Source organism: Suncus etruscus, chromosome 2, assembly GCF_024139225.1.
Source record: "Suncus etruscus isolate mSunEtr1 chromosome 2, mSunEtr1.pri.cur, whole genome shotgun sequence".
NCBI classification, from domain to species: domain Eukaryota; kingdom Metazoa; phylum Chordata; class Mammalia; order Eulipotyphla; family Soricidae; genus Suncus; species Suncus etruscus.
The window spans coordinates 377270-448485 of NC_064849.1; the positions used below are offsets into that span (position 1 = coordinate 377270).

General features: G+C 51.2%; 1 protein-coding gene across 1 annotated transcript; it reads right to left on the reverse strand.

Moving 5' to 3' along the window:
- Positions 1-17580: 17580 nt before the first annotated feature.
- WSCD2 (WSC domain containing 2) lies at positions 17581-46397 on the reverse strand. Its single transcript, XM_049767890.1, is given in 9 exon segments — positions 17581-18636; positions 23543-23743; positions 27617-27641; positions 27644-27783; positions 28910-29084; positions 34646-34767; positions 42567-42751; positions 44855-44969; positions 45905-46397. Coding segments are annotated over 9 exon segments (1704 nt in total). The 5' UTR covers positions 46293-46397; the 3' UTR covers positions 17581-18283.
- Positions 46398-71216: the final 24819 nt, after the last annotated feature.

Consider the following 71216-nt stretch of genomic DNA (forward strand, 5'->3'; position numbering starts at 1 on the left):
CCCACCTCCAACACCTCAGGTTCTCCAAAGCACCTCCAAGCTCTGCTGGGTATGGCCTGAAGCAAAAAAAAAAAAAAGGCAGAGGGAGCTGAGACCTGCAGGACGACCAGAGCTGGCACCTGGCATCTGGCTCCTGGTACCTGGCAAGGACCCAAAGGCCCCCACATGGCTGTCACAGCCAAACATGGTCCTTGAGGGGAAGTACTGCATGTGTGTACGAGTGTATGTGAGACTATATTAAGTGTGTGTGCATGCCTGTGGCTATATGAGTGTATATGTGTGTGAGTTGTATGAATATGTGAATTGCGTGCATATGACATATAAGTGTGTCTGGGTGTGCGTGAGTGTACTTGAGTATGTATAAGTGAGTATGTGTTTCTGTGACTGTGTGATTGTGTGTGTGTGTGTGAGACAGGCAGACAGAGAGAGAGAGTCTAGCCTTGCAACTGGTATGATAGCCAGCCTTTAAGCCCTGAGACCCTGGATTCTAAGCAGAGGGTGTAGACAGATCCAGACTCAAATCCTGTGTCTGCCCTTTCCCCAGTGTCCCTTCGGAACAAATTGATCCACCTTAGTTCCCTCACCTGCAAGATGGGAGTGACCAGGCTCGCCCACCCCAGTTGAGGTAACCGAGACCCCCCCACACTCTCTGTCTGGCAGCTTCACCCCTTCCTTACCACCCAGGGCAGGTCTGTGGGCAGCCAGTTCGGGACAGGGGTGCATCTCTATCCCTCCCACAGGGGTCGGCCCCCATCCCATCCCACTCGCTCTGTTCTGCTCCACAAGTCCCAGCAGCTGCGTTTAATTGGATTTAACTTAATGGCTTTTATCAACGCCTTTTGGTTCAGGGGACCGAGAGGCCTCTGGGTAATTTGTGCATTTTTTTCATAAGCCGAATCAAGAGCTGATAAGCATAAACAAGCTCGTTTTAATTGGATTAAGGGGTGGCCAGGCTCGGGGACTGACTGCAAACCTCCACAGAGCTGAATAAATGGGCTCTTCGTGATTTCAGATGTTTTGCTTCTCGGGGCTTCCTGGACGCTCTGCATGGGAGCTTGTGAAGGCTGAGAAACCAGGCACTGGGCATCCTGCATGGAGCTGTGTCAGTTCCTTTGCGAGATGGGCAACATTGTTCCCCATTCTCTTCACCTCCTACTCTGACCCTCATCACCAGAGTTTCAACTTCCTGCTCCATCTCAAACCCACTCAGGTTTAATTCTGGTGTGTGTGTGTGTGTGTGTGTGTGTGTGTGTGTGTGTGTGTGTGTGTGTGTGATAGGGAGAGAACATCCCAAGTACTCATGGTGATGTCTTAAAGGACGAAAAAATCATAATTCCACCCCCAACATAACACATCATGATCTAATAGGTCTGGATTTTATGTACACAGCTTTGAGCACTGTCATTTCCTGATTTGACTGAATGGTTTTGAGATAACTTTCTAGGGTTTCAGGCTCTTGGGCTAAGCAGCTGTTGATCAGATGCTCTGTGGTCATGAATACATAGAGGTTGGGAGCAAGGACCCCACCCCTAAGTACCAAAAGCATTGCCCTGGGAGATACTTGTGACCCAAATCCCAATCTCTCAGAATGGGGAGAATGGAGGTGACCTGGGGTGCAGACACATGGAAGGATGGTCAACCACAATGTGGAAACTGCTTGCACAAACAGTGGACTATGAACCCGCTGTTCGAATTATTTGAAAATTCAAATAAATAGCAGACCAAGATGGGAGGGGGTGAATCAGTTGGATATGCTTCAGTACCACGGACAGAGCCCCCAATCCTAACCCATCCCGTGAAGAACTAATCTGTTGTTCACCTTCCTCTGTGCATGTCACCATTTTATCAAGAGATGCTTAATGGTGAACAGAACAGCTTTTTCCTGGGGTTGATTTTTTTTTTGGTAGTGAGGGGTGTAATTTTGGCTTCTTTGCCAAAACTGCTCGATCGGACCTCAGCTCTGTTTCTCACTGGCAAAACAATTCTACAACACCCAACTAATTTGTCGAGTTGTCAGGATTAAATGCCACTGTAGGCTGAATTCTTGGCCCCATATTTACTCCTTTCCCCACTCCTCTGCCTCCTAATTCAGCAGTGACTTCTACCAGAACCTACTTGTCCCCACCCTGTATGTTGGGCACAGCCGAGAAGAATTGCTCTGCTGTGGCATGTCAGCAGGCATGTATGCAGATGGGAAATGTGCTTGGGAGTGTTCTCTTGTCCTTCCGTCATCTCCCTGAGCAAAACCCGCCACGTGCCTGCTGCTTCTTCAACTGTGGTTCCAAAGTCATCACACACAGAGGCACTAAGTCAGTCCTGACAATGGCAATAAAGCCCCTTCAGGAAGACAAACATTCATCAAGGTCTGTGTCTCTTCCTGGATTAAAGCACCAAGACCCAGACAGGAAGCCACAACCCCAAAGGGTCACAGAGCTGGAAAGAGGCTGGTTTGGGGCTTGAAGCTGAAATGTGAAGGCGTTGCCTGAACACCTTTCCCAGGACCTTTCTTCACCCAGACCGAGCCCCGTCGTCAGCCTGGTTCTGCCCAGTCGGGCTGGGGAAACTGGGTCAGGACGGCTGTGGGTGAGAGAAGCAGGGTGGCACCTGAGGGCCCCTGGCTTCTCCCTGGGAATTAGCGAACAATTACCGGATCCAGGCGTTTAATGAGGTGCAAAGTGGCCTATGATAACGATAATTAGCACTTAAACATTGCTCTTTACCATGAACCAGCATTAACAGGCGTGTTTATTAATTAAACACTTCCCAAGCCCTGGGAGGCAGGGGAGGAGGATTCTGGCTGCTGAGGGAAGGGGGTGGAACCTCTCACAGGCCAGGGTCCTCCCCTCCTCTGTCCTCCAGCCTGTTTAAGCAGAAAAAGGCCATGTGCGAGTGTGTGTGTGTGTGTGTGTGTGTGTGTGTGTGTGTGTGTGTGTGTGTTATTCTTCAAACTTTACTTTGTTTTTGCTTGCTTTTGGTTTTGGGGTCACACCTGGGGATGCTCAGGGCTTATTCCTGACTCTGTGCTTAGAGATCACTCCTCAGTGAGCACCTGAGCATAGGGGATGATGGAATCCAACCAGGTAGATCCTTAGCACAACCCATCTCTACAGGTCCTGGTATATTATTCTTACAGTCAAGAAATAATCCTCTGTGCCTGTATCTATCAAAACTATAAAAATTATGAAATACAAATAATGATCCCATTAAAATTAAGGCGGGCCTTAATTTCATAGAAATTAAGAATATTTGGGGCGGGACTGGAGAGATGGCATAGAGGCAAGGCATTTGCCTTGCATGCAGAAGGACTGTGGTTTGAATCCCGGCATCCCATATAGTCCCCTGAGCCTCCTGCCAGAAGCAATTTCTCAGTGTAGAGCCAGGAGTAACCCCTGAGTGCTGCCAGGTGTGACCCAAAAACCAAAAAAAAGAAAGAATATTTTTTGGGGGGATCCTCCTAAGAAGTGCTTAGGAGGACCAGAGATTCGTATGGTAATTTTCTCTTTTGGGGGGGGGTGGATCAAACCCAGTAGTGCTCAGGGGTTACTCCTGAGCCACGCCTAGAAATTGCTCCCGGCAGGCACGAGGGACCCTATGGAATGTCGAGGATAGAGCCCCGAGTCTATCTCAGGTTGGCTGCATGTAAAGCAGAAGCCCTACCTCTGTGCTATTGCTCCAGCCCCCCCTTCTGGTGATTCTTAACCCACCAGGCCCTAAGGTTCAGGGCACAGACCATGGATGCAAGTCTGCTCAGGGTCTGTAATGCTGGGGAGATCCTGGCCACCCCAGCAGTAATGAGAGTCTCAGGTCACACCCAGTGCTACTTGAGGGAACTTGTCAGAAATCTGCTGCTCGGGCCCTGCTGTGCTGGGCATGGAACAGGGCTGGGTGCATGCTAGTCATGGAACCCAACTACAGTCCTATCTCACGGTTCCAGGATATATTTCTTTATGGAAATCAAGGGTATCTCTTGGTCTTTAGAATGTGAAGATGTGGACCACTTATCTCCTCTAGTCATTTAAATTTGAGACCTACCCAAACTGGCCTGGCGTCTTCTCTAGTTAAAAAAGGAAAGAAAGAAAAGAGAGAAAGAGAGAAATGGAAAGGGAAAAGAATAAGGGTAGAAGGGAAGGAAAGTAGGAAAGAGGAAGGGAAAGACAGGGAAAGAAGGAAGAGATAAAGAGAGAAATAAAGAAATGAAGGAAGAAAGAGTAAGAAAGAAAGGAAGAAAGGTAGGAAAGGAGGAAGAAAGAAAAAGTAAGAAAGAGAATGGAAGGAAGAAAGGAAAGGAAGAAAACAGGAAAGAAGGAAAGAAAGGAAAGAAAAATAAAATAAGGAGAAAAAAGAGAATGGAAGAAAGGAAAGAGAAAGAGAGAAAGAGGAAAAGAAAGAAAAAAGGAAAGAAAGAAAGATGGACTGGAGCGATAGCACAGTAGGTAGGGTGTTTGCCTTGCACATGGCTGATCTGGGTTGGATCTCTGGCATCCCATATGGTCCCCCAAGCCTGCTAGGAGCGATTTCTGGCCAGAGTTAGGAGTAACACCTGAGCACTGCAGAGTGTGGCTCAAAAAAAACTAATATATAGGGAGGAAGGGCACAGGCAGGCAGAGCAGGGCCTGCCGGGCAGCAAGGGAAGGGAAGGGAGGGAAGGGGAAGGGAGGGAGGCCAGGTTTAAAAAAAAACCAAAAACAAAAAAAACAACTAACATGTATATATATATATATATATATATATATATATATATATATATATATATATATATATATATATATATATATAAAGAAATAAGAAATGAGGGGTAAGTAGGTTTAGGAGCTTGTGCTAGTGCTAGAGGACTGACCGTTGAATTGCCAGGGAAGTGAGTGAGTCCCTTAGTGGCAGAGCCTGGGGACCATCAGGACATCCTTCAGTGGAAATCGTTGTAGCAGCTCTTCACCCCCCAGGGACTTCTGGGGATTTTCCTCTGCCAAGCTGCCCATTTCACCCTTGGGCTCCGAGTCACCAAGTCTTGCTTCCTTCCTGGGAATTCACTCCCCACCTGGCATAAATCCCTTCCGACAGCTCTGGAGAGCTGGCTGAGCAGGAGAAGCAGCTTCCTGATCTGGGCTGCTGCTCTCTCCGCTGACCTGGCTTGGGTGGGAGGGCGCTAGCTCTGGCTCACTAAGCATCTCCCAGGTGCTGGGTGCCCCATTCCCCGTGGGACCCCTGAGTGGGAGCAGCATTTCCACTTTGCAGAAGCAAGCTCTGCAAGGAGATTCCAGATCGGAAGTGGCAGGACCCCAGAACAGCTCAGGAAGCCCAATGGCCCAGATGCCACACTTCTCATGAGTACCTGCTTGCTCCCTGTGACACAACAGTAGCTGGTGCAAGCCTGGGCAGCTTTGTGTGGCCTCTGGTTGTGTCCTTGGCCCTATCTTGCCTCAGTGCCATGGAAGGTTCTGGAAGTCTCCAACGCCTATAAAGGTAGAGAGACACCCCACCTGCTCCTAAAGCTGGGAGACAAGTGAACGCTCAGCACAGGCCTCAGGAGATGCAGCATTTTTTACCAGGTGACTAGCGTGTGTGTGTGTGTGTGTGTGTGTGTGTGTGTGTGTGTGTGTGTGAGAGAGAGAGAGAGAGAGAGAGAGAGAGAGAGAGAGAGAGAGAGAGAGAGAGAGAGAGAGAGAGATGTGAATGAATATCTCCTTCAAGCTAGCCCTGGGAACAGATATCCACCTGTTTTAGTTTACAAATTCTTCAGGGGAAAGGTTGACCTGGAGCCCCGTTTACAGGCCATCTCTCTACACAGTGAGGTCACCTCAGCGACAGGGACAAAAACCCAGGGTCTGGGCAGTGTCAGCAACAAGCATTTCTTCCTCTGAGTGTTCAGGACACTCAGAAGCCCAAGTTCAAGGTGAGTCGCTAAGGGGTGGTAGTTGGGAGGGAGGTCTCTTGGTTCCCATCGGCCGCCTTTGCACCTCCATGCCCCCAGGGTGGGAGGACAGATCCTTCCACAATCTTTGCCTTTCTGTGCTGGTGGCAGTCATCTCACATGTCCCCACCTCTCCACCCAACTCAACCCCCGTTTCCTTCTCGAGGCCCCCCTTCCTATACTAGCCCCGTGAGCATTAGAGCTTCAGCCAAGGAATGAGAGGGGCACATCCAGAATCTGGCTTTCCCTGTGACCTTGAGCTCATCTCTAAGCCAATAGGAATGAGCCTCATTTGCAAACTCTTCCACCCGCCCTTCATCCTTGTTTTTTGTTTGTTTGTTTGTTTGTTTGTTTTTGTGACACACTCGGTGGAGCTTAGGGGTTACTCCTGGCTCTGTGCTCAGAAATCACTCCTGGCAGACTAGGGGGAAGCTGGGATCCAAACCTAGGTCTGTCCTGGGTCGGCCGCATGCGAGGCAAATGCCCTACTGCTGTGCTGTCTCTCTGACCCCTCATTCTCATTTGGACTTAAGCATAATAATGAGCTGTCTAGCCAATCTTCCCGGGGCTTTTGCCCATCATGCCTTAGCCCTGTGCCCACTTGTGGCACCCCAAGAAGTCCAGGCCACCACTATTTCCATCCACCACAGAGAGGAGAAAACTCCGGCTCAGAGAGGTTTGGTGGCTAGTCCCAGGCACACAGCTGAGGTCAGGTATAATGGAGATTTTTTTTTGCTGGTGGTTCACCACCCCCTTTCCTTACTTCATGGGAAGATGAATGAACGAGTCGATGGCAGACCAAAAGGGCACGGACCAGTGGGCCAGGTAGTTCTTGGTTGTATCTGACACTTGAGCTGGGCTCAGTCCGAGACCCCTCCCCTGGTGGATGTTCTCATCTTTGCTGGCTTTGTCCTGGGGTACAGAACCCCCTGACTCAGAAACTCTGTTGGAGAACCAAGTTCTGATGGATAACTTCAGGGTTAGCTGGTTTCTCTTCTTTCTTTCTTTCTTTCTTTCTTTCTTTCTTTCTTTCTTTCTTTCTTTCTTTCTTTCTTTCTTTCTTTCTTTCTTTCTTTCTTTCTTTCTTTCTTTCTTTCTTTCTTTCTTTCTTTCTTTCTTTCTTTCTTTCTTTCTTTCTTTCTTTCTTTCTTTCTTTCTTCTTTCTTTCTTTCTTTATTTCTTCTTTCTTTCTTTCTTTCTTTCTCTCTTTCTCTCTTTCTCTTTCTCTTTTCTTTCTTTCTCTCTTCTTTCTCTCTTTCTCTCTTTCTTTCTTTTTCTTTCTTCTTTCTTTCTCTCTTTCTTCCTTCCTTCCTTCCTCTTTCTTTCTTTCTTTCTTTCTTTCTTTCTTTCTTTCTTTCTTTCTTTCTTTCTTTCTTTCTTTCTTTCTTTCTTTCTTTCTTTCTTTCTTTCTTTCTTTCTTTCTTCTTTCTTTCTCTCTTTCTCCCTTCCTTCCTTCCTTCTTTCTTTCTTTCTTTCTTTCTTTCTTTCTTTCTTTCTTTCTTTCTTTCTTTCTTTCTTTCTTTCTTTCTTTCTTTCTTTCTTTCTTTCTTTCTTTCTTTCTTTCTTTCTTTCTTTCTTTCTTCCTTCCTTCCTTCCTTCCTTCCGTCCTTCCTCCCTCCCTCCCTCCCTCCCTCCCTTCCTCCCTCCCTCCCTCTTTCTTTCTTTCTTTCTTTCTTTCTTTCTTTCTTTCTTTCTTTCTTTCTTTCTTTCTTTCTTTCTTTCTTTCTTTCTTTCTTTTTCTCTTTTGTTCTCTTTCTTTCTGTCCTTCCTTCCTTCCTTCCTTCCTACCTTCCTTCCTACCTTCCTTCCTTCCTTCCTTCCTTCCTTCCTTCCTTCCTTCCTTCCTTCCTTCCTTCCTTCCTTCCTTCCTTCCTTCTTCCTTCCTTCCTTCCTTCCTCCCTCCCTCCCTCCCTCCCTCCCTCTTTCTTTCTTTCTTTCTTTCTTTCTTTCTTTCTTTCTTTCTTTCTTTCTTTCTTTCTTTCTTTTTCTCTTTTGTTCTCTTTCTTTCTGTCCTTCCTTCCTTCCTTCCTTCCTTCCTTCCTACCTTCCTTCCTACCTTCCTTCCTTCCTTCCTTCCTTCCTTCCTTCCTTCCTTCCTTCCTTCCTTCCTTCCTTCCTTCCTTCCTTCCTTCCTTCCTTCCTTCCTTCCTTCCTTCTTCCTTCCTTCCTTCCTTTTCTTTCTTTTCTTTCTTTTCTTTCTTTCTTTCTTGCCACACCCGTTTGATGCTCAGGGGTTACTCCTGGCTAAGCCCTCAAAAATTGCCCCTGGCTTGGGGGGACCATATGCGATGCCGGTGGATCGAACCTCGGTCCTTCCTTGACTAGCGCTTGCAAGGCAGACACCTTACCTCTAGCGCCACCTCGCCGGCACCTGATTTCTCGTTTTCAACATTAGGTATCTCAGAATCGAAAAACTCCTTGAAACCATCCACAAAACTTGGAGGGTCCGTGGCTATATGTGAAGGCTCACGTTATTTTATTTATTTATTTATTTATTAATTTATTTATTTATTTATTTATTTATTTATTTTGGTGGAGGGAGACAATTGCAGGTTTGCAGAAGTTTTAAGTTGGTCTGAGTCTGGTGTGGGACCGTTGGCTGGGAGCCCTTTTTTTTTTCTCTTCTTGTCTGTCCCTCACTCACTCATATGTCCTGGTGAAAGGTGTTTCCGGTGCCTTGCAGTGGCCACACAGCCTCCCCTAGGGGAGAAGGTGGCAATCTTGTCCTCCCCTCCGTGGGCTGGGAGCAGAGGCGGTGGGAGCCAGCGAGGGACTTTCTAGAGAATTGCTGAGCCGTTGAATAAGAGATTAGTGCGAGGCAGTTGCTATGGGAACCTCTAAGCCAACCTTGTCGGAAAGAGCCCAAAGTCACCTAGAGCTGCTAAGAGCCTGCTCACTGGGGGGCCCTGTCCCCTCCTTCACCTCACCTGACGCTCAATCCTGTCCCTGATTTCTCTTCCTCCACCATCTGTGTGACTGGCATGGCTTACCAAGGCCCCCCTTTCTGGGGGTTCAGAGCAGAGATGCCACAAAGTGAGTTTGGGGGGGTGCTGGAGTCATAAACTGTGACTTGCATGGCCCCAATTCGGGTTCAATTTAAATCCCTAGCCCAAGCTAGGAATGATCCTCGAGTGCCAGAAATAAGCCCTGAACACCACAGGAAGTGGCCCCCAAACAAAACAAAACATTAACAATAACAATACAGGATTTGGTCTGAATTCGCAAGTTCCAGGTGCTTTTTTGTTTTTGTTTCTTTATTATTCTATCATTATTTTATTATTCTACCGTTTCTTTATTATTATTTGGTTTTGTTGTGGGGTGCTTCTGGCAGCATTCAAGGGTTCCTCCTGGCTCTGAGCTCAAAACTACTCCTGGTAGGCTCGGGGGAACCTATGAGATGCTGGGGACCTAAGTCAGGTTGGCCGCGTTCAAGGCAGGGACCCTCCAAGCTGTTCCAGTGCTCGGGCTCAAGTGCATTTCTTTTTATCTGTGTGATTGAGAAGAATCACTTCACCTCTCTAAGCCTCAGTTTCCATGAAGAAGAAGGGTTCCTTTGAGGTTTTGGGGTGTGCCTCCCCGAGCACAAGAGCCAGCACTCAGTTCACTATTGACTATTCTCATACCCACACTGGTGTGCACATTCTTGGTCATTGTCTGGGGACAGGAGGCCAGAGGAATCCTCTTCTGACCACTAAGACATGAAGAATGATGTGACATGCTGCTGTGGGGTGCGTGTCCCTTCATTCTCCACCCATTGGAGCCTGGAGGACTCCTCATCCCCAGGGGGAAGATGTGGCCTCGGCCCTCCAGTCTCACAGATGAGAGGGGTTGGAAGGGGTCGCAGTGTGGTTGGTCCTTGTGGTATGAAAGTCTGAGTCTCAGCTGCAGTGCAAGGAGGAGGTGACAGGTGCTCAGATGATAGCTGAAGGGCACTGGGTGAGGGAAGGTGGACATGGAAATAAAAGGTCAAGTGAGGGGGCCGGAGAGATAGCTCAATGGGAAGGGTGTTTGCCCTGCACGTGGCCAACCCAAATTCAATCCCTAGCATCCCACATGGTCCCCTAAACCTGCCAGGAGTGATTTATGAGCACAGAGCCAAGAGTAACCTCTGAATGCTGCCGGGAGTGGTCCCAAAACAAACAAAATAATAAGAAAGAAATGGTAGAATAAAATAATGGGGCAGACATCTAGCCTCCGATTTCTTCTTTGATTCTGGAGACCAGCTCTTGCCAGATATGGGGTTTGGGGAGGCCCCATACCGGAGCCCTTATCCCTGGCCTGGGGAGTGCTGGGAGGCTTGGCAGAACCCCAGCCATCCTTGTCTTTTTCCCCTGACTCCAGGCCTTCCCTGGGTGCCAGCTCAGATGGCCAGAAGTAGGTTCAGGTGGACTCTTAGTGGTCCTCAGGCTTCCCCCCTACCTCTCCCTACACTAATGGAAATGCGCTTTGAGGAGGGTGGGTCATTTTAGTAGTGGTTTATGTTGGGACAGTCACTGGAATTTTTTTCTTCTTGTTTTCCTATTGATAGTATTGTATGCATATATTTTATATATCCATAACATCCATCTTGTATTATGACCTTGATACCGCCCTACAAATCTCATTTCTAATATTTTACTGCCTCAGTCCCAACCCTTATTTCCCACCATCTTCCCATGTAGGTGCAGCTCATGACATGAAGCTCACCACATAGAGTGATAAGTGCAGTTAGAGAAATTACTACACCGAAAACTATCATAACAATGTGGATGAATGAGGGAAAAAAAAAAGCCTGTCTCGAGCACAGGTGTGGGTGGGGTGGGGAGTAGATAGATCTGGGAAATTGGTGGTGGGAATCCTGCACTGGTGAAGGGGGGTGTTCTTTATATGACTAATCATACAACTACAATTATATTTGTAATCACGGTGTTTAAATAAAGATAATTTATTAAAAAAAAGAATAAAATAATGGTAGAATAATAAAAAAGTGTCTGCCTGCATCGATAGGTAGTGGCGTGCTGATGACAGGTAACAACTGACCATCCTCCCTCTTCTCCCTCTAAACCCCAAAGCCACCTGAGTTGAAGCATTTGAGAAATCCATGGCAAAACTCTTCACACCACTGTCAGTCTTCAGCCATTGATGTAATGTTATTGAATGTGGCTTGGGGCGGGGGGGGGGGGATCTTGGGCCACACCCAATAGTGCTCAGGAAATTCTGCCTGGCTTTGCACTCTCAGATCACTCCTGGAGTGGCTTGGGGGACCCTAAATGGTGCCGGGCTGTCCGGCAAATGCCCTCCCTGCTGTGTAGTCCTCACAGCTGCAAAATGAGGATTCTGGAGAGACATTTCCATGGGGATCTCTTAAAACCTGGCTTGAGGGGGACTTTGCCAGTCACAGACAAAGTGGAGGCCACCCCGGGGAATGGGATAATTCAATACAATCTGGGTTTCTGCAGGTCACATTAAAAGCTGTGGAGGGAAGCACAGTTCTGTTTTGGCTGGTGACTTGTCGAACCTCCTTTAACCTTCCTGGATTCCCTTAATCAGAAAAGCACCATTTCCTTGGCCCCGAGACCTTTCCGTAGTCGCTGTGGGTTGGCAGGATCTCTGGGTCTGCATGCTGAGGGATGGCAGCAGCAATCCCCTGTAGGCCTCTGCCATCGGGCTGTGTAGAAGCAGTAGGTTCAACAAGCACCATCTAGACACAATTTGGCCACTCAGCGTGCCCCAGGCTCCCTACCACCACTCCTGGGCTTGCCTTTTGGAAAACGGGGTTCAGAAGGTCTGAATTCCAACATTCTGACAGCCAGGACACTGCACTGAACAGAAAATGGGCATCTGAGTCAAGTCTCAGAAGAGAATTGCAAGTCCTTTTGCTGGAGCCAGAGCGACTGGTTATACAGCGGGGAGGGTGCTGGCTTGCCTTGCACTCAGCTGATCTGGGTTTGATTTCCAGCACCCCATATCATCCTTTGAGCCCTGCAGGAATGGGCCCTGAGTGCAGAGCTAGGAGTGAGCCCTGAGCACTGCCGGGTGTGGTCCAAAAACAAAATAAAAAGTCAAGTTGCGGGCCTGGAGAGATAGCACAGTGGCGTTTGCCTTGCAAGCAGCCGATCCAGGACCAAAGGTGGTTGGTTCGAATCCCGGTGTCCCATAGGGTCCCCCGTGCCTGCCAGGAGCTATTTCTGAGCAGACAGCCAGGAGTAACCCCTGAGCGCAGCCGGGTGTGGCCCAAAAACCAAAAAAAAAAAAAAAGTCAAGTTGCTCCATCATAAGATATACCGAAGTCTGGTCCATACCAAGATCAATCCCTCTCTCTTTATGTTTATCTCCCTGTCTCTGTCTGTCTCTCTCCCTGTTCCCCCACCTCTCTCTCTCTCTCTCACACACACACACACCAAGATCAATCCCTCTCTCTTTATGTTTGTCTCTCTGTCTCTCCCTGCTTTCTCTCTCTCTCTCTCTCTCTCTCTCTCTCTCTCTCTCTCTCTCTCTCTCTCTCTCTCTCTCTCTCTCTCTCCTTCCCCTAAATTGCATAGAAAATGACCCTAAAAACACAAACACCCTTTGCTGCCTCACGTTCCATCCCATAACAGGGCTTGAACTTGAGGCATAGGCCCCCCCACCTTTGTCTGTAATGAGCTGCAAGGCAGTCGGGGCTGGGAGTGGGGTAGGGGGCTAACCATCAGACCCTTTCCCCCTCCTCCATGATCTGCCAGCGATCTGTCCTCATTTCCCAGTTTCTCCCCCTGCGTGCCTGCAGATTGCAGACGATAAATTTGCGGGGAAATAGCAAAGGCGCAAACATGATAAACATGTTCCTTCGCAGGGATGGGAATTATTATCATTCAGATTTACGGCTCTCCGCGCTGGCATGTTTGAATTGCATTTGGGGCAAAGCTGAGAGAGGTTCCGCGTTCCGTTGATCAACTCTCTGCCCTTCACTCCCTATTCACCCCTCCTCCCTCTTCCCTTCTCTCTCTCTCTCTCTCTCTCTCTCTCTCTCTCTCTCTCTCTCTCTCTCTCTCTCTCTCTCTCTCCCCACCCCCATCACTTAAAAATACCAACCCAGACTAGGCCCACAAATCCTTTCTCTGGAAGTGGATCTGTCTTGACAGGTGTTTGCTATGGGGACAGTTATTCATAGCTGTGAAAGCAACCTACAGCTGAGGGGGTGCTCCCAGCTCCTCCCTTCTTCCTTATTTCTCCAAAATTGAGCATATTTCTATTTTCCTGTGGGAGAGAGTGCCAGAACATTGGCTTGGAGCCCTCTTTCTCAGCCCTGTCCTTCACTCCTGACCTCTTTTTCCGTCTTCCTCTCTTTGTCCAGATGAAGGTTCTGGAGCCTTCTCAGTCCTGACCCAAGACAGGACAGTCCCCCAGACAGTCCTGAGTCCGTGCCCTTGTGGAGACTCCCAGCTCTGGGTGTCACCCCTTTCTCCTGTTTGTCTGCCTCAATGTCACCCTAACTAGAAAAGGGACTCTGGGGAAAGAGGTGCAATGTCAGGTTTCCTTCAGTCTCTTCATTCTCTCCTGCTCCTCTCTGCACTCCAATCACCATCTCAAGGCAGAGACCCTTGCACCCCATCTTGGCCACCCCCCGGATTGTCCTGCCATCCAGCTCACCCCATTTTCACTCTGTCTTTGACCTCACAGCCCTCATTTTCTGAGTGTCCACGGGGGGGGGGGAGAGAGAGAGAGAGACAGAGAGAGAGACAGAGAGAGACAGAGAAAGAGACAGAGAGAGAGCGTTTCTGGCCACCATCCCTCTCAAGAGGCCCAGGATGGCACCTTTGTGGACTCCAACTCCCCTCTATGGGCCAGCCGCCCCTCCTCCCCTCACACCAGTCATAGCTAAGGGTGCTGGCAGAGGAGCAGATTCTGTTGCTAAGGAAACCACTTCCTTGGTTACCAGCCTGGGTAGCACTTGTCTCCCGGAGTCTGGCTCCTGCTGAGTCGCCCCCACTCTTTGGGAAGAAAGATTTGTGGGGAGGGGGTGGACCAGGGACGGGAGCAAGAGGGAGCGGGAGCGAGAGCTGGAGAGATGCTGAAATCAAGTAAGATAAAGGCTAAATGAGGAGAGGGAGAGAGAGAGAGAGAGAGAGAGAGAGAGAGAGAGAGAGAGAGAGAGAGATGAGAGAGAGAGAGAGATGAGAGAGAGAGAGAGAGAGAGAGAGAGAGAGAGAGAGAGAGAGAATAGGTTGGTTTCATGAGCAGCTGAAGACAGTAATAGAGGAGGAGGGAAAAGTGTGAGTTTTCAGATTATGAAGCACCACACAATAGGGTGGGAGAAATTCATAGCCAGAAAAGGTGGGGACGGGACAGGCCTCTTGGAGAAAGGGAGGCCCTGAAGAATGCAGAATGCAGAATGGAGCCCCTAGAAGTCTCTCCCACAAGTGCAGAAAGCAAGCTGGCAGCATTCTAGGGGGCACTGGAAACATTGGGGGAGCAGTTCCAGTCAGTGGGTCTTCAGTGCTTCTGGTCAGTGCACTGGGGGACAGCAGGAAGGGATGACCCTTGTTTGGAGACCCTGGGAAGGACACTGTGACACTGAGGGGGCCTGGGAGCAGAGGACAAGGGCCAGCCCAGCTCCGGTTCCACCTCTGAGGCTCCCCCTGTGGCTATAATCTCCCAGATAATGGAATCACACCTCACAGAGGAAGAGGCCACTCTTCCTTGGCTTCTCTGCCCCACCAGCATCTCCCCAAAAGCTTTCTGACCCCTTTACAAGGCCCAACTCAGGATTTAGTGACACTGAAACTCTTGAGAGACTGTTGGTTTGGGGGTTGCTGTGTATTTTTGGGGGGAGTTAGTATCTAGTGGTACTCAGAGTTTACTTCTGGCTCTGCACTCAGAAATCCCTCCTGGTGGGCTCAAAAGACCATTGGGGATGCCAGGGATCAAACTCAGGTCAGCTATGTGCAGGGTAAGTGTTATTCCCACCGTGCTATTCCTAGGGCCCATTTGGCTTTTTTTTATATTTGAATTTTATTTATTTATTTATTTAGATTTTGGGGTCACACTTGGCTGCGCTTAGGATTCCTCTTGACTCTATGCTCAGACATTACTCCTGACAGGCTCGGGGACCATATGGGATGCCTGGGATCCATCTCAGGTCAGCTGTGTGCAAGGCAAATGCCCTACTACTGTGCTATCGCTCTAGACCCTTGGTTCTTTTTAAGTCCCTAGAAGTTATAACTGTGCCTGGCACACACCAGATACCCAGTAAACAGGTGTTGAATGAAGGAACAAATGAATAATTTTGTTTTTCGGTGCGGGGGGGAGTTTGAGATATCCAAATTGGACTCTTAGCAGTGGGTGACTGGGGTTGAGGTCAAAGGAGAGGCAGAGGGTGGCCAGAGTGGGACCCACCTCTGATCTAAGGAAACCCTCCAGGATAGGATTTGTGGGGTGAGGATCCTGGAGTCTGTAAGGCTCCAGGCCTGAAGGCTCCTGTCCTGCCTGGCCAAGGAGCTGGGCTGGACACGGGTGTGTTGGTTCAAGTCTCAGCCAGTCAGACGAGGGCTGAGCGCCCAATGCTGGGGCTCCGGCCAGGGCTGGTTCCCTAGGGGAGGGCCCTGTCTTCGAGCTCAGCATAGGGCTTTGGGCCTGGGTGCTGTTTCAGCGGGCTGCAGGCATCAGGGCTGTGGAAGGACCAGATCCCAAGGGTCCAGGCTCAGCCTGCTGGCACGTAGGGTGTTTAACTGGGACCAAGGGGTGCGGATGGGGGAGACGCTGACATCAGGACTCATCTACTACTAAGACCTGGCTTGAGATCAGGTGGGGTGAGCCCAGGGCCCAGCCGGTCAACTCAGGAAAATTTTGGAGCCAACAGGACAGGCACCCCCCCTCCTCCGAACTGATCCTGGAGGAGCTGCCATGTGAGCATATCTTCCTTCTGCCAAACCTTGGAGGGCACTGGAAGAGGTGAAGAGAAGTCCTCCCTCTGGTTCCCCTGATTTCTCCTGCCATCTGAGCAGGGAACAGAAGGCCCCCTGCAGGCCCGGACATTGACGCAGCACTCCCAGCTCTGGGATGCTCTCCTTGGCTCCTCCGTCTCTCGCTGCCTCCTCTCATAACCTGAGAGCATAGCCAGAGCCACTCTGAGACTCTCTCTCACACACATACAGACTGCCTGAAAGTCCTCCACATACCCATAACCTCTCACCAGCCACACCAGGAAGTGCCCACCCCTCTGAAATCCTCTAGGGTGCTGTCCACAGTCACCACGGGTGAAACCATGGCCATGGGCCCTCCTCCCTCACGAAGGACACCATCATACCCACCCACCCCCACAGCGTGACTCTGCATCCAGGATCTCCCCCATACCCATCAGAGATGAGGTAGCTGCGGCTTCACCAAGGGGTCCATGATCTAGGCACACAGACTCAGCTAGGTATGGAGGTAGTCAGACACAGGTCCTGGCTGCCGTGATGGTTACACAGGTATGGAAACTGCATGCCCGGAACATTCTATGTCTACATTTCCTGTCTGTACACACTCAGGGTGAACCAAGGTACACGCACATTTACACACACACACACACACACACACACACACACACACACACACAGAAGCATCATATATATGAACTTGCCAGGCATAACATTGCCACAGGGTTAAATTATCAACAAAACTTGCTTTTAATGATGGTGTTGACCTGAGGAATCTTGAGATAGAAAAAGAGAAAGAGAGAGAAAAAGAGAGGGAAGAGAAAGAGAAGAGAAAAAGAACAGAAGAAGAAGAAGAAGAAGAAGAAGAAGAAGAAGAGAAGAAGAAGAAGAGGAAGAAGAGGAAGAGGAAGAGGAGGAGGAGGAGAGAATGGTGGTTCGAGGTGATCAACCACCGGCAAAGAATGGGCCCAGTTCTCGGGCCAAGAGTCTCTGGGAGAGAGAGGCTCTTCCAGTGGGAGGGGAGGCCAGAACCTCTCCTGGTGAGAAACCTAGAAAGATGTTGGGGTGGTGGGGATGGGACATGGTACAAAATACATTCGGGACCCCAGCCTTGGCTCTGGAGTGGCCCATTTCCTACTGCAGGGGTCTGGGAAAAGGCCCTATTCCTGGGCCTTCTCTTTGCATGGCGGGTCCCCAGGGGAGGGAGGGAGTTAGTCATATTCCTCTTAGAAAAATAGATCTCTTTACACTCGCCTTCCCCAGTCTCCTGGCTATTTGGGAACAAGCCTTTGCTGGCACCCCAAGCCTTCAGAGGGGCTGTTTGGGATCATTGCTCCAGACAGAACAGCAAAGAGACGTGACCTATGGCTTTTGCATCTATATGGGGGGTGGTGGGAGGTGGGCAGGTGTATGAGGTCGGTGGTAGTACCGCAATTCAGCGGGCTCCTGGTGGGGGCCTTCTGACGAGAAGGCCAGGGGACCGTGGCCTTGGGGGATCCTTTGGTTTGATGTCTTATCACGAGAGCACAGGGCATGTGTGGACACGAGGGGCCACTGTGTCCCGTCTCCTCAGTCACACCATCACCCACCCACCCCAGACTCCGTCCTCTTGTACAGGAAATGCCGACGCTCCAGTGTGGGTCTCCTGAGGGTGGGACCTCCAAGTCTGAGGCGCCAGGCACCCCTCCGCACACCAGGGGCACAGAGCAGCCACAGGGCAGAGTCCGAGAAGAGCCACATCAGAGTTGCCACGTGCCACAGTGCCTCTGTGGCCCTCACGCTTAGGTTCTGTGCGTGGCTATTGGGACCCTGGTTCACGGGCCACAGCAGGGCCGTCTGAGTAGGGATGAGGCCAGCAGCTTTTCTTCTCAAGCTCCGTGTAGCCTGGGGGTAGGATCAACTCCAGAGCACAGAGTGGGGGGGACAGTGGTGCCATGTGAGCACCACCGCCCTCCCTGCCACCCAGAATGCCTTAAACCCTAGCACCTCAGAGAAGCATTCCCTGTCGACTTTCTTGGGCTGAAGGTACCAGCATCACCTTTGGTGCTATCACTTCAGGGTCAAGGTCAAGGGGAGGCCTTAAAAGCTCAGCTGAGCTTTTACAGCAGTTCCTGTTATGGCAGTGCCATGCTCACACCAACATGGCGGAGGACATTCAGCATGTCCTGGGTCCAGCCATCCCACAAGTGCCACCAGAGTGGCTTGAGCTGGGACCACCAAGGACAGAACCAGGGTCCCTGCAGCTGGAGCTTCCCTGCCCCGCACAAACCAGCTGCCGCTCACTCACTCGCATCTCCAGTGGGTGGGGATGAGGTTGGAGCTGGGGCAAGCGAGTGTCTGGACAATCTCTTCCCTCTGTCATCATGCAGGAAACAGTGAAGACCCAAAGCAGCCCGGGATGGGGTAGGGGGTGGACTCCAAACCCCAGACAGAAAAGATTTGGGGTTGGGGGGTTGACTTGGTGAGGATCCCTAGCCGCCCCACCCCCCAGTCTGATGCATCATCTGGGGTAATAATTGTCTGGCACGCCAGTGAGGTTCCGGGCCCGGAGGGCCGCGTCCACCATCTTGATATAGGCCGAGATGGCCTTCTGCATGTCAGCAGTGTAGGGGTCATACTCGAGCTTCCGCAGCCCCGAGCGCTTGAAGTTGCCATCCTTCTGGCTCTCCACGCACAGCAGCCGGTCCTCCCTGACGGCCACGCCCAGCAGGCTCACCATGCGGCCCAGCTGGACAAAGAGGTCTTGCTTCAGGTCTTCAAAATGTACCACCAGCACCTTCTTGCCAAACTTGAGCCAATCCAGCGTGTGGGTGGCCCACCATGGCGCGTAGTTACGAACAAACTCAGGCCACTCTGTGGAGACAGGGAGGGGACTGTGTCAGCTCAGCCGGGCAGCTCCTGTGGCCACGGGCAGTGGACAGTCATACTATGCTACCACGTCATTCATAGTAATGACAACCTCTAGATGATTGTTGAGCGAAATTTCTGGGTGGGTCCCTCCCAGAGTGAAATCCACAGTCATTGCTGGATCTCATTTCTGGTAACCCCCAAAGCATCACCATTCACTTACCCCCAGAGAGGAAACTGAGGGGAGCGACTAGCCCAAGGTCACACAACCGAGCAAGCTCCAGGTACCTCTCTGGCCTTTCCCAGGCAGCTTCCCCTCCCCGGCCTTCCTCTGAGCAGGGCTGCTGCATATGGCCACAGAGCTAAACTGGAACCCCCCAGTCCAAATTGTGGTGTGTGATGAAGGCCTATCTCTTTGTGGAATCCACTCCCCGCACCTCCTTCTCTCCCGTGTCCCTGCTGGAATGCCCACCCCCACGGGCTGCTTGGTAAATATTTACGGCAGTAACTTTATTTCTTTAATCTGTAAGATAGATTATTTAAACTCTATCTGGCTAATTGGGCCCATACTGTTATAATGGGTTAAGACCAGATGTATCAGAGTGATTAGAAAAAAATGCTCCGTGTATCTTCTGAGCTTTGTTCCTGCGTGTGTGTGTGTGTGTGTGTGTGTGTGTGTGTGTGTGTGTGTGTGTGTGTGTGTGTGTAAGTTCCCCACTCCTGAGTCTCCCCAAAGCATCCTTGATGGTTTGGTGTAAAATAACCCAACACACCACCACCACATTTCCAACCCCAGGTGAACAGGTCTTCTAGCCTCATGGTTTCTCTGCTCAGTAAGCCAAACTTGAAACCTGTTTACTTCCCAGGGTTGAATGAGATCCAGGTGGACTTTTACATATCAAAGGTGTAGGTGGAAAGGAAAGAGGAAATTGGGGGTAATAGCAGGGTGTCAGCTAAGAGTAGGGGGCAACTTTTCCCCCAGGCTTCAGGGCAAGGCTTGGCCTTAGGAATCTAGAGGCAATAACTGTGTTACTACATCTTTAAAGGGAATGATGTTGGGCTGTAAGTTATTATATCTGGAACTCTACTTGGCTAAATCCCCAACTCCTAGGCAGAACCCACTAATTCTCAGGGGATGGAGGAGGGAGTTCTGCAGAGGGGGTTCAGGGCAAAGGAAGGGCCAGGGTGCATTTGGACAGGTGTCCCAGAGGGAGCCCCTAGTCTGTCCAGACACGAAGGCCTCCTGTGACAAGTGGGGACACTTCTGTTGCCTGAGCACTGTTTTTGGGTGCTTAGGTGTGTGGTCTCAGCAGAGCCCAGACTCTGGAGGCTTGAAGCCACCGAGGGGCAGGTCTGGGCAGGATGGAAGCGCGGAAGCTCTGGGTATTCTTTGGGGAGCTCAGGTCCTGCCCAACCTATTCCAACCTCTTCCCCACTCTCCCGCCCCTCCTCCTACTGGTCTCCTTCCTACTCACTCTCCTCCAGCAGCAGCCGAAAACTCAGTATTCACAGGGGTCACACAGCCCAAGGCACCTCCCAAGCTTCAATTTACCCATCCTCAAAGGCAGCTGTGCAGGGACCCACCTCTTGAACAAGGTGGGCAGAATAGGCTTGGGGGCTTGGAGAGATTTGGATTATACCAGGGCGTGGAAGGTGCTCACTAAAAAGGAGTAGTGCTTTTTTTTTTTAGTTTAGTTTTGAGGAGCCACACGCAGTGGTGCTCAGGGGTTACTCCTGGCACTGTGCTCAGAAATTATTCCTAGCAGGCTCGGGGATGGCTATGGGATGCCAGGGATCAAAACCCGATTGGCCTTGTGCAAGGCAAACACCCTCTTGGTGTGCTGTAACCAGGCCTCAGGGAGCGATGCTTTTGGGCAACAACCCCTGACACCCCAGAGCCCACCACAATGGCCGGGGCTTCCTTCCAACATCAATACAATCGGGTGTCCCCAGGCCCCCTCCTAAGGCTGATGCTCTCAGGAAGAACCTTAATTACTTCACCGGAAAGAGGAACAACAATGAAAACAAAAGTTTCCAAAGAGATCCAGAGTCCAGAATTCCATGCCTGACCTACTCCAAGCCCCAAGCCACAGTGTGAGGATGGATCAGCCGGAACTGGCCCACGCATACATGCACCCAAGCACGGACACACAGGCACACACACAGGCACACACACACGCACACACGCGCACACACACACACACACACAGGTGACAGATCCCTCCTCATTCTGTCTTCCTGCCACAGGAGGCCATGGGTTGGATTCGGAGCTGAACTGTGATGATTTCCCCAAGAATCATCGAACATGCATGGTTTCATTACGCAGAACCAGGACAATTCACCTTGTGTAATCATTTCGTAAAGCTTTGCTTTGGACCCATTCCAGGGAGACTATAAAACTAATGTGTTGGAACCGAGAGAGAGAGAGAGAGAGAGAGAGAGAGAGAGAGAGAGAGAGAGAGAGAGAGAGAGAGAGAGAGAGAGAGAGGAGAGAGAGAGGAGAGAGAGAGGAGAGAGAGGAGAGAGAGGAGAGAGGAGAGAGAGAGAGAAAATAAGCGTGGATATGTGTATATGAATGTGTGGGTATGTGTGTGGTAGGGTGGGTGGGGAGTGTCTGACATTCTAAACCAAAGCCCTGCTAAAGTAGTCCTTTTTGGGGTTTCTGGTTAAAATGAACATTTACACCCGGGACAGACCTGAGTATGATTCCCAGCATCCCACAGGGTCCCCGGAGTCAGCCAGGAGCGATTCCTGAGCACAAAGCTAGGAGTAGCCTAGAGCACTGCCAGGTGTGGCCCCAAAAAATCCAAAATAAATAAATAAATGTTGTTTTTCCTAAAAAAAAAAAGATTAGTGTTAAAAACATGTAAATTCGGACCCAATGACCTTGTGCTTCTTTAAGGCCCCCGAAGGCCCCCAGAGCTGAGGGATTCAGAGTGAGGGCCTTCACCTGAGCCTAGCAGACAGCATCCCCATCTCCCACTGCAATGGGGGGGTCAAGGCTGATGGTCCTTAGGAACTCACCCCCAGGGGGCTCAGATTCTGCACAGACCTTCCAGCCTACGAGGGGGCTAATGTCCAGGAAGGAAACGAGGTGGGAAATAGGCTCATTAGGAGCCTCAGCCAGAACACTGGACCTCTCAGGCCTGGGAGGGAGAGGTACCGAGTTCCCACCCCCGCAGACTCCTATGGCAATTCCTTGTTCCCTGAGAGAAGATGTGAATCAACACACACACACACACACACACACACACACACACACACACACACACACACACACAAACACACACACACACACACACCCCACTCAGGCCTTCTTCCCTTGGGGCTGAAAGTTCCTGGGGGTCTGAATGAGGCCATAGAGACTTCAGAAATGAAAATAACCCAAACTATGGGGCTGGAGAGATAGCACAGCAGCAGGGCGTTTGCCTTGCATGCTGTCAACCCAGGACTACCTGGGTTCAATTCCTGGCATCCCATATGGTCCACCAAGCTTGTCAGGAGTGATTTCTGAGCACATAGCCAAGAGTAAACCATATAGCATTGCCGGGTGTGGTCCAAAAACCAAACCGGATCCGACCAACCAACCCAACCAACCAACCAATCAATAGACTATTAAAAATGAGAGAGAGAGAGGATAACCCGAACCTGAGACAAGGAGTGACAGTAGGAAAGGTGTGGAGGGAGGCGTGCTTGTGCCCCATAGGTCAGCAACACCACTGCCTCTCTCTGGGCCTCAGTTTCCCCTCTCACAGAGAGGGAATCTTGACTCATCTTCCTTGGTGCCTGCCTCAGGAGCTGCACACTGGAGTCCCCCGACCCCTACAACACTGCCCAGGTCCCCAGGGTCCTGAACACAACCAGGACATTCGAGACCCCTGATTGGGGGTTGACCTCCTGGGACCTTTCCAGATCTTCCCATTTAGCAATGTTTCCGTTCCCAGAACAGCTCAGAGTATCCTCCCAGCCATGACGTCCCTGTTGAGGCTGTGACCAGTGGTGGCAATGGTGGCCCATGAGTTAGTGGCCCATTCAGCCCATCTGTCCCAAAAGGGCAGACTAGAGGCAGGGTTGGAGGTGGGAGACACCCCTGAGGACACTGCGTACCCCCATCACAAGATCCCAGAGTGCTGGGGACTGAACTGTAGTCAGAATCCCTGAACTCTCCCTTCAGCCCCTACAGAGTTATTTTATTTTATTCTCTGATTACTGTGGCTTTGGGGCCACACCCGGCTGTGCTCTGGCAGGGCTCAGTGGGGGACCCTATGGGGGTGCCGGGGATTGAAACTCTGGTTGGTTGCCTGCAAGACCAATGAATGCCCTCCCTGCTGTGCTAGCACTCCGGCATGTGCTGAGTGATTCAAAAGTATTAAATACCCAGAGATACTCCCCCAAATTATCTCATCAGAATAAGGGATAAGAAATAAGGATCAGGGAGATTAAGGGGTTCACTGAAGGAAGACCTGGGATAGGAGTGGATGTCTTTCAGCACCACACATGACAGCCTCATGAAGAGGCGTGACGGGTGCGGTAAGTGTCTGATGTACATGCGATGTGAGTGTTGTCTGTGTTCTGTGCCTGTGTCTGTGTCTCTGTGTGTATTGGAGCCTGTAGGTGTCTTAGGTATGTGTGTGGTTGTGTCTGTTTAGATGCATCCGTGCATGTGTGTTGCTTGTAAGTGTTTTTATGTTTTCTGTGTGTTATGTTTTATGCATCTCTGTATATGCGTGTTTCTGCCTGTGTGTCCGTTTCTGTGTCTCTCCGTGTCCATCTATTGCTGTGTGTCTGTCTCTCTGTGTGTGTCTCTGCACACATCTCTCCGGCACTCAGCCCACCCTGTGGTCTCACCCATCGGCTCTGACTGTTGGGCTCCCCCGGGCCCTGTCCCCCACCCACCCCATCCCCCGAGTACCTTTGCCCTTCCAGTGCGCGTGAGCCGCGAAGCCGACGTGGCCCCCGTACTTGCGGTTGAACTCGGCCATGAGCGCCTTGTAGGGGTTCCGGATGAGCAGGATGGCCGCGTCGAAGGCCTCGATCTCCTTCTGGCCGCTCTCGTGCGTCTTGATGCAGATGGTCCTCCCGCTGCGCCAGTGGTCGCGCTCCCCCTTGAACCCTTCCCAGGGCAGGAGGGGAGAGCACAGCCGGTGAGCCACGGCGGGTGGGTAAGAGGCGATTCCCCACCATTTTGGGAGGCCCCCGGGACCCGCACTTCTGCCAGCCAGCCTTCCCTTACTTTGCTGCTGGCAGAACCACGGGAGATGTTGGGATTGTTGCCCTGCTGAGTGGGTCAGTAGCAGCATCTGGGTGCTGGCAGGGAGTGCTGGAAAGTTCTCATGGTGGCAGCTGCATCACCTTGATACCCTTAGTCTATGGACTAAACTTGCGTGGCCAGTGAGCTGAGGGCGGAAGGGGTTGCCCACCAACCCTCCACTCCTCAATCCCTCTGAATTCTGCTTTCCTGTCAGAAGGACACTCTTGGGGGTGGGCCGCTAGTAGTGAGGGATCAAGGTCCAGTTACAGCGTGGGGAAGTGCCCAGCCCACCCAGCCCACGCCTCTGTCCATGTACTCCTGGAACAGGAGGCTGGCAGGAGCGGGAGGAGAGGCGGTTACTTGAGGGAGGAAAATGTTAGTGCCTATCAGGAGGGAGACTGCCGTGCAAAGATCCTTGGTGAGCTGAGAATCACACAGGTGTGAAGGCCCAGGGGAGAGCAGACCAGGGGCCACAGGGTCAGGAGACAGGCAGGGGCCTGTAACTAGGTCTAGTCCTTGACCGGAAACACCGCGCACCTCTAGATGGCCATCCATGAGGGAAGGTCATGGCAAGGTTTCACTGCCAAAGCCTGGAAGTGGGCAGTTGGGAAGAAAGGTTCTTTTTTGTTGTTGTTGTTGTTTTTTGTTGTTTTTGGGTCACACCTGGCAACGCTCAGGGGCTACTCCTGGCTCTACACTCAGAAATCGCTCCTGGCAGGCTCGGGGGACTATATGGGATGCCGGGATTTGAACCACTGACTTTCTGCATGGAAGGCAAACACCTTACCTCCATGCTATCTCTCTGGCCCCTAGGGAGATCCTTGTCTAGGCTCTTGTCTAGGCACTTAACACCATCCCAACTTCTTCAGCAGTCCAAGGAGGAATGTTACATATGGGGAAACTGAAGCCCAGGGCAACTAACCAGCCGGCTCACATGGTGAGCTCATGCTGGTGAGAGGCAATGCCATATTGCAAAGCTGTTCACCTGAGCTGCCCTTTTTCTGGAGAGTTGAGTGGGTTCCCATGCCCCCCCCCCCCCAGACTGACAAAGGGCCTCCTAGCTGGGTTCACTTGAGCTGTGGCTCTTCTCGGCCACACCACTAACTCCAGGTGCTTCCGAGCCCAAAAAGCAAACCTGGACCTGGCATCCTCACCACCCAGCTGCCTCCATGCAAGGAGATGGCTTTGGAAATCTCTGCAATGAGCCTCCCCAGTTCTCTCCCCCAGCCCACCCCCCCATCACCAGCATAAGCTCAGACAAGGACAAACCCGGCTCTCAGTTACCTCCAGAGCCCACAGCGTGGGGGTCTGGGCCCTGGAACCAGTCTGAGAACTGGTCACTGAGCCTTAGGTGAGGAAGCCATGGTGGAACCTAACCCAGCCTTGCCTTGGGGCTGTTCCTTCCTTCTCCCCTTTTCTGCCATCCCCCTGCCTTCTTCCTGCCTTCCCTTCCCCCAGAGGCCCCCCTTGGCTGTCCCTGAGCTCAAGGCAGGGAGGGAGGGGCAGCTAGAAGAATCTGTAGCCTGTGGTGTGGTCCGTCCCTGGCACGTGCCTGGCACTGGCAGCACCCCACAGCCCACATCTGGCGGGTGCTTAGCTTGTGCTAAGCCTTCGAGGATTAAACTGCTGTGGGGGGAGTTTCAGTCCCTGGCCCTGTTCTGAAGGCTGCCCATCTGGAATGGGGCCCGAGTCGGACACATCCTCCTCTGCAAAGACTTGACCACAGAAACGGGGTAATGAAACCCATGTGTTTTCTCATCGGGGCTCCAGATGGCTCTGGGAAACCTCAGACGAGAAATCCAGACCTCTCAACTCTGCCAGAGAAGCTTGTAAACAGAGGTAGCTCAAACCCAACTGAATGACCCCAAAGATGTTTAACTTCCCTGGATGTCCAGGTAATAGCAATAATAACCAACAACCAAAACAAATGCCCCAAATCTGTTAAAATTTGATGCACTGCTTGTTGTTTTATTTTATATGGGGGGTGGGTCAGTGGACAGTTTAGACCACAACCAGTGCTGCTCAAGGGATATTCCTGGCTCTGTGCTCGGTACTGATTCCCAGGATGCTTGGAGAATCCATCCTATACAATGTGAGGGATTTAAACACGGTTATTTGGGCCACAGAGATAATAGATAGCACAGTGGGTGGTGTGTTTGCTCTGCATGTGGCCAACCAGGTTCGATCCCCGGCATCTCATAAAGTCCCTCAAGCACCACCAAGAATGATTACTGAGGGAAGAGCCAGGAGTAACCTCAGAGCACTGCCGTGTATGGCCCCCAAACCAAACCAAACCAACAAACCCCAGAGTTGTCTGTACGCAAGGGTCTTGCCTTACCCCTGAACTATCTCCTGGGCTCCATGCTGCAGCGTTGATCCCGGAATCCCTAAAACACGATTTACGGTTCCCCTTCTCCCCTGCTCTCCGAATTCCTCCTCCTTCCCTCACTGGAAAATAAGCAGCTCCAGCAGAGGAGACGTAGGCTGGTTTGTTCTGGGTCTGAATCCTCACGGGACACTCTGACCAAAATTGGCCTGACTCTCACTGTGTCATTTTATGCCCAGCACCACATGTCACAAGCATTGGAGACCCATGAATTCACCTTCTGGACAACCTGGACAAATCCTTCTGTCTGCTCTTATTTGAGGGCACAGGACCAGAGAGGTATAATATAAGTCACACAGCCAGGAAACCAGTCCTCAGCTGGTGGCAGGACTGGATGCCCCATGGCAAAGAAGTCTCTGCCTGTAGACGAGGGAGAAGGGGACCCTCGCAGGTAGTACCCCTGTTTTCCCCACACCCACAGATACCCAGAGATTACTTATCTTTGAGACAGATGGATAATCATGTACATGTTTTTGTTTCATTTTGTTTGGGGGCTACACCTGGTGGCACTTAGGGGTTCCTCCTCTACAAATTCAGAAATTACTTCTGGCAGGCTCAGGGGACCCTATGGGATGGCTCGTGGAGAACTTAAGAAATGCAGTGGGCCTCAGATGATGTTTCTCAGATGTTTTTCAGACTTGAGAAAGATGCCTGAGAAGGGCACAAGGAAATTCTGGTGGGCTATAAGGGGAGGGAAAGGTTTGAAGCAAAAAGAGGAGGCAGAAGGGGTGTTCTTTTAGCCCAGCCAGCACTCTCCTCTAGCCCATCCAGCACCCCTGAGCCACTCCTGCCTTATTATCTTTACTCTTGGGGATAACACCTAGTGGTATCCAGGCTTACTCCTTGGCTCTTTGCTCAGGGATCAAGGCTGACAATGCTCAGGGACCATATAGGGTGTTGGAGATCAAATTCAGGGTCAGCCACGATGTGCAAGGCCAGCCCCTTTCCCCACTGTGCTATTCTCTGGCCCAAACTTTCTTTTTGTTTTTGTTTTTGTTTTTTGTTTTTTTAGGCCATAACCAGCGGCACTCAGGGGTTTACTCCAGGGCTAAGTTCTCAGAAATCATTCCTGGCTCCTGGGACCATAGGGATGCCCGGATATCAAACCTGCACCTGTCCTGGTCAGCCGCATGCAAGGCAAACGCTCCTACCACTGTGCTACCACTCTGGCCCCCAAACTTTTTTGGTGATGTTCAGGGCTGATTCTGGCTCGGCACTCCAGGGATACTTCCTGGCGGGGTTCAGGGGATTCATATCCGGTTCAGGGACCGAATCCCAGGTCAACCGTCCATGGTGAGCGCCCTTCTCCGTTGCAGCGTCTCTCTAGCCACTGTGCTGAGTGCCCTCACCTTTGTTGTAGAGGTGACCATCGAGAGTAAGTAGCTGCCCGTGTAGAAGCCAGTGGCCAGCTCGATGAGGTGGCGGGCCCAGGTGTTGCCGGCGCCCGGGAAGCTGGCCAGCGCGATGAGCTGTTTGGACTTAGCCGGGAGGAATCTTCTGTCCATGCAGCGGTTGTCTGCAAAATCAGCACACAGAGCATGCGATGGTGGGACTGGCCAGAAAAGCCCAGGGTGGGGGGCTCCCATGATCACTTCCAAACACTGCAGCCTGGACATTTGTCAGCCTCAGTTTCCCCACTTGTAAAATGGGAAGGAATAAAACCATTCTGACCCCCATGTCACCCCAGGTTGATGGAAGAGTTCTGGAGGACCCTGTGTGAAAGGGAGGGAACACTGCTCTCTCCAGCCTTGGTTTCCCCAGGCGAGTTGCTTTCTTTCCACTAGCCTCCATGCAAGCTTCAGTTTAGCACCCTTGGTCTACACCCCATGCCAGCTGCTCATGTGGGTCCCCAGCCCTGTGGAGTTGAGTCTCTGCAGACCTCGGGCTTCTCACTCTCACCCCACTCTTCTAGTTGCTGGAATATTGGGGGTCATCAGGGCACACTGTTCCCCCAAATGCATCAAGAACAAGAATGAACGGTAGACATAATAAAGGAAATGTGAACCAATGTAAAAACAGTGGGGTGGGGGTCCAAAGTGATAGCACAGAGGGGAAGGTGTTTGCCTTGCAAGTAGCTGACCTGTGTTTGATCCCCAGCATCCCATAGGGTAGACACTGGAGAAAGAATAAATCAGAAGTGTGGATTTTATAGCCAAGGAAAGAGAAGGAGAGAGGGGGATGGAGTGGCATGAAGAAAGAGAAGAACTTAGAGGAAAATGGACAGAATTCTAATGCCAAAGGGCACTTGGATATCAACAGCTAACAACTTCAATTTTTTAAAATTTCTTTTAGGGGCCACATCTGGTGATGGCCAAAAGTTACTCCTGACTCTGGTCAGAAATTAGTTGGAGGGTACTGAGGATCAAACCCAAGCCTGGCAGTTGCAATACAACTGTCCTCCCTGCTGTACCCTAAGAACCACATTTCACAGATGGAGGAAGTTAGGTCCAGGCTGGGAAGTGACTAGCCAGGGCCCATGCCATGGTCTGTGTTGAAGATCCAGGCCCCTCTCGCACTGGATGTCTCCTGATGTCAGGATATGGAGATCTTTGAGGTGGGGGGGGGAGAAGGGTCTGCAGGGCCCCCCTCTTGCCAGAATCTGCCTGCCTGGCTGGGCAGCTCAGAGAAGGAACCCGTCTCACCTTGCACCTGCGTCTGGTAGACGATGAAGTACTGGGGTGTCCCGCAGCTCTCGAACTCCTCGGCGCTGCACCTCTGGGCACACAGCTGCTCATCCTCTCTGTCGTGCAGGGGGAAGCGTGTGGTGGGAAACCCACAGTGGCAAGCAGTGCCTGCCAGAGCAGCCAGCGGGTATTCCTAGAGGGGGTGAGAGAAAGGAGAGAAATGCCTCGAGCCAGGATTGCCAAAGTCCTAGGCCCGAGCCTCATTTGCGCCCCTCTGTCCCTTCTCTGTCACTTTCCCAACTCAAGTCCCCCCAACTTCACTCATCAGTCCCACTGTGATGATTTTCCCCGGCCCGTGCAAAGACTTCCTGGACTTCTCTGGTCCCGGTTTCACGGAGCTGTAATGGATGAAGAAACTCTGGATGGCTTCATTCGTCCTGTAAAAATGCTTTTTTGGGGGGTGGAACCCTAACACATCAGGAAGGCATTTGCCTTGCATGTGGCCAACCTGGGTTCCATCTCTGACATCCTATAGGGTCCCCCAGAGCCCTCCAGGTGTGATTCCTGAGAGCAGAGCCAGGCGGAAACCCTAAGCAAAAAACAAACAAACAAAAATGCTTGTTGGCTATTATTATGCCCCAGAAGCATCACGGACACACCAGGGCAACCGTCCCTTTATTAGAGTTGGTCATCACAAGACTCAAGGGCGTCAGAGGTCAAGGCAAGACTGAGGGAGTGGCTGGAGTGAAAGCATCGGAGACAAGGAGTGAGAACCCCAAGTCTGAGAAGGTTATTTTTGTCAAAGGGCAAACCAGGAACAAGAAGCAAACATTGATGTAAACAGGATGAAGAGGCAGATGATTGGGGCAGATGAGGTTGGGCGGGTGGGTGGTAATGGTTTGAGCTATACCCAACAGTGCTGGGGCTTAATCCTAGAGGTGTTTGGGGGGATCCTATGGGGTGGCGGGAATCAAACCAGGGTCAAGCAAGGCCAGCGCCTCACGTCCTGGAATGAGTCTCTGTTCCCAGAGCTGATTTTTTTTTGTTTGTTTGTTTTTGGTTTTGGTTTTTGGGCCATACCCGCCGATGCTCAGGGGTTACTCCTGGCTGTCTGCTCTGAAGTAGCTCCTGGCAGGCACGGGGGACCATAGGGACACCGGGATTCGAACCAACCACCTTTGTTCCTGGATCGGCTGCTTGCAAGGCAAACGCCGCTGGGCTATCTCTCCGGGCCCAGAGCTGATGTTTTTGTGTCTGAATGTGTCTGTGATCATTATGGAAAGACAAAGAACTACTGAGTGGCTGGAAACCATAAAGGAACGTAACAGAATGTCAGCAATTTGCTTAGCAATATCAGGGGAAGAAAGTCTCCAGCCTAAAAATGCGGAACTTTTGTCTAATTAAAAGTTCCCCTTTCGGGGGTGTGTTTGGGCCACATCCAGCTGTGTCCAGGCATTCATTACTACCGGCTCTGTGCTCCGGGATCTCTCCTGGCAGGGTCTGAGGATCTCATGGGATACAGAGGATTGAACCTGGGTCGACCTGTGCAAGGCAAATGCCCTCCCCACTGCGCTCTCACTTTGGTCCCTAAAATAGTCTTTTTCGAGGTAAATAAAAATAAGTGTTATTACAATAATGTCTTATTTTTTCTTAAATCCCACAGATGAGTGAGACCATTCTGTGTCTATAGCTCTCCCACTGACTTATTTCACTCAACATCATAGTTTCCATGTCCATGCATGTATAGCAAAACTTCATGACTTCAGCTTTCCTGATAGCTGCCAAGTATTTCATTGTAAATTATTGTAATAACACCCAGAGACAGTAGAGATGAGGGCTGGAAGGACCAGCCCATGCTCTGAAGCTTGCCACAAAGAGTGGTGAGTTCAGTTGGAGAAATAACTACACTCTATTATGACCATGTAGTGAGACAGAGAAACAGAACGCCTGTCTCGAAGACAGATGGGGGAGGGGAGAGGAAGGGGAAGTGGGGGGCATTGATGGTGGGAATGTCGCACTGGTGAAGGGGATGTTCTTTTTCATAATTGAAACCCAATTATAAACATGTTTGATAATGGTACTTTAATAAAGATTTTTTGGAATAAAGATATATATTTAAAAAGAATAAATACGTGGAGATTTTAGGCATAGCCTGCTATCTGACACATGTCCACACAGCCAGGTGACCCCACAATCCAGCGAAGGACCCTGTGGCTGTGGCTCTCTTGTGTCCTAGCAGGGGGCCCATCTCTGTACCATCACCTCCTCTTCTGGAGCCCTCCCTCCAAAGAGAACTCTGAGCCACCCGCAAGTAGGAAGTACTTGGGGGAGCACTTCCCTGCCTTTGTGTTCAGCAAGCACAAAACACAACAAGAAGTGAACACCTGAGCTCAGCTGTAAATAGACGTGGTGCCCAAGGACTGAGCCCCAGCACTCCTGAGAATGGGTGGTGGATGGAGGAGGTAAGATGCTGGCAGATGAAAGCAGAAGACGCTGATGAAGAATTGGCCAGAAACCATCTGTTTGGGCCAGAGTGATAACACAGAGTGATAACACAGCAGGAAGGGCACTTCCTTGCATGCAACTGACCTGGGTTCGATCCCCGGCATCCCATAGAGTCCCCAGAGCCCACCAGGAATTCAGAGCCAGTAGTAACCCTTCAGAGCTGCCAGGTGTGGCCCCCAAACCCAAAAACTAAGCCAAAGCAGCTTCTTTCTAGGGCCCATATACCCCACCATGATAAACCCCAGTCTGCCCCAGAGGGGCACAAAAGCGACTTTGGCAAAGGCTGCCTGAATTCTGTCTTTCCAGCTCAGATGATGAAACCCAATGTGCTCCAAGGCTGTGATCATATTTTCTCCTGATCTCGTGATATTTTTCCAGCCAACAGCTCCAGCTGGTTTTTTGTTTGTCTGCTTGCTTTTAGGGGGGTGGGCACACCTGGTGACACTCAGGGACTACTCCTGGCTATGAGTTCAGAAATCGCTCCTGACTTGGGGGACCATATATGGGACTCTGGGGAATTGGCGCCCATCCTAGGTTAGCATGTGCAAGGCAAATGCCTTACCGCTTGCGCCACCTCTCTGTCCCTCACTTCTTTCCCCATTGAACAGCACCCAAGGGAAAAAAGACCAGGTAGGTAGGAGAGGGGGAGAGCATTGAACTGTCCTGTCCAGTGGGCCTGTTTGTGCCCCAGACCCCAGCCCTGCCTTGCCCCTGGTAGTAGTAGCAGGTCACAAGAGGGCTTGCTAGCAATACGAGAGCCTGGCTTCTGGCTGGTCCCAGGGGCCTTGCGTGCAGCTGATGTGGTTCCAAAGAGGATCGATATCATCTCAGGGAAGATGGGGTGGGTGGGAGATGGGGGGACAGATGGGGAGCATACAGGAACACTTGACTCTGACTTCCAGTGTCTCCTTTTTGTTGTGGTGGGTTGGGTCATATTCTTGTTGACTTATCTTCTTCCAGCATTGAGAATGGGCCTAGCACAAAACAGGTCCTTATGGAAATGTGTAGTAGAAAGCTACAATCTAGAAATAGAAGTAGTGAAAAAAACCCAAACCTTTAGAGTCAGGAATTTTGAGAAAAGGTGCGGATAATAAACTGAAGGGCTCTTAACGCAAGTTAGGGGGATGCCTATGCCACTCATGGAAGGCCCTAGGCCTTATATGCAGTATGTCTAGTATCCTTCCCCAGAGGAAGACAATCCCCAGGTATTATTACCTGAAACTTCTTCATTCCTCACATCCCTTTATTGAGATGTAAACCCCCTCAGGTTTCATTAATACTAAAGAACCTGTTTGTTACCGATTCTTTCTATGACCAAGAGAAATGGTCGTTGAACCATTCAATTGTTCAACAATCAATGACCAATGATTGCTGAACAATAAATAGGTCAGTTGGGGCTCTGTTCACTAGGCAGTTAGCTCCCTGACCCCCAAGCTTTTCCTTCCTTCCTTCCTTCCTTCCTTCCTTCTTCCTTCCTTCCTTCCTTCCTTCCTTCCTTCCTTCCTTCCTTCCTTCCTTCCTTCCTTCCTTCCTTCCTTCCTTCCTTCCTTCGTTCCTTCCTTTGTTCCTTCCTTCCTTCCTTCTTTCCTTCCTTCCCCTCCCTTCTTCCTTCCTTCCTCTTTCTTTCCTTCCTTCCTTCCTTTTCTTCCTTCCTTTTCTTCCTTCCTTTTCTTTCTTTCTTTCTTTCTTTCTTCTTTCTTTCTTTCTTTCTTTCTTTCTTTCTTTCTTTCTTTCTTTCTTTCTTTCTTTCTTTCTTTCTTTTTCTTTCTTCTTTCTTTCTTTCTTTTTTCTTTCTTTCTTTCTTTCTTTCTTTCTGTCTCCCTCCCTCCCTCCCTCCTTCCTTCCTTCCTTCCTTCCTTCTTCCTTCCTTCCTTCCTTCCTTCCTTCCTTCCTTCCTTCCTTCCTTTCTTCCTCCCTCCCTCCCTCCCTCCCTCCCTCCTTCCTTCCTTCCTTCCTTCCTTCCTCCCGCCCTCCCTCCCTCCCGCCCTCCCTCCCTCCCTCCCTTCCTTCCTTTCTTAATTTTGGGCCACACACAGTGATGCTCAGGGGTTACTCCTGGCTATAGACTCAGAAATGGCTCCTGGATCAGGAGACCATGTGGGAAGTCAGGGATTGAACCCAGGTTTATCCTGGGTCAGCCACATGCAAGGCAAATGCCCTACCACTGCGCTATTGCTCTGGCCCCGTTTTGTTTTCTTAATCATCACGGGACTCTGCTTCAGACCCTTTCACCTGGCGCGGGACTCTGGCAGAATGTTTGCTAGCAAGTGCGCAGAAGAAGCAGCTGGTAGTGGGGTCTCCCAGGACCCTCCTCTAAGTGGCTCATCCTGAGTGAAAGAGGGAGTTTCTGAGCCATCCTTGGCACGCTCAGCTCTGTGCCAGTCTTTGGAGGAAGGGAGGAGAGAAGGGGTCCCACAACATCTTTAGGGTTCAGTGTGCTGAATCTGTTGTCCAAAGAGAACAGGAGCAAACGGTGAGGAGAGAGATGTTTTGTTGTCCTGCAAATGACTTACAAGGGGAAGCATGTGGATAGGGAAGGCTGGAGAGAGGGACGCGCGCGTGTGTGCGTGTGTGTGTGTGTGTGTGTGTGTGTGTGTGTGTGTGTGTGTATGGGGGGGTGCTGGTATAATGTCCGGTGGAGTTGGAGAGATGCAACAGTCTCTATTATTAGGGGACTTCAGAAACTCTTGCCTACTATCAGGCAGGGAAGGTTGGGCATATGTGCAGGGGAGGAAGGCTAGCCAGGTTCTGTTTTTCTGCCTGGTGATGAGAACAGAAGTGAGTGAGGACGGTAGAAGGCTCTGTGACATCTCCACTGAGCCACCCAGCCCAACCCTACAGTCCTAATCTCAGGGATCCATCCTGACCCCCTCAGTCTCACGGGACGGAGGGATAGTGGCAGTTTCTCCCAACTCCAGGCCTCAGGATGGTCTGTTTAGAGTTTCCTTAACCCAGAGAGTCTTTCTAGGTTTAGGTTCAGGGGAAGAGAAGGGCCCTAAAAACCTCAAGAAAAGGTTGGGAGCATTAGGTGAAAAGCTCTAGAACCCTTGACCATGAGCCTGGGCCCACAGCGTTGGCCATTAAGGGGTGGAGAATATGGAATTTTGGAGTTCACCTGAAGGGTCGAATTGCCCTGTCATCACAGGCCAAAGGAATGCCCTACGGGGATGGGCTGTTCTGGTCTTCACCCACCCACCATGAGGGGTCCACCCGTCCCCGCAAAGCTCTTGGACAGGACCCCAGCCTCACCTTCTCTGTGCAGAGGTCCACACACTTATCCACGGACATGTTAGGCATGGCCACTGTTACAGGTAGGGCCAGAGACAGGTTGTCGGGCCTGTGGAAGCAGCCTCGGAACACAGCACTTCCATCTGGAGAGACACGGGGAAACGGTGTGTCAGGTGGCGCTGGTGAGGGTGAAGTTCATGGAAGACAGAGGTCCTGCCCAAGGTCACCTGGTAAGCCCAATGGGGGGACCCTAGTTCGTCCCTTCCACCAACAACCCAGGCCCCAAGGACTTTCTCCCTGGCCTTTGTCTCCTTTTTCTTTCTTTCTTTTTGTTTTGTTTGCTTGTTTGTTTGTTTGTTTTTTATTTTGGGGCCATACCCGGAGGTGCTCAGAGGTTACTCCTGGCTCTGCATTCAGAAATTGCTCCTGGCAGGCTCGGGGGACCAAATGGGATGCTGGGGATTGAATCTAGATGGTCCGTGTGCAAGAAAAATGTCATAAAGGTTTGGGGACTGGCTTCAATAAGCTTCCCTGACAGAGATTTCCATCCACAATGTGAGTGAACCTTGTCCAATCAGTTGAAGACTGCCAAAGTTGAGCTGGCTATCCCCCACCAGAAAAGAAGGGCTTGCCCCCAAGACCAGAGTCTTGCAAGAGCTCTTGCTCAGAAACCCAGGCTGTGGTGTGCCCCTGCATGTCACTTGGATTGTTGGCTTGCCAAAACCAACCCCTCAGTAAGTCTCCTCGGGCACAAATAACGATGACTCAAATTTTGCTAACACAATTACGGTATTTACATGACACCCTTATTCTACTGCAATGATTATCATGACAGAATAATATATATCCATAGATTCTGCTGGTTCTGTTTGGAGAATTCTGACAGGATAGAATTCTATAACAGTAATTTTTATTTCCAATTTGTTTGCTTGTTTGGGGGCCACACCTGGCAGCGTGCAGGGGTTCCTCCTGGCTCTGTGCTCAGAAATCTCTCCTGGCTCAAGGGACCATATGGAATGCTGGGGATCAAACCCAGGTCCATCCTTGGTCAGCCACATGCAAGGCAAATGCCCTTCTGCTGTGCTATTGCTTCAGCCCCTATTTCCAATTTCCTTAAATGGAGGCATCATGATTGGAAATAGGATAGCGAAGAATATTTGGGGGTATAATTCTTGTACAGTCATGTATATTTTTTAATGTCATAAAGGTAACTTAAAAATCTTCGATAGCTGGTGATAGCACAGCAGGGAGGGTGTTTGTTGTGTGTGTTGCCAACTTGGGTTAAATCCCTGGCATCCCATATTATTCGCAAGCACCACCAGGAGTAACCCCTGAATGCAGAGCCAGGAGTAACCCCTGAGCACCTATGGGTGTAGCCCCCAAACCAAACCAAACCAAAAAAAAAAAACATAAAGGTTTGGGTTCAGAGAGCTTGTACAGGGTCTGGAGAGATAGCACAGCGGTAGGGTGTTTGCCTTGCACAGCGGCTGACCCAGGATGAACTGGGTTCAATCCCTGGCGTCCCATATAGTCCCCCAAACCAGGAGCAACTTATGAGTGCATAGCCAGGAGTAACCCCTGAGCCTCACCGGGTGTGGCCCAAAAACCAAAACAAAGAAACAAACAAACCAAAAACAGAGAGCTGGTACAGTGGTCAAGACCTTGACCTGGGCTGGCTCAATCCAGGCACTCTGTATGGTCACCTAAGTCAGAAGTTATCACTGGGCACACCCTTGGGCATCCCTTGCATCTTTAGATGCTGCTAAGGAACAGCAAGTCTAAGGGAGGAGGCTCTCTCTGGGGCAGAGGGCAGAGGTTCCCTGTGACCCTCATCCAGTCTCCAGGCTGGGATTTTCTCCACGTTCCCCCCACCCCACCCCACCAGGAGCCAACACCTAACTAGGTACCTGTTCTTAGAGGCCTTTGGATTGGTCCTCATATTGCCTTCTAATTAGATGTCTCTCTATTGGTTCCTTTGGTTTACATGTTAAAAAGATGTTTCCCCATTGCCTCATCTGGCTTTTCCCTCCCCTTTGGGTGGGCTTTGTTTTTCCCAATAAAGTAGCAATAAAAGCTACTCAGGAGGCCTGGAGGGGAGGCTGCCATCTTGGCTCATGGTTCCACATAGTGGAGCCACCGGCTTGTGGGTGAACAGCTTGCGGTGTGAGTTTCTGGCCTGCTCTTCCCTTCCCAAACGTGTGTGAGTTATTTTCTGCATTGGAGTTGCTAATGGACCTGCATCTCTTGTCCTACCCAGACAGGGGGCAAGGGAATCTCTCTCCCTCTTTGGGGATGTGGAACGTACAACTCACCATTCCACAGGTACCCACATGTCTCCTTGCTGCATGCAAAGCCTTGTCCAGGACAGAAAGAGAGTGGGGTTCTGACATCATGAAGACCCTCTCCAGGCATTCAGACACCCCAGAGGATATGGGGTACCTTGAGGTCACAGCTGTCAAGGAGTCTATATATTGTACCTCCTACAGAATGAGCTCAAGTCCTGATGCATCAGAACTTTGTTGGGGGGTCTTGAGAGCCCCCATTTGCCATGCAACCTCCTTGGTTGCTTGTGATGGGGGTGCACAGAGGCAGTGCATGTATACACAGCCTCTACTCTCTGGTGGGTCACTCTTAGGCTCCTTCCAGTGGGACACAACAGCCAGCACCTGGCTTTGGGGGCCCTGGCGAGTGGAGGCGACACTCAACCCCATGCTGGCCCTTGAACCAGCTGGCTCAGCTGAGTGGCCAAGTGGGAAAGTTCTAGGGTAGATGCAATCGAAAGCATGAACCTCAGCTGTCCAAGGGCAGCACAATACCAGATACCCCTGGCACCTCCACCCTGCCCCTCCCTTCAGGGAGGGCGCCTTCTGCTCCATGAAGAGGGGCATCAGGGCAGAACTAGGGTGTGAGCCTGAGATGAGCCCTGTGAGCTGGGCTGTGGAAGGGAAAGCCAGCGCCTTTGTCCATCTGTCCATCTGTCTCTTTTCAACCAGCTACTACTATGCTTCCCGGGGGAGGGCCATGGAGACCCCTGTGGCCTGGCATCTCTGCCAGGGATTCCTTCCACCCAATAGGCTGGCCTTGAGGGGGACAGAGGCCAGAGTGGAAGAGGAAGAGGAAGAGAGATGGAAGAAGGGCCCAGCTGAGCTGGTCTCCCTTGGACATTTATGGATCTGCTAATGAACCCCATTAGCATCTGGTAATGAAGCCAGAGGCTGAGCCCAGGGCCTAAATCAGAAATCTGATGAGGGTTTATTAGAGGCCCCAAGGGGCCAACTCAGGAGCAGGAGCTGAGGCAGGGGTTCAAGGAGACATTGGCGCAGTTAGCCTGCTCGGTGGGTGGGTGGGGGGATCTTCCTACTGCCTGGCTCATTCAGCTTTGGTGGGGGGGGGGTCATTCATGGACTCACAGAGGTGGCTTCTCCGTGCCTGGTGGGAAGGCAGAATGGCTTGACTTTTTCTGAGCCTAGATTTGATCTCCCCGCCTCTGAGGTAATCCAGCTTACATGGTTTAAGGTCTTGGAGTATTTTCCGCCTGGGAGGGGAATCCTGCATGAAGTTGGGCCCCACCGTGTCCCCTGGTATGTAGGGTATAAATTGTACCTAATTCTGGAGGTTGCTGTGTATGACCCATGGAAAATAATGGTGAGAAAGCAACTGTGACAGCCACCACCACCCTGTCTTGGTGTCACCGGCGTGATTTGAGCCACATTTGTCGCCTTTCACAGGGACCTGCTCTTCTGTTCCCAAGGAGGAACAGGCTTTGATTTTTTTTTTTCTGGGTATTCCAGATCATAGGAAACAGGTTGGGATATAGGACCCAAACCTTATTCCACCTCACGTCCAGATTGCTTCATCTGCAGCAGGTGGATATCCATTAGGACACACCTGAGTGCCAGACACTGCCTGGTGAGCCTCTACACTTCCCAGAAGCCCTTTCTCAGGATCGACCGCCAGTGGAGATCACCAGAGCCCTAACACCATCTTCCGACCATGCCAGTTCTGTTTTGCCAGCCCAGCTAAGCTGGCGTGTGCCCTCAGTGGCTTGGCTGTTACTTGCAAGAGGCAAACAGGGCCAACAGTTCATCGATCCTTTTAGCTGGATGCAGGGAAAGGAATGCTGGGGCCCAGCTACCAGGCTCTCTGAATGCCTCTTCTCTTTTTGTGTGGGGCATCACAAAAAACAAAACTGAACAAAACAAAACAAAAAAATATTTCACACACAAGGTGGGAATGGTGCCAGCAGCAGTTTCAAGGCAAGGGAGAAGAGTTCTCCTTGATTTGAAGGAGGTCGACCCTCCCCCTCTTAGTCCCCCTTGGGGAAATTAGGCCAAGCTCAACTGCCTTCAAGGAGCCGGCAAGGAGGAGGCCAGTTAGCTGGGAGCCGTCAGCAGCCCCTGAAATTAGAGAGAGAGGCTGAATTACCGAGAGAGCTTGACGGTCTGTGGGGAATTCAAACCAACTATTTTAAGGCACCACCAAAGGTTCTGCAGGTGCTTTTAAATTCAAATCACTTGCTACGACGAGGATGAGCACTCCTTCGAGGAATAGGGGTGTGTCACCCCTCCACTGGACGTGCTCTGGGCTGTGTGTGTATATGTGTGTGGTGAGGAAAGAGGTTAGATTCTCTCTTGCTGAGATGTCACAGCCCTTAACAGGTTGGAACTGTAGGTGCTGCACAGACCAGGCACTGAAGGCTGAGCACAGATCAGGTGTTTGCCTAAGCTTGACAGAGCCAGTAAGTGAGAGGGGCCGGGAATGAGGCTCCAGATCTGCCTGGCCTCAGGCCCTACATAGCTCCCCAGGACTTGCTGGGTTCTGCTCGAGGGAGAAAAGTCAATCAGTTTTGCATCATCTGGACACAGAAGAAATAGGTTTGAGCAGTGGTGCAGCAGTAGGGCATTTACCTTGCATGCGGCTGACCTAGGATGAACCTCAGTTGGATCCCCCAGCATCCCATATGATTCCCCAAGCCAGGAGTTATTTCTGAGTGCATAGCCAGGCATAACCCCTGAGCATCACTGGGTGTGGCCCAAAAACAAAAATAAAAAACAAAAAATCTTAAAAAAGAAAAGGATTTGGGCCATCATTTCCTCGTCTCCTTGTCCAACACAATGGATGTGGGAACTGGGCCTGTTTTGATGAAGGCTGTGTTTCTTTGCCCAGGGAAAGGCAAAGTCTCCAGGCACAGCAAGAAAGAAGCTAGACATGGTCTGTCTGTCCATCCACCAGGCCTTTCTAATGCTCATTCGAACCCATGAGAGTAGAATGGAGCAGCTGTGAGGGCAAAAGGCAGTAAACGCCATATTCTACTAACGTGGGAAAACCAGAGGATGATCGGTGCTCCAAAAAATCTACCTGAGAAAATTTTTTTTGGTTTCTGAGTCACACCTGGAGGTGTTCAGGGGTTACTCCTGGCTCTGTATTCAGAAATAGCTCCTGGCAGGCATGAACCATATGGGATGCCAGGAATCGAACCTGGGTTAGCCGTGTGCAAGGCAAATGCCCTAATGCTGTGTTATTGCTCCAGCCCCCTACCTGAGAAATTGTGAGCCAAGAGTCAGGAGTCATTTCTCCCTGGGGAAAATACCAACTTTCTAATAGTGTTACTAGAATGGGAAAGCAAGCAAGCAAGCAGCACAGGTGGCAAGTCTTGGGAGAGGGAAGTCGGTGGTCAGTGGGGTGGCAGCACTGGGGACAGACGTCCCCCCTCCAGGGCTCGGTTCCGAGTCTTCTGAAGTAAGGCACTTCCCAAGGCAACCAGGGTGGGTGCCCTGCCCGCCTACCCCTTTGCAGCATGCAAGATCATGAAACAGAATCATACATGCAGGGAGGATGTGGAATGTGACCCTCCCAGGGATAAACTGGACATGGGGCCTGAAGCCAGATACCAGCTCAATCCCCACACTGCTGCTGTGCCAGAGTGAAGAGAGAGGCATCAGCCCATGCTGGTCTTCAGTTCTTCCACATATAAGTATATGTATATACATGAATACATGCATGCATATATGTATAAGTATATAAAAGTATAAACTCTATTTTGGTTCTTGGGTCACACTCGGCAGTGCTCAGGGGTCCCTCCTGGCTCTCCACTCAGAAATCGCTCCTGGCAGGCTCGGGGCACCCTATAGGATGCCAGGATTAGAACCACCATCCTTCTGCATGCAAGGCAAATGCCTTACCTCCATGCTATCTCTCTGGCCCCTGTCTTTCTTTGTATTTTCCATGGAGATCATAATATAAACTTCTCAGTGTTATTAATATTCATGAATGATACAATTCAGTGATTATCCTAGTAACTCATTGATTGGCTGTTTAATAAATCCATTAGCTGTTACCAACAGTAACATGGTTATTAGCCAAAATGTTTATAATATTTTAGTGTGATTTCTTGTAGTATTATATAAGAACAGTGGTTTCATACTAGTATTTTTATGTAACTGATATGGCATGAAGTAAAACATAATACACTTGACTTTACATCTAAAAATTATATTCTCTTTCATCTACCTTCTGGCAATAGACTTTAGTGCATAAATAATTTACACAGCACATATTCAAACACAAGAAACATGTTGGTGTCAACTTTGTGTAATCTATAAGCACCCCGGAATACTTATCATTATTATTCCAATTTTTTAGGTTAAAAAATCTTTTGGGAAAGGACAGAGAGATAGGAGAGCAGGTAGGGCATTTGCCTTCCTGATGGTCAACCTGGATGTGATTCCCATCGCCCCAAATGGTAGGTATCCTGGCAGGACCTGGCAGGAATGATCCTAAGAAAGAACCCCAAAGGAATATTATCTTTTCTTTCCTGCAGCCTCTTTCAAAGCCTCAGACTTTCCCAAAGCAACAGCAGGCCTGGACACCCCAGGGAGACGAGCTACACTTGCTGACACCGTTAGCAAAAAAAAACTGCTGTGAAAAATGTCATTGAGCCAAGCTGAAAATCCATTTCTGGGTTCTTTGGCCACCAGGGCAGAGTGGCCCCATACCCAAGCATCATGCTGGGGGGCCAAAAGGCAGGGTGCTCCTAATTCTGCCTGCCTTGTGGCGCTCTGATGGAGTGAATGTGGCATCCACCTCAGAGACCCGGAGGCTGGGTCCCAACAGCAGGAGGGAATAGTGCCAGGCCCACAGGCAGCAGCTACTGAATCGCCCTAATTTTGGAGTCTGTGTCACAGCTCCAGGAAACACGGGAAGGAAAGTTAGGTTGATGCCAAGGACTGAGTCTATGCCTGTCACTGAAATCTCACCCAAGATATTTGCGGCAGGTTGTGGTCCAAGTGTGACCCGTGCTGGTCTGTTGTGGTCTGGAATGCCCCCCCTCCACACCCATATCATTTATTTGTATCTAAATCAGAGCACAGGAGCCCGATGTTCAGAGTTACTGGACAGGGCTCTGTGGCTCAGAATTCATTAGGATGCAAAGCAGAGAAGACAGTTGGGGTCGACCAAGGAAGATGCTGAGGGAGGAGCCAAGGCATTCCCTGCAAGGCCAGGAGCTGTGATCTTGGTTTCACTCAAGAGCTCCAAGCGTCAGAGCCAGAGGCATAGCACAGCAGGGAGGGCATTTGCCTTGCACACAGTCAACCCGGGTTTGATCCCCGACATCTCATAGGGTCCCCTGAACCTGCCCGGAGTGATTCCTCGGTACAGAGCCAAGAGGAACCCCTGAGCACTGCCAGGCATGGATCCAAAAATCAAACCCAAGCACGACACACCCTGGGGACTAACGCCATAGCACAGAGGGGAAGGCATTTGGCTGGCACGTGGCCTACCTGGCTCAGTCCCCAACATCCCATACGCTCCCCTGAGCACGGCCAGGAGTGGTTTCTGAGTGCAGAGACAATAGAAACTCTTCAGGGGCCCAGATGGAGGTGAGGCCCTGGACGGGAGGGCTCGGGGGTGGCAAAGCCGAGGGTCGAGCCGACTCACGTACACCTGCGGGCCGACTCCTGGGCCAGCTGCAGCCGGTAGACGGAGAGGCGGTTGGCGCCTCCGCACACGCTGTCCCGCTCGCCCTTGCACTCCATGTCGCACTCGGCCTCGCTCACGTTCGCCGCCTGGATCTTGTGGCCGCAGTAGCACTCGGCGCCAAACTCCAGCCCAGCGTACAGGTAGCCCCTGTGGGAGGCGGCATCAGGGACCCCACGACACAAGCAAGCCGAAAGGGATCAGGGTGTGGTGGGAACGCTCCGAGACTCAACCCCCTGCCCGCTTGGTTTTTCAGGTGCACATCAACACACACCATCACAGAGCAATGCATACGACCACACACGGGACATCCGTGCATCATAACATGTGCACAAGGACACATGAACACACACTGCCATGCAGACATAGCACACGATGGAGAATTATATCCATGCTATTTGTTCAGAATAGATTGACCTCTTATGAATGTCTTTATTTGGTCTCTCTCACATTTGCATATGCACAAATGTATAAAGAAATAACAAATAATTATTCAAGTAAACATGCTGTATAATGCATTATCACATATGGGTCATTTTGGATTTTCTTTGCATAATACCTACAACTGTCTTAGCTAAAATGTTGGCTAACAGCATAATATACCACAAGGACACAAAAACACAGCACACACTACATAAACATACAACAGACATGCAAACATACTACATCTACATATGGTCACACTGAACACATGCCATACATATATCACATATCCATCCATGCATAACCTCACACACCCATGCGCCATGTCCCTTTCACTGTGAACCTCACACACCCATCAGCACAATGCACCAAGCACCCATCACCATGTACCAAGCACCCATGCCCCACCCCATGTTCCTCCTCTGTGTTAGGTGGACCCCAATATTCCTGCCTTGTAGGAGACTTGTATGTGGAGAGGAAGGTGGTTACAGTGTTGGGACATGCCTGGATGTAGTTGAGACTGTGAACTTATTTGTTTGTTTGTTTTGTTTTGGGGCCACACCTGGCGTCGCTCAGGGGTTCCTCCTGGCTCTGTGCCCAGAAATCACTCCTGGCAGGCTCAGGAAGAATAAGGGATGCCAGGAATCGAACCTAGGTTTGTCCTGAGTTCACCGAGTACAAGGCAAATGCCCTAAACCATGCTATCTCTCTGAGCCCAATAATAGAGTTCTCTTCTAAGCACAGTCAGGAGTAGTCTCTGCCCTCCCCCAAATAAACAAAACAAAACCCCCCAAACACAAGAGAGTGTTCTCAGGTTGGGCAGGAGGGAAGGAACCACAGCCATGAATTGACTCATCCAGTCTGGCCAGACTGAGGGTCCCTGGGAACTCTGACCCCCCCCCACCAGAGACACTGCCCGGAGTGTGCCAGAAGAGGGGGGGCCTCCAACCAGCCCCCACATTCTCCAGAGCCATGTATGGTGAAGAGAGGCCACTGTGATGCCCAGCAGCTCACCAGCCCCACTTGGCTGTCCACTCCCTACCTGGTGCCCCAGTGCACGTTGGACCCTAAACCTCCTTCTCAGGGCTCAGAGAATGAGTGTGACCCCCAGCAATGCAATGCCTGGGCCCCAGTCCCTTCTGGGGTGACTGTGGAGCCCCAGCAACTCTGCACCTGAGCACTGTCAGCCATCCCAGTTGGCTGAGTATTGCAGGGAGAGGCTGGTCCCTCCTCTCTGCCCCCCACGAATATCTTATTCCTCCCAGGTCAAGGTTTCCTCTCTGCCGGGGAACCAGGAGACCCCTCAATACTCAGGCTCTCAGTTCTTAGCCCTGAACCCCGTGCCCCCAAACCTGCCATCTACACAGACACGTTACTGAGAGATGAAAATGCATCCACGAAGGCACAAACTCACAACATAACTGGCACATCTGGAAGACGGTGTGGCTGTTACACTCCCCTGGCCCAGTGACATCCTATATACCCCCTCGCCAGCCTCGTCAGACCAGCTATAGCACCCCTGCTCATGCTACACATGCTAAACACACAACACAGATACCCATGTACACAAACGCAACAGGCATCAGCCCATATCGAGCATGCACATGGACACACACATAGACATATGCACATATAGATGTTACAACACACACGTACTAGTACACGCACACATCTCCACATACAAGCAGGCACATGAACCCACTCCCGTGGCCACGTGTCCTTCATGTCCTCTGCTCTGCCTTGGGCAGCAGGAAGTGAAGCCGGGCCTGAACCTGAGAGAGATGGGGTGAGTTTGGGGGTGGGGATGCATGTCTTTGGGGGGGACCCTACCGTTCCGCACAGTTGTCCTGGCAGCGGAAGACAGTCATCTTCTTGTAGTCGAAGAAGGACACGCCCCGAAGGGCCCGCCTCTGGGTGTCATCCCGGTGGCAGCCGATGTACTTGGCTTTGGGGAGAAGATGAGAGTCAGGGGGCCGAGGATGACCTCAGGAGCCCTGGGTGGGGGAGTGGGGGGCTTCTGTCCTGGGGCTGAGGTGCCCTGTCCTCCCTCTGGACAGATGCAGACACAGGCATGACCAGAGCAGAGGCCTCCTGAGGCCTCAGGGATCTCTGCAGAACTAAGCTGGAAGGCCTCTAAGAAAGGGGATAAAGTTATGCAGGATACCCCCTCAGATGAGTGGTTAAAGAAACTGTGGTACATTAACAATGGAACACTATGCAGCCATTAAGAAAAAGTGAAGTCATGAAATTTGCTTAGATGTGGATGGATCCGAAGAGTATTATGCTGAGTGAAATGAGTCAGAGGGAGAGGGATAGACATAGAATGATAGCACTTATTTGTGAAATTAAAAAAAAACGATAGTGGGGCTGAAGCAGTGGCGCAGCAGTAGGGCATTTGCCTTGCGTGCAGCTGACCTAGAATGGACTGCGGTTCAATCCCCTGGCATCCCATATGGTCCCCCAAGCCAGGAGTGATTTCCGAGTGCATAGCCAGGGGTAACCCCTGAACATCACCACAGGTGGCCCCAAAACGAAACGAAAAAGATAGTATGGTGATAATAACCAAAAATAGAGATGAGGGCCAGGAGGCCTGGCACATGATAGGAAGCTGCGAAGAGGGGAGTTCAGCGAGGGGAGAGAAGGGAGCACTCTGGCAATGATAACTGGAAATGAATTAGGTCAGGAATGGCCAGGAACTGGGTGCTGAAAAGGGATAAACTGATATGCAGGATACCCCCTCAGAAGAGTGGTTCAAGAAACTGTGGTACATCTATGCAGCCATTAGGGAAGACATAACGTCATGAAATGGATGAGATACGTCCCTCCCTGTCCCTTGCCACCTTACACAGCCCAGATGCTTCCCCCCCCCCCCCGTCTTACCTCGCTCTTCCTCCTTCTCCCGAAGGATTCTCCCCTTGAGCGCCCGGCTCCAGGTCCCTCCATAGTCACCGAGCTTGGCTCTCTCGCTGCTCCCATCCTTGCTCTTGAACCAGGGGCCATACCTCCTGGCGATGCTCGAAGCTTCCCCCACATCCCGAAAACTTCTGCTCCAGTGCAAATCACCCGCAAAGGGCAGCTCTGCGCCCTCCGCAGGGACCCCCACACCCCCCGCCGGGCTGGCCTGGCCCTGGGAGACGGCAGGCTGGCCCACGAAGCCTGCGTGCAGAAAGACCAGGCTCCCTGCGGTCAGGTAGAGCACCAGGAAGGTGAAGAAACGCACGGGTTTCCGGCGGAAGTACCGCTGGAGCCTGAACCACAGCTTGGCCATAGCAGGACCATTCCGGACTGACCCTGCGAGCTGGCTAGCTGGCTAGCGAGGAGGAGCTGGGGAGATGATGGGAGCAGGCGGAGCAGGTGATGGGCCGTTTTCTTCACCTCTCAAAGGCAGAAGTGTCCAGGGGTCTTAGCTCTTATTCTTTCTGCACAAGTGATGGCCACGTGCAGAAACTGAGCAGGCCAAGTTCAAGTCCAGCACTAGACGGAGGCTGAGAGAAGGTAGGACGGAGCTCACCCACAATGCCCAGGTCCCGGGGAGCCCTGGGAGGCCTGGAATGGGGAGGCGAGGCCGGACACAGCCGTGCAGGAAAGGGGCCCATTTCCCTACATCTTGTTCTTGCCTGCAGAGAGTTGCCAAGGGATTTTGAGACAGAGGCGCAGGAGAAAGAGTTTGCTGCGTGCCAGAGCCAGGCTGCAAAGGGCGAAGGAGTTACTTCACCACAGCCTCTTGCCCAGTGGGGTGTCAACCTGGGAGAAGTGGCGACAGGCGGCTTCCATCCACTCAGGTAGGAGGACGCAGGGCTGAGACCTGAAAAAAAAAATCACAGACACAGGCATCAGAGCGGTAAAGGCTAGAGAATGTTCTCAGAGCCTAGGATGGCAGAAGGGAAATTTCCTATTTTTCCCTCTATAAGATGCACCTGACCGTAAGACTTATGCACGTAGTTTTTAGATGAGGAAAAGAAGAAAAAAATTCTAAAGCAAATGGTGTACTAAAATATTTAGTAGATTATAACAGAATAATAATATTTCAACCATGTTAAGTGAACAGCAGTCAGTGTGACATTAAGAATCATTATGGAGGCCAAAGAGATGCACAGTAGTAGGGCATTTGCCTTGGATGCAGCCAACCCGGGAGGGATCCGATTTGATTCCCAGCATCCCATATGGTCCCCCAGCCTGCCAGGGGCAATTTCTGAGTGTAGAGCCAGGAGTAACCCCTGAGCACTGCCTCAGAGTGTGGCCCAAAAACCAATCAACCAATCGATCAAAAAAAGTTTTGAGTACTCTTCTAGTTTTCTGGGAACCCCAAGAACTCAGAGCCACATTTGCTCCCTAAGATGCACAGACATTTCCCCCCATCTTTTGGGGGGAAAGCGTGTCTTCTGGTGCGAATACAGTATCTGGTGCTGCTGACCGGAAGTTCCTCTCTGCTTTCAGCCCTGCAGGCAAATCTGGGACTTGGATCATAGTGGCCTTTGCTCCAGGAACCCGTAACTCAGAGGCTCCCTCAGTCACACGTTACGCATGCCTGTCTGATCTGCACAGACTCAAGCACAGAACGTCCAGACAGTTCTCTCTGTTAGAAAGACCAGAGTTCCATCATGTCCTTGATGAACCACCCCGTATGGGGCCTCACTGACTTGGAACCATTTCAAATACACCTTTTGATTCTTCTCCCCAGCAACCAGTGACCACTGGCTTCATGGCAGGCACCGTGTCAGACACTAGAGCTAAGGCCAGGAACTGGAGCCATAAGAAGTTTCTCTCAAATAAAGTCCCCAGGCTGTTAGGAGGTGAAGCCTCATCCCTCCATTCTCCCTAGGTAACTTGACTTTACCTGCAAGACCCGGCCGGTTCCTGGGAGGGGTCTTGGAAAAGATAGATAAGGCCTTTGACCCAGGGGCTCTCGGCCTTTTGGTCTTTTGCCAGCATGGAGGTCAAAGGGAAGATGGCTGAAAGGAATTAAGATGCAGGGCAAGCTAAGAATAGCAAATGCTTAAAAGGTTATGATATGGGGCTGGGAAGGTGGCACTAGAGATAAGGTGTCTACCTAGCAAGCGCTAGTGTAGGAAGGACCGCTGTTCGATCCCCCGGCATCCCATATGGTCCCCCCAAGCCAGGGGCGATTTCTGAGCGCATAGCCAGGAGTAACCCCTGAGCGTCAAAAGGATGTGGCCCAAAAACCAAAAAAAAAAAAAAGGTTATGATATAGGCCACATATGTGGTGGATAGGGTATGAATAAAGTTTATGCTTCCTGATGCCTGTCTCTGGATGAATCTGATTCCGCCGTTCACCTAAACCTGGGACCCGCCAGCTGAATGGGGATTGCGGAGCCACGTGGCTTGGGATGGCAGGGAAAAATCCCTCCATCCATCACTATCCACCACCATCATTAATTATTTAATGCTACAAGGAGGGACCCAATCCTCAGCCTCTGTCATCTGCCCAAGAAAGAAAAGAGAATTCCTGAGCTACACGAAGTCTGTTTTGTTTCTGCACCCATCTCTCAGATGGGGCACTGGAGGCCAGGCCACTGGTAGGTGGCAAGCTGAGATGGGAACCCAGCGTGGTCTCCGTGCAAAACCACAGTTCGTAGCCCCCTGCCTTTCTGTTGACTTTTATTTTTGTTTGGGGTCACTCTAGCAGACTCTGCTCTCAACAATTCTTCCTGGTAAAGCTCTAAAGACCCTCGGTGCCTGAAATTGAACTTGGATTGACCACATGCAAGTCAAGAGCCTTAACTGCTGTACTATCTCTCTCCCCAGGCTCCCTTAACACCTATATTTTGAACTGTGGGAGCCCCCCTGGAGATCACCTGGAAATTCACAGTCAGACCCTTGAACCCATGGCCATCCACAGCCTCTCGTGGCTCACAGTGGCTGCACCTCTGGATCCAGCTCAGGGAACTCGGGCCAAGGACCCAGGTCAACATGACGGTGTTTGGGCCTGTTCGAGCAGGATCTCTGGTTGAAGGGAAAGTCCACAGGAAGATTCAGAGGCCTTCCTGATGAGTTACAAGGGGTCAAGAACTACTTCAGTTTTCCACAATCACCAGCCAGGAGTCAAAAAAGAGTTAATTCAGGAGAAATTCAGCCGGGGCTGTCACATGCCCGCCAGCAGGGGGCAGGGCGCTTGACTTTTTTGGTTTCAACTATTTGGGATTCACTTGGTGGCCAATGGACCCTCTGAATGGAAAAGGGTCCTCCGGCCCAGACAGCAATGGGAAGTGGGTGTCCAACTGATGTTTCCAGTAGAGCCTCCACATGTCATTCCATGCATGGCCCCACCAAGGGCAAAGTACTCACCATACATACACCATTACTGGTCTAGGAACTTGGAATGGATCCATAAACACAATCGGTAAAAAATAAATCACTTTTCCAGGGCTGGAGTGATAGCAGAGCAAGGAGGGCATTGCCTCGCATGTAGCCAACTTGAGTCAATCCCCAGCATTCCATATGGTTCCCCAAGCCCACCAGGAGTAATTCCTCAGTGTAGAGCCAGGAATAACCCCTGAGCACCCTCAGATGTGGCCCAGGAGAAGAAAAAAAACAAAACACTTTTCCTTTTTCATTGTATGCTTTGTGCTTGTGAGTTTGAGCCACACCTGGCTATGCTCAGGGCTTATTCTGGCTCTGGCCTCAAGGATCACTCCTGGCAGGGCTCTGGGGACCTGTGGGGTGGTGTCTGGAATCAAGCCGGGGTAAGCTGTGTGCAAGGCAAGAGCTCTACTCTCCTTACTGTCTCTCTAGTCTGTCCCCCTTATCCTGGTCTATTTTCTTGCTAGGCCAGGTTTCTTCCATTCTTCAATCCCTCATTGGCCAGGGTCTGGCCCTGAATTTCCAGGTGACCTCCAGGCCATGTGGGCACAGGGAGTTCAAAAGACAGGTGCTGGGGGCCAGAGAGATAGCATGGAGGTAAGGCATTTGCCTTGCATGCAGAAGGTCGATGGTTCGAATTCTGGCATCCCATAAAGTCCCCTGACCAGGAGCGATTTCTGAGCATAGAGCCCGGAGGAACCCCTGAGTGCTGCCGGGTGTGACCCAAAAACCAAAAAGAAAAAAAAAAAAAAGACAGGTGTTGGACAGAGCCATAATGCAGTGGGGAAGGCGTCTGCTTGTATGCAGCTGACCTGGGTTCGATCCTTGGTATTCCTTATGGTCCCCTGAGCACCACCAGGAGTCGTTCCTAGGTGCAGAGCCAGGAGTAAGTCCTGACTATAGCTGAGAGTGTCACCAAAACAAAACAAAAAGGCAAGCATGATGAAGTGTGGTCTCGAGCATGTGGCTCAGGGATTTTCTTTTCAAACTTGGGTAGGGGACTGGAGCTAAGAATTGAATTCTTCCTGGTGGTCTGAAAACCTTTGTAAGGTTTCTCTAACTCCAAGCTTTACCTTTAGTGTAATCCATCAGCTTTTTATGTATTTAGCAGTCCACTAGTTATTCACCTATTCCATCAGTCTATCCACCAATCCATCGTCTCTTTCTCAGCCTATCTATCCAACTATTCCCTCATTATCACCTATCATTACCCTGTTATAAACACATTTATTCATTTAAATAAATTAGCTATAGACTCATTCATCATCATCCATCCACCATCTATTCATCCATCCATCCACTCACCCACCCATCCATCCATCCATCCATCCACCTACCCATCCATCCATCCTTTCATCCATCCACCCACCCTCTCACCCACCCATCCATGCATTCATCACACATCCACCCATCTATCTACTCACCCACCCATCCATCCATCCACTTACCCATCCATCCATTCATCTACCCATCCATCCATCCATCCATCCACCTACCCATTCACCCATCCATCCATCTAGCCATCCACCCACTCATCCTTCTATCCACCCACCCATCCATCCCTTCATCCATCCACCCAACCTCTCACCCACCCATCCATGCACTCATCACACATCCATCCATCTATCCACTCACCCAGCCACCCATCCAATCCAACCCATTCATCTCCCTACCCATCTATTCCCCCAGCCTACCCCCACCCATCCATCTACCCATCCATCCATCCATCCATCCATCCATCCATCCATCCATCCATCCATCCATCCATCCATCCATCCATCTGTCCACCATTTCCCCATTCATTTAAAAACAGACAGGGTGAGAGATAGAGATAGAGATAGAGACAGAGACAGAGAGACAGAGAGAGCGCAACAGTAAGGTGCCTCTTTGTATGTGGTGACCTGGGTTTGATCCCTGGCATTCCATATAGTCTCTGGAACACCACCAGGAGTTATTCCTGAGAGCAGAGCCAGGAGGAACCCCTGAGCATTGAAGAGTAATCCCAAAACCAACAAAAAGAATAAGTGGTTTGCCAGTTCTGTAGAGTCATAGTGTGTGTTTAGGGAGCAGATAAAAATCATTGAGACTTTCCTTTTCTAAGATTTTGACCAAGGGAGACACCATTTCCTCCATGGTTGTGCTCAATCACCACACCAGAAGAAAAGGAACAAATCCTGTAGATCCCCAATCTAGGATCTGCTCAAACACACCAATGCTCCCATTGAAGCTCATGCCAATGCTGGCCGGGGAATATATCTACTTCCAGATAAATGGAGGTGCAGAGAGTCTCCATGACATAGCCAGGTCCACTCCCAATGCCAGGAGCAGAAGCCAGAGGTAGAAGATCCTGGAGATGTTGGCTCCTGGACTGAGTTTAAGACCAGATTCTTAGTGTGGGGCGGGTCAGAAGACAATGGGGACTCACTACAGATGCAAACCATCTGGGTGCAAGTTTGGGGAGATTTCTTGATTATAAGTGAGAGTGGCATACGTATCATGTCCTTCAGCCAATGAGGTTAGAGGAAAGCCAGGCGTAGCTTTGTGTCTTAATAAGAAAGCAGTTAGAAGCTCTGTGTATTTAAGGGAAAACAGGTATGATCTGTGTAGTTGGGGAGGAACAGATGTGAGCTCTGTATGTTTAATAGGAAATCAGGTACTACACTGTGTTTTAAGTTACACTGGACAATGGATCGGTTGATTCGGCAGCATATTTACATCACCATGAGTCTCTCTTGGTCCTCTGTGGGACTGGAGAAGCTGATGAAAACGTTTTCGATGCCCAGAGAAGAGCATTTGCATGTGAACTCCACTGTTAGGGTCGTAGGTTTGGAGGACTGTGAGGACTCCAGGATAAGTTCCGGATGGTGGGAGCCCAGGCACATGAGGGGGGAGGGCAGGTAGGACTTTCCCCAGGGAGAGCTCTTCCAGCCGTAGACATTACAAGAGGGGAACCCAAGGTTTTTGAGTGTAGGAAGGACAGCAACCCCATCAGGGGGTACGTGTTGGGGGACAGGACGGCCAGGCACTGGGAGCCAAGATACTCTGAGCACAGGAGAAAAGAGTCAACAGATGGACAGGCTATAAGGCATCCTCAGGAGTCCAGACTGTGATCTAGAGTCCTGCCTGGACAGGGGTGAGGGGTCAAATGATCTCTCAGGAGAATTACAAAGCCTCACACAGTGCTATTCCCCTAAGAACACACACAGGTATGTTTTCACCAGCATGCCAAGCAGTCCCCAATAGACACACACGCGCCTTCCCAGCTCTGCCAGAGACATGCCAACAAGAGCATTAGACGCTAGTGGCAGCCTAACCAAGATCTCCATCCACCTCTTCTAATAACCCACTGTGCTACCTGCATGGAGGGGACCCACTCACAGACTGGGACCCCTGCCACAGGTTCCTTCATCACCTCTCTCTGAGCCACTGGGTTTCTTTGTGAAGGGGCACACTCATCGTGCTCAGGAGTTTCTCCTGGCTTTGCACTCAGAAATCACTCCTGGTAGGCTCAGGGAAGCCTTGAGTGCCGGGGATCAAAGCTGGGTTGGCTGCAAGTAAGACAAACACCCTCCCCACTATGCAATCGCTCCAACCCGTTTTCTTTATTATTATTATTATTATTATTATTATTGATTATTATTATTAATATTATTATTTGTTAGTGTTTTGGGGCTTTGGTTTGATTTGGGGGGCTACACCCAGCAGGTGCTCAGCAGTTAAGTCAGGGTTTTGTATTCAGGGGGAAATCACTCTTGCTGGGCACAGAGTGAACATCTGGAATGCTGGGGATAGAACCCAGGTCAGCCGCATGCAAGACAAGCAGCTGCTGGATTCTGGTTCCAGCCCCATATGGCACTGCTTTGCCCCTAAAGTGTGACTTAACCCGAGTCTTTCCTTCTGGGCAGGATCCAGCGAGTTGAAACCCGGAGGTCTGGGACACAGCCAAGAGCTGGCTGTGCTCTCCCCCTCCCCTTCACCCTGCCCAGGCCCCTGCGCCTCAGTTTCCCCAACCAATGACTCCCCTGCCTCCCCCCAGCATCTCACAGAGAGCACTCCAGAGAAGGGAGGATTTCCGTGACTGTGGGTTTCCAGGCTAGAACCTCGGGTGTCTAAATTTGGTCTATTTTTAGCACCACAATAAACAACAGGCAGCTGAGTAGTCAAGGAAAATGACCAGTTGGCAGCGGGAAGTGGGCACTGGGCTGCCAAGTGGGGGAATGAGAGGGGGAGCGTGACCCAGCCACCTCCCTGACCCCCCACAAGCTGCTCTTCCACAGGCTGCAGGGGAGGAGCACAGTGGACATCTGGCCGGCCCTTTCGTCTGCCACCACCTTTAAGCTTGATCACACAGAGGGCCAGAGGGAAGTCCGAGAAGATTGGCGCTGTCTGGCCTCAAACACAGCTGGCTTGAGTTCGATCCCCGGCACCCCAGGGAGTCCCCCCAGATACACTGCCACGAGTGACCACAGAGCACAGACCCAGAATAAGCCCAGCTGGGATGGCCCAAAAACCCAAAGCAACACTCCCCCCAATTAAGGAGAAATCACTCGGGGGCCAGAGCGATAGCACAGCAGTAAGGTGTTTTCCTTGCATGCAGCTGGACCCAAGGACGGACCTGGATTCAACCCCCAGCATCCCAAATGGTTCCCGAGCCTGCCAGAAGTGATTTCTGAGCACAGAGCCAGGGGTAACCCCTGATTGCCACCTGGTGTGGCCCAAAAATCAAAAATAAATAAATAAAACACATCTTTTTTGTCTTTTTTTTTTTTGGTTTTTGTTTTGTTTTTGGGTCACACCGTCCTTCTGCATGAAAAGCAAATGCCTTACCTCCGTGCTATCTCTCCGGCCCCAAACACATCTTTTAAAGAGAAATTATTCCCAAAAGATTCTGATGCGTCTCTCCTTATCACTAGACAGGGCAAATGTTTGATGTTCCTTTTGGTTTGGTTTTGGGGGTTTTGTATCACACCTGGCTGTGCTCAGGTATCGCACATGGTCAGGTTCGGGCACCACACGGGACAGCAGAGGTCACTCAGGATGGCTGCGTTCAAGGCCAATGCCCAGCCTGCTGTGCTCTCTGGCCCCAGACAAGTGGAATATTCCTAACTACGCTCCACCTCTTGGTGTGGCTTCTTGTCCGGCTTCCTAGCTGACAGGCAGCTGGGAAATTTCCAACACCAGCAACGCAGCATCTAATCACCCGTGATTCCCTAGGCCAAGAGGGGGGAGACAGTGGAGGTTGAACAGCCTGACCCTAGCACAGAGCTTGGAGGTGAAACCCCTATGAGTGGAGCTTTCGAACTCTCCAAGAGCTCCAGGGCGTCCCGAGCTGGGCCCCGGATGGACTTAGGTCTCGCTCCCACATCACCTCCCAGTCCTCCCTGGAGGGAACATTCATGTCCGAGCTCGCAGGCAGATGAAAACCCCCCTCTGACCCACTTCCTCCTGCCCAAGGTCCCCGGCACCTTTCTCCAGGTTCCCCGGACCAACCGCCTGGCAAGTGAAGACGGGACGGGAGACAATGGAAGGGTTCTCAGGCACATTCATCCAGGCGCTGAGAGAAGTCGGGATTCTGGCAGCCCTGTTCACGCCAGGGAAGAATCCTGCACAAACTCTCTCTTCTCTCTCTGTTCTTTTCTTTCTCCCCTCGCTTTCTCCTCTCCCTTTCTCTCTCCTTTTTCCCCTTTTCTCCCTCTCTTCTTCATCTCTCTCCCTCTCTTTCCTCTCTCCTCCTTGTTCTCTCGCCCTCCTTCTTCCTTCTCTCTCCTCTCGCTCCCTGTCTCCCTTCTCTCCTCTCTTTTCTCTCTTCTCTCCTCTTGTCTCCCTGTCTCTCTAGAGATTCGCCCTGGGCCAGGGAACCACCATGTGTACAATTCTGCCCATGTGAGGACACCCTGGGGAGGCTTGGCTTCAGGCTCCTAACTAGAACATGGGGACGCGTCCCAGAAAAGCCCTCAGGGCCCCCCAAGCTCTTCCTTCCCTCTGTTCCAGGATGGTTCCCACTCCCACCCACCTCGCCTCATATGTCCCTTCCCTTCATCCTACCCCCAAGTCCAGAAGACAGATGAGAAAGGCAAAGGACCATTAGCTCCACGGCCTCTTGCACCCGGCCATCTGCCATGATGTGATTAAAGAAAGAAAGTGGATTGAGCATATGGTACCCGTTAGGAAGAAATATCCCCACTGCTTCCCCCTGGGAGAAGACCCTCATCCGTCTGCTCCAGGGCCACACTCGCTGTCCTCCTCACGTGGGACCAGGAATCCAGCATGCCAGTAGCTGGGAAGGGCTGGCATGAAAGGAAGGGTGGAAGACCCAGCCATTCAGGCCAGAACCATCTTTAACCTTTAACACTATGGCCTAGTCTTCCTGACTCAGTGGCCTGAGACTTAGTTTCCCTTCTCTCTCCAGCTACTCAGGACCCATCTTTTTAGATACTAGGAGGACTGAGTGAACTTGGCCAAATGTGCTAACAATTAAAAAACAATAACAACACCTTAATAGGGCATGGCCAATATTTATTGAGCAACTGCTATATGCCAGACAGTGTTCTAAACATTGGTTTGTTGAATTGGTTTGTTGTTTGTTTGTTTGTTAATTTGTTTGGAGTTACATCTAGTGTGTTCAAGGATTACTCCTAGCTCTGCACTTAGGAATCACTCCTGCAGGTTTAGGGGGACCTATGGGAATCAAACCACAGGTGAGGCAAATACCGTCCTGATGTGCTATCACTATTGAATTCTTTTATCAACCAATATCACTGTGCTATTGGCCCCTGTTGAATTCTTTTTTTGTTTTGTTTTGTTTTTTGGGGTCACACCCAGCAAGCTCAGGGTCACTCCTGGCTCTACGCTCAGATATCACTCCTGGCAGGCTCAGGCGACATTATGGGACACTGAAATTTGAACCACGGACCTTCTGCATAGGAGGCAAAACGTCTTACCTCCATGCTATCTTGCCCCACCCCCCATTGAATTCTTTTATTTTGGGGAGGGGAGCTTAATCCAGAGGTGTTTGGAGGCTACTTCCCACTCATTGCTTAGGGATCCCTTTTTTTTTGTTTGTTTGTTTTTTTGTTTTTTTTTTTGGGCCACACCCGGCGGTGCTCAGGGGTTCCTCCTGGCTGTCTGCTCAGAAATAGCTCCTGGCAGGCACGGGGGACCATATGGGACACCGGGAATCGAACCAACCACCTTTGGTTCTGGATCGGCTGCTTGCAAGGCAAACGCCACTGTGCTATCTCTCCGGGCCCTTAGGGATCACTCTTTACAGTGCTCCGGAAGCCGGCCCAATCCTCCTGTATGCAAAGTCAGTTTCCACCACAAAGCCACAGCCCTGGGCCTTGTAGCAAAGAAACCAAATGTGTTGGTTTGGCAAATAAACCAAGTGTGTACAGATATAGAACCAACAGCTGCAGTGTTGCAGTCCTGGATGCTGAGCCCTAAAAAGATGGGGAGTCTGAGGGAAAGCCACTGATATGAAAATATGTCAAGCCCCTACCTCAAGGCACATGGGAGGGAGGTGCCAGGAGAAATTGATGCCATAGAGGGGAGGCAGAATAATCAAAGCCCAGTACAAGGGGTTGGAGCGGGTACCACAGTGGGCAGAGCAGCTGGCTTGCATACAGCCAACCTGGCTTCAATCCCTGGCATCCCATATGGCCCCCCTGAGCCTGCCAGGTGTAAACCTGAGTGTAGAACCAGGAGGAACCCCCTGAGCATCGCCAGAAATGGCCTCTCCGCAAAATAAAAGCCCAGCAGATCCCAGACTTGAACCCCAATGTTGACCCCAAAGAGACCGAAGGATCCACTTCCTGCCGTGAAACAGACCCTGTCAAGAGTAACCCCAATGTGGGCCAGAGTGATAGTACAGCGGGGAGGGCATTTGCCTCGCACACGGCCCACCCAAGTTCATTCCCGGCATCTCATAGGGTCCCCTGAGCCAGGAGTGATTTCTGAGCACAGAGCCAGGAGTAATCTCTGATTGAGCGCCACCAGGTGTGGCCTGAAAACAATAGCAAAAAAAAAAAAAAAGAGTGAACCCAATGTAAATACAGACTTTACGGACTAAGCTGTGTTCAGGTGGAATAATGTGAAATAATGTGGAAAAACAATACTGGTGGAATAATGTCCCACACTCTCTGGCAGTGACAGATAGTAAAGCTGGGCATTTTTTCCCCTCCACATTTCCTGCTCAGTTTTGCCGGAAGCCCAGCCCCACTCCCAGGAGAAATGTCTCTTTTTAGGGCAACTATTAGCTAGAGAATGCAGAGGCCCCTGCAGTGCCTGGGTCAGGGGCCTTCAGTGGGGGGAGGCGAGAGGGTAATGGCAGCTCCCCTCTGCCCTAACGGGGTGTGGGAAAGGACTCTACGCAGGGCACCCATCTTCCGGCCTTCTCCCCCGTCAGCTGGGAACCCCTCTGAGACAGATTGCTTTGCTCCCCAAGAGGAACTCTCAAGGCAAGGCCCTAAATCCTCACCCTCAAGCATCTAGATCCGTCCTTCTCCTGGAGTGTGCAGTGCGTCAATTAGACATATTTGAGTCAGATCCTTAATGGGCTGCTAATTGTCTGGGGGGTGCTAATGGATGGATCTGCGGGATCTGGGCAGTGGGCAGAGGAGGGAGGAAGGAGGGAGGTGTGGAGAGGGTGGAATGGAAGGGATGGGATGAGATTGGAAAGGTTGGGATAGGAAGAGAAAGGAGAGGAAGAGATGGGAAAAGGAAAGGATGGGGTGTGGGAAATGGAACAAGGCAGGAAGGAAGGAGGGGAAGAAATGGAATCATTCTTTCAATCAATTCAATCATTCATTCATTTGGGGATCAGGGTGGAAAGGGATGAGAAAGAATGGGGAGAGAAGAAGGGGAAGGAGTGAAAAGGAAAGACGGATTGGAAGGGAGTAACGGGATGGCATGGAGTGGGAATGAAAGGGGGGGAATGGGGTAGGTGTAGAGCCCTAGATTCTGAAGGGGGGGGGGACACCATTCTGTAAAGCGTTCCATGTTAGGCTTCTCTTTCTCAAGTCTAAATTTCCAATGACTCTGCCACGAGCTATCTGGCCATCCCAGGTAGTCTATCTTGAAAGGACATGAGGGAGTGGTAGGGAGTCACCCTAGACAGCAGCCAATCAATTTAAAGATCAGCAGAAGCTAGAAGCTCATCTATAGGGTGCCCTATAGAAACTGGATGTGACCTTGAAGGGGGTCATTTCCTGGGGGAGGTGTCCCTGGCTAGCCAGTTTGGGGCTTGTGGACACTGCGGTGTCCAGTGGTCAGTCTCTGCTCTCCTCCCCTGCACTCAGGCTTCAGCTCCAGGCGGCATTTGCTCCATAAGATGCTCAGACATTTCCCCCATCTTTGGGGCTAGAAAAAGGTGCATCTTATGGTATGAAACATGCGGTAATCCTTGTCAGTAACCAGGAAGAATGATGGAATAAAGTCTTTTTTTTTTTTTTTTTTTTTTTTTTTGGTTTTTCGGGCCACACCGTTTGATGCTCAGGGGTTACTCCTGGCTAAGCGCTCAGAAATTGCCCCTAGCTTGGGGGGGGGGGGATCATATGGGACACCGGGGGATCGAACCACGGTCCTTCCTTGGCTAGCACTTGCAAGGCAGAGATACCTTACCTCTAGACTAGCGCCACCTCGCCGGCCCCGAAATAAAGTCTTTCTTTGCTTTATTTCAATAGTGCGGTCTTGTCCTCTGACTCTGGACCCTAACATGGGAAAAGTTGGAATGGGGAGGGAAAGGAAAGACCCGGTCCCTACCTCACAGAGTTATGATAATGCAAACAACTCCGTACTGTTTTGTGATGAACTACCATAGTTCTTGTTCTGTAAGACACACCTGACCATAAGACGCACCTAGTTTTTAGATGAGGAAAACAAGAAAAAAATATTTTAAAGCAAATGGTGCAACATGAGAAGCCATCAGGAGACTGAGGCTGGGAACAACCAGCCTGCAAGGCCAAAGTATATCTACAATACACAGGTTCACAGCTGATTAAACACATTTACCTAACTCTATTTTTACATCAGAAAATAAAAGACTTTTTTTTTATTTTTGGGGGGGGCACATCCTCCTGTCTCTGCACTCAGAAATCGCTCCTAGCAGGCTCCAGGGGGGGGGGGGCATATGGGATGCAGGAAATTGAACCACCATTGATCCTGGGTCAGCTGCGTACAAGGCAAATGCCCTCCTGCTATGCTATCGCTCCAGTCCCCCCCCAAACATTTTTAATATTTTTTTCTTTAATATAAAAAACAAAGGTGACAACAGCGATCAAATAGTCTTAAATGAAAACTGTCTGTGACGGTAACTAGTGCATTAACCCGATCGCTCGTCCTATGTCAGATGTCTGCACAAACAAGGGGGCGTCACACTGTAGGTGTCCAATGGTCGGTCTCTGTTCTCTCCTGAAATTCAGGCTTCAGCTCCAGGCGCACTTGCTCCATAAGACACACAGATATTTCCCCCCATCTTTTGGGGGAGAAAGGTGCATCTTACGGTACAAAGCATGCGGTAATCCTTGTCAGTAACTAGGAAGCGCCGAACGAGGTGAGGACCCACGTCTAACACAGCTGGCTCAACTGGGGTCCCAGCTCCCCTTAGCTCTACCGTGAGGTTTCTGTGGGAGCTGAGGGCTTCTCATCCCTCTATGCTGGGATTTGAACAGCCAGACTGGTGGACTGTTCTCAGCTCCCTATGACCTCGTGGCCCTGCAAGAGGTCCGGGCTAGAATCCTCCCTGGGAAACTGCCAGGCCTCACTGCCCCCAAGACCCCCAAGAGAGCTATGCCCGTGAATTATGGATCCTGTCAACTCCTTAGCATTGCAGAACACCTAGGGTCAGCACCCCTGCTAGGTGACTCTCCTCCAGCCCCTCCCCAAGGGGGTTGGCAGGGAGAGGCAAGGGTTGTTTCCCTGCAGGGGGTGCTCTGAGGGACTTGGCTTTTTCTTGGGTGTGTCTGGTCTTTGGCATTCACGATGGCCCCAGTTTCCAGCCTGCCAGTTGAGACCCTGGCTTCCTTGTTCACAAGCTTCAGGAGGTCCGAGGCTGCAGGCTGGTCATCCAAAAAAAGAGACGAAGGTCTTCATTGCTATGAACAGTTTAGCGTTTGCAGGGCACAACACACACACACACATACACACACACATGCACACACATGCGTGCGCGCGCGCGCGCACACACACACACACACACACACACACACACACACACACACACACATACACTGTGGAGCAGTAGGCTTGGGGGACCTTATGGAATTCCAGGGATTCCCGGAATCCAGGAATCCCGGCTAGGCTGTATGCAAGGCAAGTGCCTATATGTTTTATTTATTATTATTATTATTATTATTATTATTATTATTATTATTATTATTTTGGGCCACACCCTGCTGTATTCAGGGGTTACTCCTGGCTCTGCGCTCAGAAATTACTCCTGGCAGGTTCTGGAGACCATATGGGATGCCGAGGATTGAATTTGGGTCTGCCATGTGCAAAGCAAAGGGCCTACCTGTCATGCTATCACTCCAGCCCCAATGTATGATTATTATTGTAATCCTGACAATCTTGAGGGTCTATACTGGCTTACAGCCAGTATACCCACTTATAGCAACTGCCTCTTCGGGCTCCCAGCCCTTGTGACAGATCCTCATGAGCGCGCGTGTGTGTGTGTGTGTGTGTGTGTGTGTGTGTGTGTGTGTGTGTGTGTGTGTGTGTGTGTGTTTGACAGAGAGAGAGAGAGAGAGAGAGAGAGAGAGAGAGAAATGGGGGGTGCTGTTTTGTGGCCCAGCTGAGAAACTGAGGCTCATCTAGAGAAAGGGTGTGGCTTCAGGCCCCTGGTTCACGGGGAGCAGAAACAGGCTCCAGCCAAACCCATCTCTTTGGGCACTCCTGGGGCTGAGGGTCCCAGAATCACAGAGTATTCCAGCCCCTACGGCCAAGTCATGGCAGCCACGCCCCTGTTGAGTGTCCAGAGTGCACCATTCTGGAAGGATCCCCAAGTGCAAGCTCGGCCCTCCTGCCATTCCCTGACAAAAGGGGGTTTGCTCTTGGCTCCTTCACTGGGCGGCCAGAGGGCCCCAGAGTCTGGAGGAAGATGGGGGGGGCTGCAGGGTCCAAAGTCGCAGGGGGACGCTTCCTTTCCGGTTCCCTCTCAGCCTCACCCTGGGGCTCCCTTGTTCCGTGCCAGGTTCCTGGGCCAGATGCAGAATAGCTTCTCCACTGCAGCACCCTAGGGCCCCTCGGTCGAGCGTTCTTGGTTCAGCAGGTCATGTGCAGGGTCCAAACGTGCGTTTAGAAAAATAATGAAAGGGGAGCCAGAGCAATGGCATAGTGGTGGGACATTTGCCTTGTACACAGTTGACCCAGGATGGACCTGGGTTCGATCCCCAGTGTCCCATGTGGTTTCCCAAGCCAGGAGCGACTTCTGAGTGCATAGCCAGGAGTAACCCCTGAGCATCACCAAGTGTGGCCCCAAAATCAAAATAATTAATAATAATAATAATAATGAAAGATATTTCTATTGTTAGGGTCCAGAAATCGAAGGATGAGACCACACAAATTAGAGTAAAGTTTAAACTTTATTTCGCCTGCCAATAGCTCCTAACTGACCGGCCAGGGTTCTCTCCCACAAGGATGAAAGAACCTCGCCCAAGGTTGCAAATGGGATTATATAAAATAGGGATGTAGGAGGTTCTAGCTTTCTGATGATCTTTAAAATAATTGGCTCTTGCCTAGGGGTACCTTCCTCTTGCTCCCTTGTCTTCTGATAGGCTACCTAGTATGGCCAAGTAGACTGAGGCGGGTTCTACGGAAATAGGCTCACACCATGTGGTCCTTACAAAATGGTGTTTCTCCCTGCTCAGAACCTAAGAAGCCTGCCATGTGGCTTTTACAAAATGGCGTCCCTCCTTATTCAGAATTCAGGACCCAAATTGAGAAAAGAAAGGGGGCCGGGCGGTGGCGCTCGAGGTAAGGTGCCTGCCTTACCTGCGCTAGCCTAGGAGACGGACCGCGGTTCGATCCCCCGGCGTCCCATATGGTCCCCCAAGCCAGGAGCGACTTCTGAGCGCATAGCCAGGAGTAACCCCTGAGCGTCACCGGGTGTGGCCCAAAAACCAAAAAAAAAAAAAAAAAAAAAAGAGAAAAGAAAGAAAGTGGATGAGACCCAGGGGCCAAGTGGTCTCAGGAACATTGAGTAAAAATAAATAAATAAGTTAAAAGTCAGATCTAAATACCCAAGCCAAAGTCAACAACAATAGAATCAAGAGACCCGAACTAGAACAAGCTCTGCACAAAAGGGACCTGTTACACTAGCAGTCCAGGGGCCTAAGGGTGGAGGTACGGGACGCATGCTGGCAAGAGTGGCGGAGGCATGCTGGGAACCATGAAGGAGGGAGGACAGCTCTGGTGGTGGGAATGACTCTAATTCACTGTCACTATGTGCCTGAAACGCAACTGTGAAAGACTTGGAATTCACAATGGTCTCAATAAAAAAAATTTTTTTTAAAGAAAAATAATGAAAGGGGTCAGTGCGATAGCAAGGCAGGAAGGGCGTTTGCCTCATAGGGCATCCCATAGGGTCTCCTCCGAGCCTGTCAGGAATGATTCCTGAGTGCAGAGGCAGGAGGAACCCCTGGGCACAGCTCACAGGGTGTGGTCCAGCCCTCCCTGCCCACAAACAAATACACACCAGACTCTAAGTCTCTCTCCTGCATTTGCAAAACATTCCAGAAAAAGATCAAAGGAAATAAATACACATCCCGCAGGCCTCGGGGGTGGGTAGTGGGTGGTGGGTGGAAGGTTCTGGGGGTGCCACTGGAGCAGTGATGGGGTGAGGGAACTGAGGCAGAGCCAGCTTCTGGCGGGGTTCCAGGACCGTGCACATTTGTTAAACCCAAGAACTAGAAACTACATTCCAAACAGAGCAGTCACGTCATTGTGCTTAAAAATGAAAAATAAAAGAAGCCAACCAGGGTTGCCTTTTCTCAGTGGCACAGGCTGCTCCCTGGCAAGAAGCAGCTTCCAAGAAGCCTTCCACCTGCCAGTGTCTGCATGCTCACCTGGAGAGGGGCTCAGCGCCACGGGAGGGGGTCCCAGAAAGCACCTGGTTCTCACGTGACCCCCATCCCCGAAGACCACCCTGCGCTTAAGAGAGCTCTAACTCAGGGGCTTGGGTTATTTCTGAGCTCAGAAGCACCAGCCCCCAGCGCTCTCTCTGCAGGCAGCCGCTATGTCCCGCTGTGTTTACACAGAAACACATTTGCACGGCTTTGTTTTTACGTTTGCCTCAGCCGCCTGGATTTTATTAAAGTCAGGCAGGAGGGTCTGATTAGCTGACTGGAAGCAGCGGCTGAGAGAGAGAGAGGGCAGGCGAAGGAGGTGAGGGGGTGTCTCTGCACTCCCTGACCCCCAATAGGATCCCCAAGCTGGCTAGGAATTAGCCCTGAGCACAGAGCCAGGGAGTAAGCCCCGAGCATCATTGGGTGTAGCCCAAAAGCCAAAAAAATTATTTTAATTATAGGGAAGCTGGAGAGATAGTACAGGAGGTTCAGAGAGATAGTACAGATAGTACAGTACATGGCTGACTGGGGTTCAATTCCCAGCACCCCACAATGTCCTCTGAGTACTGTTAGGAGTGCAGAGGGAGGAATAAGTCCTAAGCATCATTGGGTGTGGCCCAAAAGCCAAAAAATACAGAAAAACAAAAACCTGGCATGGGTCAGTATTTGTCAACTTCCCTCCACTGGCATTTATGGGCTGACAGGGAAGGTTGTTTGCTGGGGGGAGGGTCGACTGTGCATGGCAGGAAATTCCAAAGTTACTGTTGGCTTCTGCTTCTTAAGGTTCCCATGACCCTCTGAAATGTCCCTAGGGGTGGCAGGAGTGATAGCACAGAGTTAGGTCATTTGCCTTGCACATGGCCGACTCTGGAAGACCTGGGTTCGATTCCAGGCATCCCATATGGTCCCCCGAGCCTGCCAGGAGTGGTTTCTGAGCGAAGAGCCAGGAGTAGCCCCAAAACAAGCAAAAAAAATAATCATTAAAAATAATAAATAAATAAATAAATTATGCCTAAGGGTCCAAGAGCTCGTGCAAAGGACAAGGGTACAGATTCTGCACATGGGAAGCCCGGATCCATCCCTGGGACCCCACAGTCCCCCAGGCAGGCACCCCTGTCTCCTTGCAGTTCCCTATCACCCCAGCTCAGTTTGGCACCTGCTGCCTTCCAACATACCCCAGAAGGAAGGAAAGAAGCTCAGTCTTGGCTGCTGGGACCCAGATTCTCACCAAGCTCCCTGGGAGCTCAGCTTTGAGGCTTGAAGGCCTTTTGGGGGAGCGGGGTGCAGCAGGTGAGACTGTTGGCCAGGCGAGCTGTGGAACCATCAGAAGGCCACCAAGGGGGAGCTCTGGGTTCACCTAGCCCAGCACCTGGTCAGAGAGACCCACTTATCCCTGTGTTACTGGGAATGAAGTCGTATGGGCCGCGATTTGAACCCAGAGCCGTGGGGTCTAGGAGCCCAAGGAACACTGAAAACCAGAGCTGCAAGCCAGCGTTCTGTGGCTCCTTAAAAGGGGCACAGAGGGTACCCATGCACCCATACGCCCACCCTCGGGGCAGTCCCAGGCCATCCCACAATAATGGTTGCACACTATTGAATTAACTCCTCGGGTTCCAACACCAGAACGCTGGATAGACATGAATCAGATGGCGGTCTGGAAAATAATTCACACACACACACACACACACACACACACACACACACACACACACACACACACACACAGATTTTGAGGAGTTCCCCATGTACTCTTAGCTCCTAGCAGGCCACAGCTCCAAGCTGCCAGCTTCCAGGAGACCTGGAAAATATCAGGGCCTACTTCCTCTCAACCAATAATTTTTTTGGAAGAGGCCACACCCCCCCTCAGGGGTCCTCCTGGCTCTGTGTTCAGAAATATCTCCTGCCAGGTTCAGGGGATCCTATGGGATGCCGGGAATCCAACCAGGGTCCGTGCTGGGTCGGCAGTGTGCAAGGCAAATGCCCTACCGCTGTGCTATCTCTTCAGCACCCCCTCTGACCGAGAATTTAATCTGAGGGAACTCATCACACCTGGAAAGTGGGACCACAGGTCTCAACACCAACCTAAGGTGCTACATTCAAAGTTGATTCCAACTAATGAGTAATAAGGCGTAGACTAAGTGAGGTGGAAGCGGACCAATCCTGTAATCCCACAGGGCACCCCATTTACTCCCATCAGGTCTGATCCAACTCAGAGACGGGGACCCTGAGCCCCACATTGGGGAGCCTGGCATCACCTTCACCATCTGAGGGGCTCAGCCCAAGTTGGGCACAGACCCAGCTCAGCTTTCCCCTGGGGCCAGCTCCCCCAACTCATTGTTCTGGGTACCAGCGTACAAGAAGCACGCAAGAACCCCTTCAAGTGTTCGTCAGGATGGAGCCAGGACCCCCCCCCCCTAGAACATACCAATCTCCCCACCACCTGGCCCTAGGCTCCAGAGAAATGAGGCTTTTTGAGTCCATTTTATGAGGAGTCATAAGATCCGCCATGCCCCACGTGGATAGCCCGAGGGGGAAGAGTGTGAACAGAGCCACACAGAAATGGGGACACCACTCCCTCGAGAGTCTGTAGGAGGGTCCGGGCAGGTGGGCTTGCTGAGGCCGTCAGCCAACCTCATCACTGTCCCGACTGGCCTCCCCAGGTGTGGCACTGTCTCTGCCGTGAACACGCCTCCGAGTCACCGCCCTTGACACGTCCAGCTTCACCACCTGCCTATCCCGTGTACTGGGCCCATTACCGGCCAGCCGGCTTGCACAGACCCTCAGTGAATTGTGCCTCATATACAGGGGACATAGGAAGGTCATTTTGGTTTGGTGCATGTAAGGACACATGTGTACACACACATAAATAGACATGAATTCACATAAATGACCACCCGTCTACTCACATGTTCGCACAGGTATGAGCATGCACTCATACACACACACTCACACACACACACACACACACACACACACACACACACTGCTACCCCCAGGCCTTTTCCCAGAACCACAGTCCCGGGAAGGCCTCTGGGATGGCCGCTGTCCCTGTGCCCACCACCTAGAGCTTGTTTTCCTTGGGCACAGAAAACTAAGCATCCGTCAATGGCCTCCCTGCCACCCTGGGAGAAGCAGCCAAGGGAAATGACCTCCTGCAGCCCCAACAGAGGGGAACAGAGAGTGCCTTGTGTGGGCGTCGGCAGCACCTCCATGGCCAAGTCTATAGTCTCCCCACGCAGAGGGCCCACAAGCCACTACTGTCCTCTCTGGGACCCCAAGACTTGGTCCCCACAAAGCTGTTCCAACAAGGCCTTTAAATCCTGATGAAGGAGCAGGGAACGATTTTGTGGTCGATATTTGCTTTTTCTTTTGGCTTTGGTCTTGGGGCCACACTTGGTGGCTCTCAGGGGTCACTCCTGGCTCTGCGCTCAGAAATGACTCCTGGCAGTGGTTGCTCAAGGGGCCAATGATGAGAGATGCGGAGGGAATGAACATGGTTGGCCAAATGCAAGGCAAACGCTTTCCCTACTGTGCTATAGCTCCGGCCACCAGCCAATGCTTGCTTTTAGTTTGGGGGTCACATCCAGTGGTGCTCAAGGCTCACTCCCGGCAGTCAGTGTGCCAGGAGCAAGCTCAGGGCCTTACCTGCTGCAAGGGTACAGGGGTCCCCAAACTTTAGGGTTGGGCTGTTGGCAAGGTGGGCAGGGAGTGGGGTTGACCAGAACTAGTCGAGAGGAATTCCCAAGAGGACGGCTGGGCAGGCATCCTTGGGGTTCAGGGCTAAATGCAGGAAACTCCCCATTCCGGGTCCACAGGCAAACTGTAGCCAGCATAGTCCTGTCCCAGACAATAGACTGGGTCAGTGTTGGCTGGGGGTGGGGGGGTCCTCCTCGGATGATCTCAACAGGGAACTTTCACCCACAAGCCGCTATGAGGAGATATCATCTCTCTTGGCCTAGCTCGGAGCTAAAGAATGAAGAGCCGGGGCGGCCGCTGACCCGGCATGAGACTCTGAACTCTGGAAAGAAAACATAGGCCGAGCATAATAGTTTCCATGCTCATCCATGTTTAGGACAATTCCATGACTTCCTTTTTCCTGATGGTTGCATAGTATTCCATTGTGTATATGGACCACAGTTTCTTTAGCCACTATTATACTGAGTGAAATAAGTCGGAGGGAGAGAGACAGACACAGAAGAGTCTCACTCATCTGCAGAATTTAAGAAAAATAAAATACAGTATGGTAATAATACCCAGAGACAAGGGAGATAAGGGCTGAAGGACCAGCCCGTGATATGAAGCTTATCACAAAGAGTGGTGAGTTCAGTTAGAGAAATCACTACACTGACAACTACCATGACCATGGTAATGAGTGAGAGAAAAAGAACGTCTGTCTCGAAGATAGGCAGGGAATGGGAGAGGAGGGAGATGGTGGTGGGAAGCTTGCACTGGTGAAGGAGGATGTTCTCTTTTATAACTGAAACCCAATTGCAAACACGTTTGTAATCATGGTGCTTCAATAAAGATACTCATGTAAAACAATTAATTAATTAACTAAAAAAAAGAAAAGCGAAGGCTGAATGCACGGCTGGCGTCTCGAATCATCAGGAGATGCACAAAGCTTAAGTTGCTCACCTGGCACTTGTCAGCCTGAGTTGACCCTTGGCATCATCTGGTGCCTCCTCACCTCTCCCTCACAGCCCAGCCAGGCCTGATCCCCGACCTAGCACAGGGGCCAGGGAGTCAGCTGGGAGCACCGCCAGGGAGTCAGCTGGGAGCACCGCCAGGGAGTCAGCTGGGAGCACCGCCAGGGAGTCAGCTGGGAGCACCGCCAGGGAGTCAGCTGGGAGCACCGCCAGGGAGTCAGCTGGGAGCACCGCTGGGCCCACAAGAACACACACACACACACACACACACACACACACACACACACCGGTATCATTGTTCTTTCTCACAATCATGGAGTACGACACAACCCTGTGCCTCAATGACTACAGCGAGGACCCAGTGGCATGCCTACAGCCACCCGAAGGGCTGGACTAATCACCAAAACCCCAGAGAACGCAAGAACCCAGACTCCTCGGCCAGGGCACACTCTCGCCCCGAGTTGGTCCATGATAATCAAGGCACCCCAGGATACAGACGAACACAGGTGGGATGGGGCATCCACCTCCATTTCAAGGGTTCAGGGGCCTTAGACAGGTGGGGGACTGGGGCCTGGCAGGGGAGGGGAAGCTGGTGAAGATACTCAGAGGAGACAGAGAGGAACTTACTAGAAGGTGCCAGGGGCAGAGTGCCAGAATGTCGCTGGGAATCTGGGACTTAACTCTGACCTGGTGCAGGACTTAGCTTAGGGTGCAGTTTCGTCCCTTTCCCTACCCTTGACCTAAAGTGCCTGCTCTTGAACCAGCTAAGCTAAACCAGCGCCCAGCGGGAGCCCAAAATAGAGATGGCTCCCAGGCAAAATTAGTACCAAGTTGGTCTCACAGCATTCATCACTCTGCCGCCAACCTTGTTATTTCCAGCCAACGGGGCACTAGGAACAAGTGGGTGGGGGAGAGAAAGGGGGAGAGGAGATGAGACAGGAGGGGGGGAGGGAAGAGAGGAAAGAAACGGGTGCTCAGGCTCTGGTGCAAAAGCTGACCTGTCTCGATCTGACAGGGATGGAGGCTGCAGTTGATGAGAGCTTCTGCCTGGAGTTCATCGTCAAGGCAGGAGCTGGTCCCTGAACAGGCTTAGGGGGGGACCCTGTCCCCTTGCTTTCCTGTTCCCCACTTCCCATCCTCCTTGGAACCCTGGGGGTGACTCTAGAACCTTCAAGTGGGTCCAGAACTGCCCGAGACCCATCTCAAGATCTTGCTCTTCTCACAGCCCCTTTCTTCATTTTTGGGGAGTGGAGAGGAAGGCAGGGGCAGGCATCCAGCCCCTTGAGCCATGTCCCAGGATTCAGCATTCAGATTCCACTTTTTTTAAATTGGGGGGGGGGGGTGGCCACACCCGGTGGTGCTCAGGGGTTACTCCTGGCTCTGAGCTCAGAAATTGCTCCTGGCAGGCTCAGGAGACCATATGGGATGCTGGGGATGGAACCCGATCAGCTGCATGCAAGGCAAACACCCTCCCTGCTGTGCTATTGCTCCAGCCCTCTCCGGCACCCACTTTCTAAATCAGGTTCTGGAAGCATTCCGGAGCCCCCTGGCACAGAGACTAGACTAGGCCTTTTCAGGCCAGAGACAGTCTCCCTCCACAGCTCAAATGGAGTGTCACAGCATTGTGGGGATGCTGCTGAAAGCAGCATGGTAAAGGCAGGTAAGGCAGTGACTGTGGAGCCAGCCTCAGGAGAGCTGGGGCGTGGCAGAGGGGTTCAGTGAAAGGACAGCATTCACAGAGGCTCCCCTCTGCCCAGCCCCGACTGGTGCAGAACCCCCAGAATCTCGAGGGCCCACAGGCTAGGCAGAGCCTACCTGGGGAAGGTGGCAGTCCGAACCCTAGCCCTTCCAGAGAAAGACAGAGAACAAACCTCCCAGCATTTCTGGTCCCTGCCTGCTGTTTATCAGGGGATGGAATTTCCTTGGCGCTGGGGGAAAAATAGATGCCAAGATGCAGAATAAAATCGCTCCTTTTTGTTTTTGTTTTGTTTCCCCCCCCCCCTTTCTTTTCTCCCCAAAGCAGTCCTCCTCGGCTGTTGGGGACTGACTTGTTTGAGGACATTTTGCTGTTCTCTCTGCCATAGCCCAGCTTTTCACCTAAAAGCAATATGCAGTCTTGCTGTAAATCTCTGAGCTAAGAGAAAAGAATGTAGCTGCAGGACTTAATTTAGCTATAAGCCCGGAGGAGAGAAAAAACCGCCTGGTCCAGTTATCAGAAACTAGGCCCCATTCCTTAAGACCACATTCCGGAGTAATTTAGACTGTTATCAATAAGTATATGCTATATTGTCTGTTCAAGATCACTTAGGCAAGCACATATTGCACCATTTCCTGATAGTCAAGCAATTAGGAATGCAGCTAGAAGGACACTAGAAGTTTCCATTGAAACAGCACGTTCAGTATAGCTTAAAGGTCATCCAGCCCCTAGCCCACTGCCCACTTCCTTATGAGCCTTCGCGCCAAAAGTATGATTGACATCACCTTTGTACTGCCCCTTTTTCTCCTTCACTATTTAAGAAGGAACTGTAGCCAATAAAGACACCCTTGACCAGTGAGACGCTGCCTTGGGTCTTTATTATTAACCTCTCTCAGATTTTTTACAGTGTGGTTGTTCTTCTACTCAGCAAAATAGGAGTGCAGTCGTCTGAGAAGCCTTCCCAGCTAATTCCTGCTGGCCGGGTCCCCCCTGGGGGGTTTCTGGTCACTGCACTCGGCTCCTGTGTGTCTGTAGACTTGGGTACCGTGGGCGTGAGAGAGGACTGTGAGGACTGTGTGGGGTGTTTGTTTGAGACAACCCCCCCACCCTCCCCCTGGCTCTGCTGTGAAGAGGCAGGATCTGAGAACTATGGGAGCAAGGCAGGGAGCTGTGCAGGGGAGATTTTTGGAAACTCTCAGAGCAGTGGAAGAGCCGCCCTCAACCCTGGGGTGGGGGGAGCCCAGGCCACTGCTTATGCCACTCTCTCAGAGTTCCAGCTCACGGGGACCTCACCCACAGGGGGGTCACCCTTCAGGTGACCTTGAACATCTGACCTCTGGGAACCTCAGTGTTCCCATCTGTCCAACGGGCAGAGGGCGGTGTAGGGGTCTCATGAAGGGTCTTGTGACAATGGCAAGGGGAATGGGACCTTCTTCATGAGACTGATTGTGACTCCCTCACATCACAGG